The sequence below is a fragment of the Quercus robur genome, chromosome 10 (genome assembly GCF_932294415.1).
Source record: "Quercus robur chromosome 10, dhQueRobu3.1, whole genome shotgun sequence".
NCBI lineage: Eukaryota > Viridiplantae > Streptophyta > Magnoliopsida > Fagales > Fagaceae > Quercus > Quercus robur.
The window spans coordinates 54,252,783-54,324,871 of NC_065543.1; the positions used below are offsets into that span (position 1 = coordinate 54,252,783).

Sequence of the window (72,089 nt, forward strand, 5' to 3'; positions counted from 1 at the left end):
CACTAGAAAATGTAATTGGGATACATGAACAGCAATAGACCCTCCAAGCCTAATCTACCCAGTGCACCTAAGCCCTCCAAACTTCTTGCTCCAACAAGGTTGTGCCGAACCTATTTCTTTTCTAACTTCCCGGATTCCGCTACTTGAACCATAGCATCAACCAATGTAAATTGGTTCCTTCCTAACTGCTTCCCAGAACACCAAACAGCCCTCTCACAGTAATGAATAGGGTGAGAACAAGGTTTTGGTAAAATGCCTCTCAAGGGTTTGACAATAGAGAGGAAGAGAGTTGAGGAATTTGAAGAGACTCTAATGTATAGATTGTAGATGAATCAATTTTGTTTTACTCTAGGATTTCTCTCTTAAAATTCTCTCTGGAAGCTCTGTTTCATTTGTGGGTATAAGGGGCATTTATACTGGGGTAAGAAGAGAATGTGAAACGTCAGGTTTTTCAAAACAAGGGTGGCTCGCGGCTTGGCCTCGCGACTTGATTGAGTCGCGAGATCCAGTTGCGAGATAACCGTATGGCCAGTTGTCCTATTTTGTCTTGTAGTGCTCCAGTTAACATGACTGTTCACCTTTTGGCATGCTTGGCACGTGTGCTGCATCTAGCGGCTTGCAGCCGCGAGTCACCTGCGAGATCCAGCTGCGAGATCCAGCTGCGAGACTCTATTTTCTTACACACTCTTGAGCATTCAATACTCTATCTCACTCACTACCCTTACAACAAACCCACCTAAATACAGGGTTACTAAATGCTGAAATACAAGTAAATTTGGCACGGAATAAAGCCAACAAGATGGTTAATTAAATTCAACCTTACACAAAAGAACTTACATAACATAACAAAGAAGCATCATACATTCATACCAAGAGATGAGGCAAGTTGTTTAACATGAGGCAAGTCGAAGTGATCAAGCTAAGATTGAAAATTGTGGACTTTGGATGGAATGTATAATCAAAGAGCAAGAGGTGGAATGTATAGTCAAGCAATAAGCACACCAATTGTAGAAGTTTCATGTTATTATAATCGTATAATCAAAGTGTTTATTTCAATGGAATTCTTTTTATGTGATCAAAGTGTACATTTTAATAAAATTTGCTCATTTTTTTATATTAAATTCTCTTATTGTCTACTCTGTTAGATTGAATTTTGATTGTAATGCCAAGTAACTCATAGGGGTGCAACCCAAGTACATAGATTAGCTGAGCAATGTAAAAGAAAGTGATTACTTGGCTCCCTTACCAATTTGCAATGCAAGTACACAGAGTTCACATGAATGTGCATTTAACCAAAAACCAAGTGATTTGCATTTTGGCCTTAAACTGCCTTGCACATGTTAAATCCATAGAAGCAACATCGTTTTGATTTCAAATTTGATTCACAAATTCGAAATTTAAATAGTGCAAAATACATTATATTCACTGATGGCATTGGGTACTTGCCTTAGAAACATACACTAATTTTTAAACTCAAAATTTCTTAGTGAGTGGAAACAAAAGAAAAATGGACACACCAATTAACATGTATACAGCTCCAAGCTTGGCTTATTTGTATAATTTTTTTCCCCAAACAGCAACACTTATATATAAAAACAACAACTCTTGCCTAGACAAAAACTGAACACTATCTACTAATCCAACTAAAATTGCAAGAAACAAAAGACATAGCCAAGTTTGAATGTCAGCAATCAAATGGGAAATAGACCAGGCAGAATAGGGACCATTGGTGTGGATAGACTAGGCAATCAAATATGCCATATACTAATAAAGATTCAATCTTTATCTCCAAAAAAAAAAAAGATTCAATCTTTATCTCAAAAAAATAAAAAAAGATACCCCAAGAATCATCCAGCCATTATAAAAATTCAATCTTTATTTCAAAAAATTAAAAATAAAAGTTCAGATAGACTCTAACTTGCATCCAGCCATCAAAACAACAATATAAACTCACCAAGACAACAATATAAATGCAGAAAAATGAGATGGACTCCAAGAATCATCCAGCCCATTATAAAGATTCAATCTTTATCTCAAAAAATTATAAATAAAAATTCAGATAGACTCTAACTTGCATCCAGCTACCAAAACAACAATATAAACTCACAAAGACAACAATATAAATGCAGAAAAATGATCAAACATCAAATAAGATAACCATAAACAAGTTTTACGGATATATGTCTGTTTTGGCAAGATAGAAAGAGAGAGGTGCTCTGAACTTGTTCTCTAAATCTTTGAACATGTTCTTTGAAGTTTTGAACGTGCACGTTTGGTTTTCACTTTTCCCTCCTAAAAAAGCTGTAACTCTCCCTCTCTCTTTTTACTTTTTATGTTATATATATTTTTGTTTTCCAATAGAATTTGTCCGGTTGAGTTAAGGAGACCTCTAGTTTAAGTGTTTAACCATAGTTAAGATTGATATTGGGTTAAGTTATAAGCTGGCACGTTTTTTACCCTTGATATTTTTCAAAAAGATCCTGTCCGTGAACTGGACACTCTCCATTTCAAAGGGAAATGGAGAGGTTCCAAATCCCTCTTTAAGCAGCACCAATAGGTCAGCTCTCCTCTTTATTTGGGTTCTTGTATTTATGTGCTACCTAGCAAGTGTCTATCTAGCTTAAGGGCTATTGATATACCACACACCTAGGATGGAGAATTTCTATGTATATCAGTCTTTGTGCTGCATAGACATTGGGGTTAGGTGTGGACTTGGGAAATCAACGTTGTCATCATGTTAATAAAAAAAAAAAAAATAAATAAAAATAAAAACTGATTATGGCTAGAAAATTGTCCCACGTTATCAGGAAGGAGTTGTGCTTGAAATTACTTTAGTAGCTAATGGGACAATAGGCATGACTTCATAAAATCTAACCTATCAATATATTAAAGGAAAAAGGACTTCTAGGCATATGTTCTGATCTCAACAACCCCCACTAATCCTTATATTATGGAAAATGATGTCCTATGGTTAAACAATAAGTATGGAGAGAGAAACAAAATTGTTATTAATTAAGTGAATAATGTGTAAATCAATTAGCATTTAATGCTGTTTTTTTTACCGTTAAATCTTTTGGAAATCTATGGCTTAAAAAAGGTATAATTTGAATCCATCTATATATATATATATATATATATATTGTCTTTTGATTTTTTAAGGAAAGTGGCAATTGAACAGGTATTATAGCCTGAAAGACTATTTGACTTGGGCTTTATTGAGGAAAACATTAAACGTTAGTTATAATTGAAAAATATATTAAATACTATAAGGCTTGGGTTTTATAGTGGAGGCCTGGAGGGTATATGAAAAGCTTTTGTTCACTTAATTGGCAATGAAAAATTATTGCTAATAACTAGAGCAATCACTAATCTATAAAAAACAAACAACACTCCTAAACAACTTGAAAAATACAAACTAAAAACATCATACAACTACAAAATCACAAAATGAGCATACAACATGATTGCAAATAGTACAAGATCAAATTACAGGGGGAAAAAAATCCTTCTTCAAGCCAACATAAAAGGAGACAAAAATGAAAGATATGGACTAGCAATTGCGTTGTTATGTGAATCAAATGACGAGGGGATACAACTACTATTATCGATTCTAAATCAACCAAATGGAAAACAACTGCTTCAAAACTATCGATAATCCTTCGACATACAACTTTCGGAACAAACACATTTCACATCCCAAAAAATCAAGCATGCAAAAATATTGGAGTGAATTGTTGGGATTGTGAATGTCCTTACCCTAATGGAAACAATGAATTACATGTAACATGGAAAATGTGTTCAATTGACTTGAAAATGTATAAATTAGTCAACCAAGTATGGTAGAATTAATACTTCAAAAAAAAAAAAATCAACTATACTATGAATTATCCTCATTTTGTTCCAAATAGTAATCTTTAATAATAATAAAATACAGTTCCATGAACAAAAGCTCTTGTCAATATGAATCCTACTATATATTGGTGATATGCATATAACATAGCTTGAGTCATAATAACATTATAAATATTAATAATAATAAGACCAACCTAAAAAAAATTATCACATGCAACGCACGGGGCCGTGATTAGTTATCATAAAATGCAAGTTATATTAATATATATATATATATATATATATGGATTGTATGGATTGTATTTGTATTTAAGGTTTTACTAACGTATGCTCTTAGGGCATATGCTCCAAAACCATTTTAGGAAATTTTTTTTATATGGAAGAAAAAAAATGATTAACTTTTTGAGACAAAATATTTTACAGTGGCCAACTTCTTATTGTTAGTAAACCGTTTTAGGAAATTTTTTTATAGGAAATTGAAAAGGTGATTAAATTTTTTAGTAATGCTACAGAAACAAATTATTTTACAGTGGCCAACTTCTTATTGGTTTTCATCTTGGCCCACCATTAATATTGTAGGTACTCAAGAATTCTTGGCTTCGGCTTTGGCTTTTTGGCGCCTTGCCTTGCCTTGAATTCTTTTTGTCCCACATTGGAAAGATGACTTCCCTCCTTCTACCTTATAAAGCATGAACCAATGAGAAAGAGTACCACTAGTTTGGTTAACCAAACTAGTGGTTCTACCTTATAAGGCATAAACCAATGAGAAAGAGTACCAACCGCAAACTAGTGGTACTCTTTCTCATTGGTTCATGCCTTATAAGGTAGAAGGAGGGAAGTCATCTTTCCAATGTGGGACAAAAAGAATTCAAGGCTTGCAAAGCAAGGCAATCAAGCCAAAAAGCCAAAGCCAAAGCCAAAGCCAAAGCCAAGAATTCTTGAGTACCTACAATAAAAGGACCAAACTAGTGGTACTCTTTTTCATTGGTTCATGCCTTATAAGGTAGAAGGAGGGAAGTCATCTTTCCAATGTGGGACAAAAAGAATTCAAGGCAAGGCAATTAAGCCAAAAAGCCAAAGCCAAGAATTCTTGAGTACCTACAAATATCATTTTTTTTTTATTTACCAATAATCACTCTCCACATTAGCAGTTTATAAAAATTTTTGTAAAAAAATTTATATCTCTAATGTTACTCTAACTTTTTAAATAGTTTTTTCAATTTCCTATAAAAAGTTTCCGCACACATTAACTGGAAGTATGTTAAAAAGTTTAGTGGACTTTCAGTCAGTTTAGATTGATAAAGTCTTTTGTGGTTGAACAAGAGATCGCTTGTTCGAGCTCACTTATAGCAAAAATTAAATGTTGTCTTCAAGTCTTAACTCGATAATAAAGAGAAATTATTATAAAATTGCACTATATATATAGATATATATATATTTTCCCCCCCTTTTGGATCGTACTTGTATCTATTATGTTGAAAAGAAAAGAAAAAGGTTAATTGGGTTGGATGGAACATATAAGAATTTTGTTATTCATTTGAAAAATCTACATCATTTGATGGGCAGTTTCCACTATTGAATTTTGAAGATTGAAGGGTCGAGATTTGTTGGATATTGCTTGTTGGTCTCATCAATCCTAGGTACAATTTTTTTTTGGATTATTTTGAATCACCAGTAACGTGAGGGGAAAGACCTCAGAGTGCCAAGTACTCCGGCGATTGCATTTCATGTACAGTGACACCTTGGATTCTAGAGCTTTGATACCAATAGCGCTTACATAGGCATCATATTAGGAGATGGGGCAAGTTGTATAGCATAAGGCACGTTAAAGTGATCAAGCTAAGATTGAAAGTTGCATAATTTAAATGGAATCTATAGTTAATATCAAATGGATATGAACTAAATTAACACATTTGGAATGTCAAGAACCATTTTGACACATAAATAGATCTTTAATGGATTATTTTTGGAACAAAGTTTAGTTACAAAATTGGTTGTAGTCTAAGATTACAACCTTACTCAATATTTTTTTATTTAAGATGAATTTTAACAAATCCACAATTGGATTACATTTTCCTTTTATATCCTCTATGCTTGCAAGAAAAGTAAAGATCAATAAATATATCATATGGTAAATAATATCCGAATTGACATAAAATTTGACACGTGTATTAAGAATATAAAGAACATATAATTTAACGGTTAGATTTTCAAAATATGTAATAATGTTTATTTTATTGAGTAAGGTTGTAACCTTAGGTTACAACTAATTCAAGAATTAGACCATTTTGGATATACACCACTGTCAATTTCTTTAAGACATTCTCCCCTTTGTGTGTGTGTGTGTGTTAAATGCTTAGTATTCAAAAAAAAAAAAAAAAAATTATAACTAATTTTGTAGCTAAACTTTGCCTTTATTTTTAAAGGTAGAAGGGGTCTTAGGCAAGAAGCCCTTTTTCACCGTATTTGTTTGTCTTAGCTTTGGAAGTTTTCTCCAAGCTGATTAGCTGGTTAGTTGGTATGAAAGATAACTTCAAATAACATCCAAAAAGGCGGCTCTCTATCATCTTTGTTTTGTAGATAACCAAATGCTTTTTGTTGCAGCATATGAAACCACCGTCCTTGCAGTTCAGAGAGTTCTCTTGCAATTCAAACACATCTTTGGTTTGTTTGTCAATCAAGCTAAAAGTGAGGGGTTTTTTATTTTATTTTATTTTCTCAGTTGTATTTGATGTAATGAAGCAGAGAATTATGTCCATCTTGAACTTCAAGGAGACTTGAGAAAGTTTAGCTGCCAAGTATTTAAGACTAAAATTTCATTGTGCTACTGGAATGTGGGCTATAATGCTCAAGTTGGTTCTTTCAAAAATAGGAAGCACGGAACAGGAGACTTCATATCCGAGAGAATAGTTAGGTGCTCGAAGTGCTCTATATACACTCTTAATCACAAGCTTTTCTTAGCAGATTGTGCTCAACAGGATAGACCTTCTGATAGAAAGGAAGGATTTAAGAACCATTTGTAGTATTCAGCTTTGGGTGACATTCTTTTAACTGTTAGCTTGTTGGATCTTGTTAGGCCTTGAGGTCTGATGTAGTGCAATGTAGTATGTTTTTTCTTTCCCAGTATCATCTGTTAACGTTACTGAGGCTTAGAGGAACAATGTCATATAGTGCTGTGACTGCTGTCCATTGATGTCAATGGTCTTGGGAATGGCCGAGTATAACTCACCAATAAAAAAATATCCCTGAATTTCATATGTAAAAAGAGAACCACGTTTGTGCAGATTATGTGCTCAACAGGTTTAGACCTTCTGATGGAAAGGTTGGAATTAAAAAACATTTGTAAACATTCGGCATTGGTAGTATTCTTTTGACTGTTAACTTGATAGAAAAGCCTGATATCTTGCAGTAAAGATCTTGGACCTCGTTTGGCCTTGAGGTCTGATGTCGTGCAATGTAGTATTTGTTTTTTTTTCCTAGTGTCCTCTGTTAATGTTACTGAGGCTTAGAGGCCTAATATTGTATAGTGCTGTCCAATGATGCCAAAGGTCTTGGGCTTGGCTGAGTATAACCCATCGAAAAACTCCCTAAATTACGAGAAAGTATATTATGATTCCACTCCATACAGCATCACACTCACCATGTGTGCGGCTCACACATTGAGTGTGATGCTATATGGAGCAGAAACACCATATACCTTGTATTGAATTACAAATGCAAACCCACTTCCAACAAAATCCAGATGAACATATCCAACAAGCTTGTGCAGATAGTTCTAGCTACACTTGATAATAATGTTCACATGCTAAACACAAGAACATCAAAGGCCTTCGGACTTGTCATCATATTAAGAATTGAACTAGAGATTTAAGGTTCTAGAAAGACTATTTGAAGTATTTTCAAAACGCAGTCAATTGATCCAGCATGAACAAATAACGAACTTGGTAATGGCAACTGGTAAAACTAACACATTCAATGAAGTGATATGAACTTAGCAAACTTAAAAACTTATGTGCAGCAAGTAAATAAAAGAAAAGAACAAAAAAAAATTAAATATTTATGTCCAGCATATAACTTTAAAAAGAAAATGGAAATAAACCAAAACTAATGTCATGACTCATGACATAAGGCACATTTATGCTTCACTCAAAATGCAGTCAAATTAAGGCTCATTGTGACTGTTTACACAGTTTAGATCTATCTTATACATGTCTTATACAGGACTCAATATATGCTTGTGCAAAATAATCATACAATCAAATTTGATCCACAGAATATCGAGTATCACAATTTTGTCCACTTATATAATATCATTGATGTCCATGACAAGGATCGTGTTGCATTATAGTGCTCCCAAGCCACAAAATATTATTGACCTAGTCCTAATCTATATATATATATATATATATAAAACCGAAGTCTTTGAAACTCCCACAATTTTCCACATTATCATTTTAATTTTAAAAAAATTTAATTTTTAAAACTAAATAGTGAGAGAGTCCTAACAGGAGTCTCTTATATATATATATATATATATATATATATATATATAAAAGAGACAAAATCTTTGAAAACCCTAAAGCAATCTCCTCTGTCCGTCTCCACTAAGAGAGAAAACTCTAAGCTTCAATTTCTTTGGTATGCTTGCTATTGCTTTTTCTCTTTTTTGTGAATAAGTTTTTTTGCTTTAAGTTTTATTTGTTTTTGTTTTGTGTCTGGTGGAGGTGATCTTGCGGTTGTCTATTCTTCCAGGCCCCATGAGATTTTACATGACTTTCATTGGCGATGGAGTAGTACTTTACAATATATAGTATAACTACAAGTATTGTGATAAGTTTGCTAACTTTTTGTGTGGTTCAAAGATACTATATTCTATATTATTTTAGATTATATAACCTTAAACTTTACCTTATGGAGACGTATGTTAGGTTGTCTCACATCAGAAGAAGATTATTGCATTTGTTGTACAAGTTTTCAATTCCTTTTGTGTGGATATTTTTTCACAGCTGTGGAGTAAGGTATATGCACTATATGTTATCTTATGTTTTCTCTTATGGTGTCATGCTTCTTTATTTATTAATTAAAGATTATGTTGGAAGCCTATATTATTTGCACCTTCAAAGTGTTTGACAATGTTTGAGCCAAATTTTTCATCAATTAGGAAGAATTGGATAAAAAAAACTTAGAAAAGTTTTCCATCCTTACTGAAATTGTCTTGCAATAATGACTTTTTGTTTTTGTTTTGTTTTTATAATTTGTAGGTTCTGAATCTTTTAATTTTAAATTTTATTGTCTTTTGAAAGTTTGACCATCTAAATTTTTTGGTTCAATTTTTTGCAATATTTGAAACAGTTTAGCAAATTTCAACTGTTATAATTATGAATTATTCTCTTAAAGGTAATCTATCTTTCTCTTATATTTTTCTCTATTTGGTAGTCATATATATATATATATATATATTTTTTTTTTTTTTCCTTTTGGACGTTTTAACATTAGAATTTTTTAGTTATTTTTTTTCAATATCTAAATTTGTTAGCTAGATTTTTTGCAATCCATTGCATGTTCAAGCAATGGCTTATTCATCAAATTGTAACTCAAAAAAATAGGAGCAATTCACGCAATAGTATAGTTTCATAATCAATTTAAAATTTTATAAAATTATTTTAGTCTATTATAAATAGGTAAGATCCCGTGTGTTGCACGGATTTCCAACTAGTATATATATATATTATGAAACCTAGTCCTGATATTATTTGTTATGAATTGAGGAAAACAATAGTCATATCTACATTATATTCCAAACAAACTTATAAAGTTATAATTAAGAACTCCTCTTAATAACATATATAGCACAATAGACACTCATCCAATTCAAGATGTCACAACAAGTCATTTAAGTGCTTAAAAGTCAAATGAAAAAGATAATTAACTTAAAAAAAATTAAAAGTACGATTATATACTTAAAATTAGTAAAAGGTCGTATAAGTCAAAGACTGTGTTTGTTTTGGTTCAATGCACTACAATTCCAAAAAGCCCAAAACTGAGGTCCTAAAACATGATAGTTGGACCTTGGCTACCCTGCATACGGTGTAGGCACCGCCAAGAGGCCCAAGACCAATGCAACCTAGCTTTTCAAAGAAACACGACAAGTTTTCCATGTTGCCCAAATTTAACCTTCTGACACAGGCATAGAAGGTAAAAACATTTGATAACCATGGCAATTGCCAGTGTATGCACAGCAAAAAGACATACTTGTCAAAATGGCGAAATATCACTATTTTTGAATTTTTTTTACAATTTAGCACTGTTTCTAAAATATTTAGTAATCTATCACCTTTTAGAAACTCAATTTTGTGAAAACAGTTGTAGATCCATACATATTTTTCCAAACAGTGGTATATGACCATTTTAGCCTACTTACTGCTCCTAATCACATGCATTTAATGTATTAGCGAACATACCCTAAGTATTGCACCTGGTGCAATTGATCAATTCTCTCTCACAAAAATTTATAATCTTTTAACTTTCAATCTCAGCAATTTATAGTTATATTGCACCAAGCGAGATATTGCATCTGATGCACAGCAATAAGACATATATATACTTGTTCACTCCTAACTACGTGCATTTAATGCATTGTTGAACATAGTACAATCAAGAACTGCTCAACCTTTAAATAAAGGGAAAGCTAGTTGAATTCCACTACTAAATAGCTCTCCTACTGTTTCTAAAAAAAAATTGCTCTCCTACTGGCCTCATTAATAAGTCCAGAAACATCAAATAGAGGTCTAACAAGAACTCTGAAGAGTCCTATAAACTTAAAGGAACATTTAGAGAGGTGTAAGTAAATTCTTTAGTTTACAAATATTTAGCCATTAATGAAGAAGTATGTGATCGGCAATCCAATGATGTATGTGAAAAAATAAATGACATAAGCATGAAATTAATTAGGCTAAATTATAAATTACATCCTTTAAATTTAACATGTTTTCAATTCATTCATTTAGGTTTCATTTTTTCTTCCTCTCAATTTAGTCTTTTAACTCATTTTTAATGTTTAAAAAAAAATAAAAAATAAAAAACTCATTTTTAATGTAGTTCAATCCATTCCACTAATCTACCAAAATGACGTTATTTTGTTAAGTGAAAAATACTAAAACTTTTTAGAATTACAGTTAAATGATTAAATTCATCATTTTCTAATAGTTTAAACTTTTGGAACAACCCAAAATTTAACAAAATTATTGGTGAGATTGGACCAATAGACTGGACAAATGAATTGAGAACAAATTTAAGTTAAATGATTTAAACTAAAATAAAAAATAAAAAATAAAACACAAAGAGCCTCTGCATAAAACCTATAATACCTTCAGAAAAAGTCACTACTTCAATTGCATCCTCCTTACACCAGCAGCAAGATTTGGTGGATCAACATACCAAACCTCCATGGAAGTCTTTGTTGTTATCCCCTCCGAGAAAAAGAAAAATAGAGATAGATCACTATGAAAGAAATAAGAAAAACAAGAAATGGAGCATGAAATGAATCAGAAATTGCATTGCTTTGGGGATTAAAAGAAATTGATGAGAGAGAGAGAAGTCCAAAGAGTAGGAAATAATGGGATGTGGCTGAGCATATGCATTAGACATGCTGTAACGCTCTCAATAACAAATATCTCAGTTTCGGCTGAATCAAAAAAATAAAACTAAAAATTCCCACCAACTCAAATGGAAATGCAGAACCGCAAATATATTAATAGACTATCAAGAATAGAAAAAACCAACCACTCCATTCTAAAAAATATACATGGCAACGCCACACATTATCATTTAGTTCAAAATTAGAGTAAAAATAGAAATGAGAAGCACCACAACACAGGAGTAAAAAAAGAAAAGAAAAGCCCTGGACAAAACAAAATGAAGTTTAAACTTATCACTGACCAGTAAACTTAGTAGTGCAGTAACTGATTCATTTTTTACAGGAAATCAATGAAACAAACACTTAAAACATTAACAACTTATGGCGTATAATTAGTCAGAAGGGAAGGCAGAAGCAAGAAACTTTTTGTCCTTCTTGATAATTTGCAAATTCTTGGACTTCATTAAATATATGACCGCTTCCTCATTAAATTCCAGCATAAAGGCCAACTTGATCAGCTCTGAGAGTGCACCAACATGATCGCTTTTCTCCCATAACACACCCTCGGATATTGCCTCAGAAAAATATGTAGCATATTCAATGAGATTCTTATATCCACTAGACCTATCCAACTTCTGTGCGAAAAAAATTGAAGCCTTTCTATCCAAGTGTATAATTTTGCTTGCTCTTGCATTTACGATCTCCCCTGAAGAAAGCGATAAGCTGTAGTTTACAGTGATTGGTTCAACTGTCTCAAGGAAAGTTATATTCAGAAGCCCTTGAATAGTTTCATGCCGCTTTTTTGCTCCCATTTTCATCACAGGATTTGCCAGAAAACCAAGGATTAGCATAACCAGACCTTTTGCAATCAAAAACTCCTTTGGATTCACCGGATTGAGTTTAGCAACATCCACTGAGGATGATTCTTCCTTTTGTACAGATTCAGATATAGTGCAAACACCTACTTTCCTGTAAATTTCAAGCAACTTTGTTGGAGGTAAAGAAGGCATGCTTGGCTGAGGGCACCAGACAAATAAGGGTTGAGAAGAAGACTGTTCAAAAAGATCCTTCAGTTGAGGATCATCAGCAATAAAAACATCATGCTTGTTGGACAACAAAATTCTATCTGAGTCAGAAGAACCAACTGGTAATTTCACCAACCTATCAGCCAGAGTCTCTGCACTCCCGTGCTTTGAAACAAAAGACCAGAACTTACAACAGTCAGCATGTGACAATCGGTGCCCTGAACTCTCCCAAACCTTCCAAAGATTACAGTACTTGTCCACTGAAGGATATTTTCCAACACCGAAAGCATTGGAGAAAAAGTCAAGTAACTCAGTTTCAAAATATTTGTCAAGAACTTTCAGCTGCGAACTGAAGAGACCATCCTTGTCATGCAGAACACATTCTTCGGGGCTAACCCATTCTCCAATCTGATTTAAATTTGGGATCCAAATCCTTTTGGCAACTTCACTGTCTGGCTTCCAATTACATTTACTTAAGTAATTATATATCCGCACTATAGTAGGCAACTGAACATGGAAATCAAGGTGGCTGGCAATCAGTGAGTATCCTTTCCTAAAATCAAGGGTGACTCCTAATATGTTGAGCTCTTCTTTGTAGGATGTAATTTTAGAACCATAAAAATCTTCATCAATGAAAGGTCCATCTGTCCGCTGCAAGTAAAAGCCCCAACTAGAATCGAACAATAAGCACTCGTCTGGAAACCTATAACCAATAGTGGTCTTCAACCATTTTTTAGAAATTCTCATTGACAAAGCAATTGGAGAGAAATAATTCCTAGCTTGCGTTAAAATCCGGATGCATTCCAGCAATGAAAACACAGTTGCAGGAGTTATGCTGGTGGAATCCAAGGGAGAGTGAATAGCTTCAACCACAAACTTCGCACCATCTTTGAATTCAACAATAACTCCCATGCTCTTCAGCTCTTCCTTGTATTCATGAATGACCTTGCCATAACAGTTGTCACTGTCATCTATGAAAGGGAGGTCAGTAATTGGCAAAATTGACTGCCAATCTGGCCCAAACAAAATGCAATTTAACGGATTTTTAACACCATGCCTAGTCCACAACCACCAGAGATCACGGATGCATATCATTAGATCTGAAGGAAACATATAAGGAGTATTGTTTAGCTGCCTATAACATGAAAGAAAAGAGAGAACGTTTTCTTTTGTCATGTAAGATGCTTGCTGCTTGAATCTGTTAGTAAATACTTTGACTGCCGCCTCAAAATTCACCTTCACTCCTATTCGCTTCAACTCATTTCTGTAAGAGAAGATACTGCTTCCATGGAAATCATGATCAATCAATGCAAAACCTTCAAAAACCTGTAGAATGCAAACCCATTGAGGGTCAAACAAGAAACATTCTCCTGGAGTCTTGTACCCAAGATTCGTCTTGAAGCATTTCACACCTCTCAATGCCTTAGTAAGTTTCTTAAATGATCCTACACGATGCATACATTCCAGTATCAAAAGAACTGCCTCAGCTGTAAGAGAAGTCAACTGTGAAGCTGATTTTAAGTTGTCTACGACGAGCTTGTAATGATCACTGAAGCCAATTAAAACACCAAGCGACTTGAGTTCCTCCCTAAAAGAAAGGATTTCTTCTCCAAAGTAATCTTTATCAATGAAGGGGATGCTACTAATTTGTGATGCAGTTTTCCAATCATCATCAAACAAAACAGCTTCAACTGGAGACCTGTCACCACAGCATGTCCTTAGCCATCTCTTATCCTTGATACTGTTGATGAACTTATCCTGGGGAAGAAACTTTTCCCTTAAAAATCTGATGAAATATAATACAGACAGCACTTGGTCTCTACTTAAAGTGGAGTATTCTGTGAAAGACATGAGATGCTCCCCAATAAATTCACATGCTTCTCCATACTCAGGGATGACTCCAATTTCTTTTAGCTCCTCCTTGTACTCATTTATTTCATCCCCATAAAAACTTAGATCAATCAACGGAATATCAACAAGCACTGATCCGTTCTGCAAAATGTTTCCCAATGAAGCAGAAAGCAAGAATGACTGCATAGGTGGCCTGTAACCAGGACAGCCACTAGTAGTAATTTTCAGCCAGCAGCCTTCCTTTATGCATTTCAAAAACTTCAAGGGAATTATAATTTCTCTACGTTTCAAGTCTCGAATCCAACCCAACAGCAAGAATGCATTTTGCTTGGTGAGTGGTGATGATACTGTTGGAATTGCGGCATTGGGAGGAGATATATAAGGGATATCAGAAGCTTCAACAAAAGTTTTAAGGAACTCTAAGAGCTGTTCTCCAGAAGCATATTCACCTGCAGAACAGCCTGGATGCAAGTAGTCTTCGGATAACTCAACATAGCCTTCATCTGTCCATGGATTTGAACCAATTAATCCTGCCCATTTGCTTCCATTGGCAGGGACAAGAACCCCAGTCCTTTGTCTGTTTAGATTTCCGTAGTTATCTAAAAGTGGCATAGAATTACATAAAGCACCAACCTCCCATTGTGAAAGATAAGATTTTTGAAGTGAGTGGTACAAGAAGTGAACAAAGCCAATAGCACACTTCTGGAAACTATTGAGACAATTGTTAAGGTGAACTGCATATTCATATACATTCACAGCATCAACCTTTACATGATCTAGTAGCCATCCCAACACTATTTTCCACTCAGAGAATAACCTGATAGCTTCTTGTGTGCTTTTCGGCCAAAAGAAGTAATTGGCTGGACATTTGAATTCCTTGTTCCAATAAATCAGCCATGAGATATGTTCAGAATGACGGGATAAGGACACCACTCTGTCACAATTCAACTGCACTGACTCATTTATGCTACACAAAGACACGTCGCCATAGGGACCCACATATTTTATTAGTGGTATGTCCTTGATTTTGGTATAGTGAAATTTGGACCTCCAGTTATTAGCAATAAACAGTAAAAGCTCCAAATATGTCTCCTCTGACACTCCTTCAACAAGTTTAGAACTCTGGATGCACTTTGCGTACCATTCATTGTTGGCTAGTTCCACCCCCAAGAAATTCAGTATGTGTTCATATTCCGTTCTATCAAATGAAGAGCTCAAAATGTACTTTCCATGTGATGAAAGATGAACCAAGCTTACCCCTTGCTTCCTTGCCTTCTCTAGAATGGTCCAAAAAGAAGGTATGAGCCTAGCAACTTCACGAGGTTGATGAAAGACCTTTTGCTGCGTGTAAGACTCACTTGGAAGAATACTTTCTTCAAGAAGCTTTGACTTAATGGACTCCCTGACAACATTCAGCTGTTGATAAGAAGAGCCATTGATGGGAATGAACCTGAACATGGGAGCCAAACTAGATATTGGAGCATTTTCAGAAGTTTTAACTAGAGAAACAAACGCATTGATAAAAGCAGAGGCCACGCAGTCAAGAATCCCTTGGTTCCACTTGTTGTCCAAGAGAATTGTTTCCCTTGATGAGGCAAGAAGAAAATCTGCCTGAATTATGAAGGGAAAGTTGGTAACCATCTCTGTGGGAAGAAATGCATAGATCCCAATTGAGTTCATCCCCCTGTGGAGGCGCTCTTCAAAAGGAAAAGCCAATGTGATCACCCATTCTTCCACTTCCATTCTCCTTTCCACTTTGTTTTCCTGCTTGACAGGAAAACTTTGCTTCCACATATAGTATCTGCATTCACCATTGGGCCCCTTACCCTTCTCTTCAGCAGAGAGATGGAGTGTGTAGGACACAGCATCAATCTTCTTCCTCACCATGAATTCAGTCTCACTCGTAATGGCTATTGCACTTACAGTATTGAGCTTAGGATCCTTGGTACGTTCCCTTACTGAAAGCTGCCTAATCTTTGATAAGAACAATAGAACTTCAGGATGAACATTTGAGAGCTTCTGCTTCACAGATTTGAGTGTATCAAACTTCAGAGGTAAGACTATTGTTGTTGTAGGAAGAGTAGTTCCATTACCATATATTTCTTTTATGTCAGAGAGAGTTGGGTTCTCAACCCATTCGGGAACAATGTACCCAAGATTGCAATGTGGGCAGGGCTCTTCATTGAACCGTATTTGATATCCATTGCTGAATATGTATGGCTGAGAACTAACTAGAAAGACACTCTTAAATCCAATTCCTGCATATTAATTAGAGAATAAGTAACTTAGAGCAATAGGAGAACAGCTAAATTATCCTTCCCCCCCACAACCCCCCCCCCCCCCCCCCCCCCCCCCCAAAAAAAAAAAGAACAAGTCTAGGCATATCTAAAATTTAATAGATCCATACTTTCAACAGCTTACTTAAGTGTTGTTAACTGGTAATTACCAACATTATTATGGTTTTATCCTTTTCTATCATAATAATTGAGTATATAACACATAGTACTCTCGGTTGACATCTTAAGGTTGGCATTGAAATCAGTTCAAGGCATAGAAGTGAGTCCAAAATGGCCAAACTAGACTAATTATTCCTGAAATGCCCATGAAACCTACAAAATGAAAAAGCGTTCCCAAAATCTAAAAAGAACCAAAATGCCCTCAAAACCTCCAAAATACAATTGGAGCTTTTAAAATGACCAAAACACCATTATAAGCTCTAAAATAAATAAAATAAAATTATAAAAGATGCCCCGAAAACCTCTAATATGACCTAGATATCCTAGAATCAACTACAACAATAGAAATACCCATAAATCTCCAAAAATGACCAAACTAACCTCAAGATTTCTAAAATGACCATGAAACCAACAAACTAAAAAAAAAATAACCTAAAAACCTCTAAAATGATAGAAGAAACCCTAAAATCACCAAAAATACCAAAATACCAATGACCAAAATTCTCCTAAACCTACAAAATAATCAAAATATTTTTAAAACCTCTACTATGAGTAAAATACCCCCTAAAACCAACAAAATGATAAAAATATGGTGACTAAGAATATACATTATGTCTTAAATATCAAAGACTAAAAGATGCACCTTATTTCTATCAAAATTAATATGTCAAATATTAACATACCTTCATACCTTGACTTGTTTGATCATGTTTTCTGCAAGCAGTATTTTGACTTTGTAAAATTTCATCATGCAAGAGGATTTATTCGTAGATTTTATGCTCTGAACTCTCTTTCCAAGGCAATAGTCTTTCATGCTTGATTCAAGCAACTATTGTAATCCATATTGCATATAGGCAATGGATTATTACTTGTATTCCCACGGTTTATTTTTTGGTTCTCTCATAAATGGATCCCCGACAGGTTTTTTTAGTATTTCGAGGGGATTGTGGCAAGGGGATCGCTTATCCCCATTGCTTGTCCTTCTGATGATGGAAGTTTTGAGTTGGGTTTTATGCTTTGAACTCTCTTTCCAAGGCAATAATCTTTCATGCTTAATTCAATCAACTGTTGTAATCCATATTGCGTACAGCTTTGAAGTGAACATTTCTAACTTCCAAAACGTATTAACTCTTAAGTTCACATTTATCACTTAGGTAGTGGATTTGTACTTGTATATCCACGGTTTATTTTTTGGTTCTCCCATAAATGGATTCACGATAGGCTTTTTTTAGTAGTTCGAGGGGATTGAGGCAAGGGGATCCCCTATCCCCATTGCTTGTCCTTTTGATGATGGAAGTTTTGAGTTGGATGTAAGGGAGAATGGAGGGGGTTAGTTTAATCACAGGTTTTAAGGCTAGTGATGTAGGAGGTGACGGGTTGTGCATCTTGCATTTGTTATTTGTAAATGATACAATATTATTTTGTGATGCTACCTTTGAGCAAATTCTAATATATAAAATGGTTGTTGATTTGCTTTGAGGCAGCAAGAGGATTGAGGGTTTATGTTAACAAAAGTGAGATGGTTCCTGAAGGGGAGCTGGAGAATATTGAAGCATTAGTGGGATGTGCGGCTTTCTCAGAATTTTAATGATTGGGATTTGGATTTGGTAGCTGCATTTCTCCATCTTTTGGAATCTCATTTCCTTTAGTCCATGGGTGGAGATCGGCGGCTATAAAGGTTGAAGAATGATATTCATTCTTTTTATGTTGCTTTGTGGGGACCCTCCCCAGTCTCTTTCCCTTGGGAAGGGTATTGGGGGTGTGAAGGCACCATGGAGGGTATCATTTTTTGTTTGAATGGCAACATGGGGGAACATTCTTACTTGTAACAATCTTAGGAGAAGATGATATACTATAGTGGATTGGTGCTGCATGTACTGATGTAGTGGGGAGGGGGTGGATCACCTTCTGATTTATCGTATAGAGGCTTATCAACTGTGGTCCTTTGTTTTTAGATCTTTTGGTATCTCTTGGATCTTACTTGAGAGAGTGATAGATCGTTTGTTTGGATGGTGAAATTGGATGGGTAAATATTCATCAAGACTTTGGAATTCGGTTTCGTCGTGTTTAATGTGGATTATTTCATTAGAAAGGAATAGGTGGACGATTGAGGACTTGGAGAAGACAAGGAGCATCTCTTAGTTTATTTTGTTATTGGTACTTTGTTTGATGGGGCATGTGCTTGGGGACTCATGAATTAGAGTCTTTGTCTCTTTGTATATGGTCTTTTGTATTTTTTGTAATTCTTCAGACTAATTTATGCCTTTTTTTGTCTGAAGTAGTCCATTTTCTAAGTAAAATTTGTATTAACTATCAAAAAAAAAAAAAAATCATCACTTAGAGAATAATATGTGAAAGTTATTCCTTTTGTGGATCTAGGAATTTCGATGTTTGACTTCAACAAATAAGTCAACAATTTCTGAGTTCTTTCCAAATCAACCCAATTAATATTATTAATAATTTGGTTGACAAAGTAAAACATATAAGAACTTTTGGTGTTACTGGTTCTCATAACAATTCACACACTAGAGTGCCAAGTATAAGCTGTAATTCTAGAAAATAAGTACCTTTTTCTCCAATATAACCGCGTTTCCTATTGCCTTTCTTGGTGGACCGACCAACACTGCAAATAGAGTCAATGTTTTTCGATGAGAAACCTTTCTCATTGTTGAAAATCAGCAATGTTGCTAGAGCACCAGTGGCTGTAATGTCCTCAAAAGTTATGACAAACTCAAGAGATGGATCCACCCCCTCCCAATAATCATTATCTTCAGCATTCTAACAAAACAAATTTCAATATTATAAAAAGCAATGAAATTAGTAGCTAATTAAACAAAGGTCAATAGAAGTCAATCTTATTCTTTTGCTCCTTAAATATATCTAACACTAAGTCCAAATACAAAACTTTTTTTCATAATTTTTTCGTAACCACTAACACACTGTGTTTATAAGTTTGGAGGGAGAAGAGAATAGAGAGTAAAGAGGTGTTTATAAATTTGGAGGGAAAAGAGAGTAAAGGGGAAAGAGGGGAGAGGAGAGGCAAATGATTACCTTTTCTCTTTGTTAATTGTTTGAAAAATTACATGAAAGAGGAATAGATATCCTCCCCTTTGTTTGGATGTTAAATTGGAAGTAGAGAATGATAATATCATATAAATTAACAATTATAACCATCTTTTGCTATTTTAAAGAGTTTTTCTACAGCCACAATAAAATCTCACAACATTTTCACAAGTTAAGGTGTCAACCCAACATAAGTTAGAATAAAGTAATATAAAATAAAATTACATCCAAACTCACCACAACTCAAAACAAGATTAGTACGTAAATGTTGTGAGTTTTTATTGTGACTATAGACTTTCTCTAATTTTAAAATAATAGATATAAATTGACATCATATTAACAAAATTAACAATTTAATTATTTCTAATATAAATAGAATTCCCCACCCAAATTCCCCACGTTTGGGAAATTAAAATTGAAGGGTTTGAAGGGTATAAGATTGATTAAACACTCTCAATCCCCTTCCGTCTACTCCCCTCTCTTCCCCTTCCATCAAAACTAGACTTGGCAAAGTTGGACTTAAACCCATTAACCCAACACAATCCAAGAGAAATAACCCGACTCATTGAATTGTCAGGTCATGTCGTACCCAAACTAACACTTTTTTAGAGAAGTAAATTTTTTAAGGTAATATGCAAAGTTGGATGTTCTCTTTTGGAGGAAAGAGAATTAAAATTGCTTTTTTGAACTCTATTTAATGACACATGATCTCTTAACCGTTCATGTAATTATGGTTTCTTCTTAATTAGCTTTTAGTATTGGTCCATGACATTTAGTATTTATGGTCACGACATTTAAGGGTTTAAAAAAAAAAAATTATTAAAGAGCAACCTTTAAACATTATTGTAAGTTTGTCACTCAACTGGTTGACACCTCCTAATGTGTTTAGGTCTAGCTCAATATAATTTGAGGTTTAAAGGCAATAAATTTAAATGGGGTCTTTTTATATTTAAGTATTAATTAAATAAATTTATTTAATATTAACTAAACCAAGCTTGGTTTGATGAATTAATATTAACCAATCTAAGGTCAATTTCATATAGAAAATTAAATTTAACAAAAAAATATTTTTTTCTTAAAAGGAGGTTACTTTATCTAAGATATATAGCAATTAATGCATGATTAAGTAACGTTATGAGAGATTAGGTGGTTAATGTTGACAATTTACCATTGGATTTGAGAGAGAAGATAATGTAGCACATTTACAACCTTTTGTTTTTCCAAATAGTTTAGGGTTTTTAATTAGGTTAGGTTTCTATTATTTTTTATTTTTTATTTTTTTGAAATTCAGGTTAGGTTTCTATTGGTCCAAGTACTTTGGAGGCTTTGTTATAGATAGAAAAAAGAAAATGCTAGAACTACTACAAATTTCACTACAAAATGTTACAACTTGATGTGATAATTAATATGACAAGTGAACTTTAACAATTTAATTAATGAATGTTTAATATTTTTTTGATAAGTTTTATGTAATAAAATTTGTAATAAAATAACTCATTAAAAATATAATGAACAGTTGTTTTAAAAAATTAGTATCATAAAATTTGGGGCCTTTTGTAAGAAAGCTTTCGTAGTGGAGTCCTTAGGCTTTGGGGCCGCCCCCCAAGTGTATCCATGACATCAGATTCAGAATTCAAATCCTTCTCTTTGTAATTACCAAATTATTAAAAATAAAATTAATAAATAAACAATGACGTGGGCCTTTGGTTCACTAATATATACATCATCGAGAACCCATACCAATCACACGAGAAAATACTATATGTTTCGGGTGTATGCTTCCTCCAATCACACACAGAAACATATATATATATATATATATATACACACACAAAAGAGCGATTGAGAAACCTGAATAAGTTCCATGAGAAAATGTACATCCTTGGCATAAAGCTCAGCGGAGAGGTTCTTGACAGCCTGGTGAAGATCCTCTATTAGTGGGTTATGATCCCCTCCGATAGAGAACTTTGTTCTACGTATCTCTTCAATGTGTTCTCTCGCTGTAGCCTCCATATTCGTACGTATAACAACTTCCCAAAATACACACACAAATATGTAAAACCAGAGATTTCAGCTGAACATTAGCTTAGAGAGAGTAAGAGAGAGAGTGTGAGAGGGAGAGAGAGAGAGAGATGTATAAAAATAATGTGCTGACGGAGCTTACTTCTGGACGAAGTAGAACAAAGCTTCCTTTTTTTCTTTTTTTTGGGAGAATAAAGTAGAACAAAGCTGAGAGAGAGAAAAGTAAAAAGGGTCTTAGGATTGAACAGAAAGTGAAGCTTTACATACACTGATTCAACCATTGGGTCTTTGTTTTATACCTTTAGTCTCCTTTTCATTTTTTATTCCAAAGGAGACTTGCGACGACCAAGACCTTACTCTGGACAATTCTTTTTTTTTTTTTTTTTTTTGAGAAAGATACTTTGGACAATTTGATCGGTCTACCTTTCAGTCTTCCGAGAATATTGTCATTTATGATATATATATACATATATATATATATATATATTTTTTTTTAGCAACATTTTTACAATATTTTCACAATAATATAGGTGAATAATTGTTATTGGTTCACTAAGATTATTTTTTTACCCCAACAATAATATCAAGTAACAACTTGCCACTTAATTATGATTTATTGTAAAAATGTTGTGAAATATCATTTCTATTTTTTTTTTTTTAACACGGCCGTTTATGATTAAGAGTCTTGTGTTTGCCTTCTATTTCGAGAGCATTTGTGTCGGTTCTTGTAATTATTTTATTTATTTTAGTATAAGAATTTATTTTTTCATTTTTAAAAAGACCTTAATTTAAATTATCTATTTTATACTATATTTTATTAAAATTTAAAATTTTCTTAATTTTTTTTTTCTTTCTTCACACAAGATAAAGATCATCACTCCTCTTCCTTCATCATCGTGAGACGTAAATAAAAAATTAAAAACTAAATAAAAGATAAATAGTACCAGTGTAACCTACAATGTAGCTACTCCTCATAAATCATAATTAACATATAACTTGACTCTTTTCAAATATAGTAACTATCCTTCATGTTTGAAATAATATCAATTAGGTTTAAGACAATTCAAAATTGACTAATTTAATCTCTTTAACACAAATAGTGTGTAACACAATTTATCACCCTTACTCTCTGTTTTGATCGTTTGGCTAATGAATGTCAATAAAACATAGACAATTTTTTTAACTCTTAAAAAATTTTCTCAATTAAAAAGTTACTCTTAAAATTTTTGGGATGATTTCGATTTTATCCTTTCATATTCAAGTTTGGATTTGGACTCCAAGTTTTGATACAATTTTTTTTCTTATGTACAAAGGAAGTGTTGGCACAATACCGAGAGAATTTGCAGGTCCCGAATGTCCAGGTAATAACCAATGGCAATGGAGGGACGAGATGGAGATGCCCGCCAGTTGGGTTGGTGAAAATAAATTTTGATGGTGCGGTTTTTGGTGCACCTAATATGTCCGGTATTGGAGTGGTGATACGGGATAGTAATGAAGCTGTTTTGGCTTCTTGCTCACAAAAATCCCTCAAGCATACAAGGCTAAAGAGATCAAGGCGCTGGCAGCCCTCAAGGCATTGTCTTTTGCGTTTGAGTTGGGATTTCGAAGTGCCATCCTTGAAGGTGATTCTCTTGGATTGATTCAAGCTTTGAAGTCAGAGGAACATAGCTTATCACCAACGGGTTTACTAATTGAAGATGTGAAAGTGTTTGTTAATAATTTTGTAAGATTGTTGTATTCTCACATTAAGAGAAACGGCAATAGAGTTACTCATAGTCTGACTAAAAATGCATAATGCATACTAGATTTTTAAGTATGGATGGAAAATGTCCCATCACATTTTGTTTCGATTTTACAATTGGATGTAGTTAAATTACATTAATAAAATCCATCAGTTTCCTTCTCAAAAAATAAAAATTCTTAAAAAATAAAAAGTATCACATCAACTCAAAACAACTAGGTTTCTAAGTGGGTTTAACTTTTTTTTTAAAGACTTCAAAAAAAAAAAAAAATTTAAGACAAAAAAGGGTTTGATTCAATTAAGTCACATTATATTTTTGTATAAACTTATATAATTGAATTGTATATTTTTCAATTCTATATGTACATTTAATATATACAATTTTTCAAAAGATGTACAAAATTATGCACAATCAATATACACAATTTTCAAAATATGTACACAATTATGTATATTCAATATACACATTATTCTTTATATTTTTCAAAGAACTTACACAATTCTATAAATTCAATGTACTCAAGTTTTCAATTGATGTACACAATTCTTTATATTTAAAGTACACAATCTTTCAATTTTGTACATTCAATGTACGCAATTTTCAAATAGTATACACAATTTTGTATAATAAATTTACACATTTTAAAATTATGTACAATCAATGTACACAATTCTATACATTCAATGTACACAATTTTTCTATGAATTTTCACAATTTTGTATATTCAATGGACAAAATCTTTCAATTTTGTACATTCAACGTGCACAATATTTTATAGTTAATATACATAATTTTTCAAAGAATGTACACAATTCTGAACATTCAATGTGCACAATTTTTGCCAAAGGCCTTGTAGCTGAATTGGCACCTCCCATGTACGAAGTGCTTGGGGGTTTAGAGGGGAAAGAGTTCGAGCTGTGAGATTAGCAACATGTTGTAATTATTTCTCAAAAAAAAATGTGCACAATTTTTCAGAGAATGAACATAATTCTGTACATTTTACATATACAATTTTTCAAGGAATGTACACAATTTCATACGTTAAATGTACACAATTTTCAGTGTTTGTGCACTCTTTCATATATTCAATATTCACAATTTTTTAATGTTGTAAATTCAAGTTACACAAAATTTCAAAGAATTTATAATATTTTGTACATTTAAGGTACACTATTTTTCAAAGAATATACACAATTTTGTATATTCAATGTTCCCAAATTTTCAATTCTGTACATTTAACGTACACTATTTTTGAAAGAATGTACATAATTCTGCATATTTAATGTACAAAAATTTTATATTATGTAAATTCAATGTAGATGTTTCTCAAAGATTGCATACAATTTTGTATATTTAAAGTACATAATTTTTCAAAAATTACACACAATTCTATATATTCAACATAGAAACTTTTTCAAAGAATACACACAATTTTATACATTTTGTATATTCAATGTACACAAATTTTCAAAGACTCTACATAATTCTGTACACTATTTTTCAATTCTTTAGATTTCATATGTTGGGAAATTTAGACACCGGTTGATAGAATTAACATGTTTTAAACCCAAGTTGTTAATTAGATTTATTATGAATAAAATTTGTTAAAACAAATAAACATCAATATCATGTCAAAATCATGCAGCGGAAAAATAAATAAGACAAAATATGATGACCCAGGAAAACCAATGAAACAAACTAGTTTCACAGTAAAAAAACTTGAGGGAAACCTTCTTGAAAAGCAATCCACTATAGAAAAGAGAAATTTCAGATCTAGTACAAAACCTTTGTCCTTAGACTCTACAATCCCCGTAGATGAACTTACAGTAAAAACCTTCTACCGCTTCAGAACCTCTGAACTCTTAAATATATGAACGCCACCTTTTGAGGCACGGATCTCAGTACGTGACTAACCAATTACGCGAATCCCAGTACGTGACTTAATCACAAACTAGAAGAAGATTTTTGGCTGCAAAGTTCTTCACTTCATCAATAATGAAGATCAAGAAGCACTTGATTACAAAACCCTAAGGCGCAAAGGTGCAGTAGCTTTTTTCAGAGAGAATAAGGTATTGGTCACCTTTTGCATTCGTTTTCCTTGAATTCTCTTATGTGACGACTTCTAAAATAAGTCTTATATAGGTCTAGGGTTTTGAGAAAAGAAACCCTACACAAATACAAAAACATGGGCTGAAAACCAGATTTGAAAATCTGAATTCCCGTAACCTCGATCGATCAAGAGGTGTCGAGCTTTTAACTTCGACAGATACAACTATCGAGAGGTGTCAAGATTGCGATAACAATCAACTAAAGAGCTCGATAGATAGCTTAGCTATCGAGAGGTGTCGAGCAGCTGTCGAGCTATCTGTTCGCAGGTGTCGAGCTATCTGTCCAACTTTAGTGAATAGCTTTTCTTCACTTGTTTCTTGGTCCAATCTTCATGGCTTTAATACTAGACTTGAACAACATGTTTCTTGAAGTATTAAACACATTCTAGATCTATTCAAATACAAGTAAAGTGCGTTTTGTCAAAGAATAAACCAATTACATAAAATAGTGACGTATGTTCCTAACAAGTAAATCACATATGTCCTAACATCATACACATTTTTTCAATGACTTATATGAAAAAATAATAATTAAAGAATAGAATTGAAAATATGTTGAAGCTACATGATGATTTAGCCGATAAATATGAAGAAAGAAAAATAAAAGAAACTTCCCTTTTAAAAGTAGAGGATGTGACCAATGACTTAAATTTGTTTTAAATTCTTGGTGATGCTTTAAATGCTAAATATTCTTTCACACTCGTTTACATCTACTATTTCACACACATATACACAATTTCTAAGGGGAATGTTCACATTTTAAAAATGCCTAAATTTTAACATATAAAAGTGGATGTAAAATAGTGGATGTAAGAGAATCAAAACTCATTCTTAAAATCAATATAAAAAAATTTCCTCCCACTCCCCCCCTCCAAAACAAACCTGTGCTTGAAACCTATAATACCTTAAGAAAAGTCCCTCCTTCAATAGCATCCTCTATTTCACACACATATGCATGATTGATGAGGAGAATGTCCACATTTTAAAAATGCCCAAATTTTAAAATATAAAAGTGGATGTGAGAGAATCAAAACCCTTTCTTAAATTCAATATAAACCCCCACCCCCCCCCCCCCCAAAAAAAAAAATCCCTTTCTTAAATTCAATATAAAAATATCCTGGCGGCGCCCACCCCCCCCCCCCCCCCCCCCGCGCCCCCCAAAAAAAAAAAAAATCTGCATAAAACCTGTAATACCTCCAGAAAAGTCCCTCCTTCAATTGCATCCTCCTTACACTGACAGCAAGATTTGGTGTTTCAACATACCAAACCTCCATGGAAGTCATTGTTGTTATGTGCTGCTAGAAAAGAAAAATAAAGATAGATCAATAACCAAAAAATAAGAAAAACAAGAAATAGAGCATGAAATGGATCAGAAAATGCATTGCTTTGGGGATTAAAAGAAATTGATGAGAGAGAGAGAGAGGTCCAAAGAGTAGGAAAATAATGGGATGTGGCTGAGGCTATGCACTACTAACTAGTCATGCTGTTGTACTCTCAATAACAACTATCTTTGAGCTTCAGCTGATACTGTGTGTGTGTGCACGCATACAATTATTAAATTTGACATGATTAGATTTGATATCAACAAACACCGCATGTAGGATTCTGATTGACCAACACTAAAGCAGAATCTTCAAACATATGAATCAAAAAGATAAAAATTCCACACAACTCACAAGTAGAGATGCAGAACTGCAACATATTGATAGACTATCAAGAATAGAAATAAAGCAACTAATCCATTCTAAAAAATGTACATTCCAATAGCACACATTATCATTTAGTTCAAAATTAGAGTAAAAAAAAGAAAAGAGAAGCACTCCAACTTAGGAGTAAAAAAAATAAAAGAATCGCCTAGGACAAGACAAAATAAATTTTAAACTTATGACTGATCATTAAACACAGCAGTGAAACTAATTCATTTTTTATATTTATGCCAGAAAAATATTTAGAAATACACAGGATATCAATGAAAAAAAAAAAAACTTACAAGCATTAACAGCTTATGGCATATAATTAGTCTGAAGGGAAGGCAGACGAGAGGAACTCCTTGTCCTTGATAATTTGCAAATTCTTGGACTTCATTAAAAGCATGACTGCTTCCTCACCAAATTCCAGAATAAAGGCCAACTTGGTCAGTTCAGAGAGTGCACCAATATGATCGCTGTTCTCCCATAACAAACCCTCAGATATTGCTTCAATGAGATTTTTATATCCACTAGACCTGTCCAACTTCTTTGCAAAAAACTTTGAAGCCTTTCATCCCAGCATATAATTTGGCTTAATCTTGCATTCACGATCTCCCCTGAAGAAATTGATAAACTGTAGTTTACAGTGATCAGTTCAACTGTCTCAAGGAAAGTAACATTCAGAAGCCTTTGGATAGTTTCATGCCTGCTTTTTGCTTCCATTTTCATCACAGGATTTGCTAGAAACCCAAGGATGAGCATAACCAGACCTTTCGTAATAAAGAACTCCTTTGGATTCACCTGATTGAGTTTAGCAACATCCACTGAGGATGATTCTTCCTTCTGTACAGATTCAGATATAGGGCGAACACCTATTTTCCTGTAAATTTCAGGCAACTTTGTTGGAGGTAAAGAAGGCATGCTTGGCTGAGGGCACCAGACAAATAAGGGTTGAGAAGAAAACCGTTGAAAAATATCCTTCAGTTGAAGATCATCAGCAATAAAAACATTATGCTTGTTGGACAACAAAATTCCATTGGAGTCAGAAGAACCAACGGGTTATTTCACCAACCTTTCAGCCAGAGTCTCTACAATTCCCTGATCTGAAACAAAAGACCAGAACTTACCACAGTCAGCATGTGACAATGGTTGGCCTGAACTTTCCCAAACCTTCCAAAGATTAAAGTAATTGTCCACTGAAGGATAGCTTCCAACATCAATTGCATTGGAGAAAAAGTCAAGTAACTTGGGTTCAAAATATTTGTCAAGAACTTTCAGCTGCGAACTGAAGAGACCATCCTCATCATGCAGAACACATTTTTTGGAGCTAAACCACTCTCCATTCTGATTCACATTTGGGATAAAAATCCTTTTGGCAACTTCACTGTCTGGTTTCCAATGACATTTACTCAAGTAATTATATATTCGAACTATAGTTGAAAATTGAACATGAACATCAAGGTGGCTGGCAATCAATGAGCATCCTTCCTTAACATCAAGGATGACTCCTATTTTCTTGAGCTCTACTTTGTAGGATGTAATGTTAGAGCCATACAAATCTTCATCAATGAAAGGTCCATCAATCCGCTGCAAATAAGAGCCCCAACTAGAATCAAACAATAAGCCCTTGTCTGGGGGTCTATAACCATCAGTGGTCTTCAACCATTTCTTAGAAATTTCTTTTGAGAAAGAATTTGGAAAAGAATAATTAATAGCTTGCCATAAAATCTGAATGCATTCCAGCATTGGCAACACATTCACAGGAGTTATGCTGGTGGGATCCGAGGGAATGAGAAGACCATCAGCCACAAGCTTCGCACCATCTTCAAATTCAACAACTCCCATGTTCTTCAACTCTTCCTTGTATTCATGAATGTCCTTGCCATAATAGTTGTCACTATCATCTATGAAAGGGAGGTCAGTAATTGGAAAAATTGGCTACCAATCTGGCCCAAACAGAATGCAATCTCTTGGAGATCTTTTATCACCATGCCTAGTCTGCAACCACTTGAGATCACGGATGGATTTTGTAAGATCTGAAGGGAACAAATAAGGGGTATTTTTTAGCTTTCTAGCTTTCTACAACATGAAAGAAAAGAAAGAACAATTTCTTTAGTCATTGAAGATGCCTCCTGCTTGAATCTGTTAGCAAATTCTTTGACCGCCTCCTCAAAATCCACCTGAACCCCTGTTTTCTTTAACTCATTTCTGTAAGAGAAAATACTGCTTCCATGGAAATCATGATCAATAAATGCAAAACCTTCAAAAACATGTAAAATGCAAACCCTTTGAGGGTCAAAAAAGAAACATTCTCCTGGAGGCTTGTAACCAAGATTCATCTTGAAGAATTTCACACCTCTCAATGCCTGAGTAAGTTTGGTGGATGATCCAAGATGACGTATACATTCCAGTATAAAAAGAACAGTCTCAGCTGTGAGAGAAGTCAAGCAAGAAGGTGATTTTAAGTTGTCAACAATGAATTGGTAACGATCATTGAAGCCAATTACCACACCAATAGACTTAAGTTCCTCTCTAAAAGAATGGATTTCCTCTCCAAAGTAACCTTGATCGATGAAGGGGATGATACTGATTTGTGATGCAGTTTTCCATTCCTTGTCAAATAAAAAAGATTCAACTGGAGACCTGTCACCACAGCATGTCCTTAGCCTTCTCTTATCCTTGATACTGTTGATGAAGTTGTCCTGAGGAAGATAATTTTCCCTCAAAAATTTGATGAAGTACAGACAGCACTCAGCCGCTAGTTAGTGGAGTATTCTGTCAAAGACACTCCCCAATAAATTCACATGCTTCTCCATACTCACACATAACTCCAATTTTCATTAGCTCCTCATAATTTTTTATTGCACGACCATAAAACTTTAAATTAACCAATGGAATATCAACAAGCACTGATCCGTTCTGCAAAATTTTTCCCAATGAAGAGGAAAGCATGAATTACTGTGAAGGTGGCCTATAATCAGAAAAGCCACTAGTAGTAATTTTCAGCCAGCTTCCTTCCTACATGCATTTTAAGAACATATTGGGAATGTTAATTTTTTCAAGTTTCAGGTTTTGAATCCAATCCAACAGCAAGAATGCATTTTGCTTGGTGAGTGATGATGAGACTGTAGGAATTGCAGCATTAGGGGGAGATATATCAGGGATTATCGGAAGCTCAAACATGAATTTTAAGGAACTCTTAAGAGTTTTTTTCTTGAAGCATATTCACCTGCAAAATAACCAGGTTGCAAGTAGCTTTCTGCTAACTCAACATAGCCTTCATCTGTCCATGGATTTGAACCAGTCAATCTCACCCATTTGCTTCCTTTGGCAGGGACAAGAACCCCTTTCCTTTGTCTGTTTAGATTTCCATAGTTATTTACAAGTGGCATAGAATCACATAAAATACCAACCTCCTGTTGTGAAAGATAAGACTTTTGAAGCGAACAAAGGCAATAGCATGCTTCTGGCAACTATTGAGACAATTGTTAAGGTGAACTGCATATTCGTATATATTCATAGCAGCAACCTTCACATGATCTTGTAGCCACTCCATCACTGTATCCCTCCTTGAGAAGCACCAGATGGTTTCTTGTCTGCTTTTCGGCCAAGAAAAGAAATTAGATGGACACCAAAATTGTAAGTTGAACCTCTTTTTTTCCTTTTAGATTACAACTTAGCAAAACAATCAACATTCCATAAGAGCTCTCTCCCTCTCTTAATGCTTGTGAAATCACTTCTATGCCAACCTTAGTATGGTTATATGCACAATTCTAATGATGATACCAGTTAATAATACTCAAGTATGAACCTGTTAAAATTTAGATAAAGCTGATCTTTTTGTTTTTCCTTTGTGCTATTGGTTGGGTTGGAAAACCCATGGTGTTTTTCAGCATTCTGTCAACCAAAATTTAACATTATAAAAGCGTATTATGACATTAGGAACAAAAATCATGTCATTAATTACAAAATGCTATGATACAAACACAAAGGTTACTAATATTGAGTGTTAATTTCCTCCTTTTACTCAAACGTTAAACAAAGGTTACTAAAGTCAACCATTTAAACATTGAGGTCTTCTATGAGCACAAAAAAATTCACTACATTTTCACAACAAGCTTATGTCTCGAATCCAATATAGGTCAAAAAATGTTACAACATTTTGTTATGTACTATACTTTCTTTGAAACATTAACAAACAATGACATGGTACTATTCAGGTTTGCTAACATAAACATCATCATAACTTCTTTTTTCCTTTTTTTTTGGGATGAGTACTATTCAGGTTTCTCATTATGAATATATTATGCAAGAGAATAAATGAGAAACCTGAACGAGTTCCATGAAATAGTGGACATCCTTGGCATAAAGCTCAGCAGAGAGATTCTTGACAGCCTGGTGAAAATCCTCCATCAATGGATTCTTTCTCCCTCCAATTGAAAACTTTGTTCTACGTATATTTTCAGTGTGTTTCCGCGCCTTCTCCACATCCGTACCTTCTCAAAACACACACACAAATGAACAAACATAGGAAATATAGAAAAACACACACATCTACATATATACATATATATATATATATATATATATGAAAAGGGTCCTAGGATTGTACTTGAACAGGAAGTGGCACTTTGCATGAGCTTTTGACGCTGATTCGGCTTCTGGGTTTCTGTATTTGGTCTTGACCTTTTCATCTTCCTGAAGGAGAGTACACAACTCACTGTGGACCACCGTTGACTTGTTTCCCTTTGGTTACTTGTGAAGTGGTCTGGGGTTTTTCTAGATTTTGTTATCAGTGTGCTTTAAGGAGCGGGTCGCTGTCGCTGCATGCTACTTGAGTTTTAGACGGGTTTGTGACTCGGTTTGTGTTTCGAATGAATTATTTTTTCGGACATATTTTATTATTTAATTTATTTTTACTATTATTTATATACTTTATTATATATTTTTATATTATTTATAGGTGTCAATTTTAAGTATCGCTCGTTTCAAACTCAAGGTATCAATTGCACACACAAAATAAATGGAAAACCAATGTTATATTTTCGCCTAGAAAAATATATTTTTTTTTGGATTGTATTTGTATCTATTATGTAAAAAAAAAAAAAAAAAAAAAAAAAAAAAAGCTAATTGGGTTCGATTGGAACATATCAGAACCCGTTTGTGGTCCCCACCCAATTGATTTGCCAGGACACCTCACCACTTACTACTAGTTCCTAGAATCCTAGTAAGATCGAGAATATATGTGGTTTATTTCCGTTCAGTCTGTAATAATAAGAAAATTGTGGCTTTGATTGTATAGCGAAGTGGAAGAGATGTGGGGGATTGTGAGACAAAGACTAGGAGGCTACTCTGCTTATTATGTATGTATGTTACTGTTAGTATCAACATTTTTGTTATCAGCATATATTTAATTACTATTTTTTAAGTATTTGTTCATTTCGTTTTTTTGTTTTTAATTAATTAATTATTTATTTGGGTTGGTCTGCATGTGTGTGTGGATCAGTCATTACAAAGGATTGGACTTGGACGTCTACTAAATTCATCGAAATGTTACTCTTCTGAAGCAGCAGCAGCAGCTAAAAAGGTGGGTATTGTTACACTCTGCTAACTGAACATTTGATTTTAGTGGTGGGATTTTGGAATATCTTTGTTTGCTTGAGTGTCTGTTCTATCATCAACTTATAATTTAATCAAAATTTATCAAATTTCATAGCCTATGTGGACAAATTGTTGTGTTATATATATATAGAGGTGTGTATGAACCAAAGAACTCAATTTATAATCAATAAGTCTAAAAGACACAAATTGTTTCACAATAGTTGAGGTGTAACAGAGCTGTAAATGGTTAATAGTATAGTGCTAGTGGTGGACCCAAATGGGAATTAATAAGAACTTGAAACCTTAGTGAAATTTGTTTGTCAAAAATATTGTCTTTGTACCATTACTCATTTATAATTCAGTTGATTTTGCTTGTACAACTTACATGGACAATGGGCAAATGCAAAAATCCTATGCATAGGTCATTGAATCTCTTTTCTATTTATTTATTATTATTATTATTTTTTTGGCTATGTGAATGTTCAAAAGCTCTTCAAGTACCCAACTATTCGCTAATAATTACAGGTAAGAATCCCTTGGGGATGACCTTAAGATGTTAGCTAGGAGTTTGAACACAAGACTCTGTGAATCTCATAACGTCTTGGGAACCACTAAATTAATCCCTTGGGGCTAGTAAATCTCGTTTCTAGCTAGGTGTTTCAACACGTACATGAAGTTTTCACTTCAAGAATTCCCCCAGTTAATGCCTCTAACTATGTATTAGTTTTTTAGTGGAACTCAATAAACAAGAACCTAAATTATTTAACTTGAAATTTGCCTATGATGAGATATCTTTGTTATTGACTTATGGGAATACTCTTATCTGCTATGCTTTGTTTCTATACTGGAGACAGTCAAATCCAACATATGCTTTTCTTTCTGATTGTCTCAGTTTGATATTTTTTTTGAATTACAAATTTCATGCAGATGACAGTGCGAGAAGCTCTGAATTCTGCACTTGATGAAGAAATGTCAGCAGATCCTAAAGTTTTTCTGATGGGCGAAGAGGTATCGAGGGAAACAGTCACAGACACTTTATTTTTCCTGTGGTTGTTGATCTGATTGTTTATTTAGTATTTTTAATCTCTTTGACTATTTGCCTCATTTGTGTGTGTTCTTCTTTGTATTGCAGGTCGGGGAATATCAAGGTGCATACAAGGTTAAAAAATGCATAGTGCAATGAAAAGAATAACATCTTCCATCTTGAAAGAGTGCTTATGTTGGTATATTTGTTTCTTGTTTTAAAATTTACTCACTAATTCCAACCTCCATTTTTGGATTAGATTTCAAAAGGGCTGTTGGAGAAGTACGGTCCTGAGAGAGTTTGTGATACTCCAATCACAGAGGTTGATCCTTACCCTTGAAAAAGTGTAACATGTTCTTCACTTGTTTAAGTTTCAATGTTCTCTGGACTTTTTCCATTTATGTGCTTGAAGGTGTTGGTAAACAGCTTTTAATGATGGATTTATTTTTTGTGCACATGAATTTTGCATATTTTGTAGGCTGGTTTCACTGGAATTGGAGTTGGTGCAGCTTACTACGGGCTTAAACCTGTAGTAGAGTTTATGACATTTAACTTTGCAATGCAGGTGACAAATTCTTTACTTATCTATCTTTTATCATTTCATTATGTTAAATTATTTCTAGGTGATGGTGGATTTGACTTGTGTGCAGGATCCAATATCAATAGAATTCCTAAGGATTCTTTTGGAATTGAACATGTTCATTTTCATTTTATTGTTAATTGAAGTTCAACCTGTTCAATGTCATTTTATTATTAGAGGATTCTGCTGCCATTCTATGTTATATCAGAAGACAATATCTTCAGTATCTAAAATGACCAATGCATATGTCATCCAATATCTAGTATGGGGCTGGACTCTTGAATTGAAATTTAATGTAGCAACCAATATCTTGTAAGGATACATCCCACCAAGGAATCTATGATCTAAGAAATAAAATAATGGAAGTATAATCATACACGTTCATCTCTTGGATTACAATGGTGGTTGGGCTTAATCTGAATGTCATAATCATTGTCTCAATGCAATTAAATGAGTGCTAGACATACCCCTCCTAAAATACACTTGAAGCATGATCTAGCTAGAAGTGTGGTTAATGATTTAATATTGCCCTTGTTCTAATATTTCTATATTAATTCATTTTGTTATTTCTGCAGGCAATGGACCATATCATTAATTCTGCTGCCAAAACGAATTATATGTCTGCTGGTCAGATATCAGTACCTATTGTATTCAGAGGACCAAATGGTGCTGCTGCTGGAGTTGGTGCGCAGCATTCTCAGGTAATGTCATCTATCTAATTTGGATGTTTACCTTCCAGGAGTTTTGCTGTCAACTCATGGTTAGTTCCTTTGTGGTCTTCTATCTGAAGACTATTAAGATTGCTTTTAAGTGAATCCTAAAAGACAGCAGTTCTTGTTTCTACAAGCATATTTATTACCCTAGGCCAAGGTAGCCTGATTCAGTACATGAAGCAAGATCACTGAAAAAAATTGGAAATGATACACAGCCAAAGTATTGTATTCTTGTCTATATGGTCAGCAAGGAAAAAATAAAATTTCTTGAATGAATGAAAATAAGTTATGTTATTAACAACTTGCTTATCTTAACCTCAGCATTTAAAGAAGTTTCATGCCTCCAGGACATTTTAATTAAAGTTGATGTGAGTTTCATTTTAAAATTTCAGAAACCATATTTATGAATTAGGACTTAGTCACCTTTTTTTTGGCATTTCTCTTTTATACTTCAGTGTACTAGGTTGTACTCCTTTTTGGGATTGATTGACAAAGTTTAACTGAACCCATCTTCCTTTTGAGGGGACATTCAGTGGAAGGAAATGGGAGTTAAGAGAGCTACCACCTTTCCATTTTGGCTTTATATAGCCATTATTGTTTGGAATTATTTGTTCTTCAGCCACCCGCTAAGTAACAGGCTAGTGCTAATGTGATGGAAGACTTATGTGCTTACCTTCATACTATTGCTCTCGGTTGAAGGCTCAGTTTGGGATTTTGTACAGTGCTATGCAGCATGGTATGGTTCATGTCCTGGTTTGAAGGTTCTGGCACCATACTCATCAGAAGACACTCGAGGCCTGCTAAAAGCTGCTATTAGGGACCCTGACCCTGTTATTTTCCTTGAAAATGAGTTGCTGTGAGTAGTTTATTGAAGAACTATTATTTTGTGATTTGGGTTTTGTCAGCAACTCAGATGCTTTCATCCTTGGTCTCATTTTTGAGCTGCAGTTATGGAGAGTCTTTTCCTGTTTCAGCAGAAGCTGTTGATTCCAGTTTTTGCCTTCCAATAGGGAAAGCTAAGGTATTTATTTATTTATTTTACTTAAGAGTAATGCTACAAAAAAAACTTTTTTCACAACTTGCTGATGTGGCAAGTTGCTATTGGTTTTGACATGGACCCACCAACGAAACCAGTTTATTGTCTACCATTGACAATTCGCTATCTCAACCATTGTGAAAAAAGTTGTGCCTATAGACTTATTGTTTTTCTTAAGCTGCTTATTGTTGTTTATTTTTATTATTAGTAATAATTGAGTTTTCTCTCTTTTGTTGATGTTGACAGATAGAGATAGAAGGAAAGGATGTAACAATTACTGCTTTTTCAAAGATGGTTGGTTATGCTCTCAAGGTTTGTCATCGTTCTTGAAGCTGAGGTGGATTCATTGTTATGGATGACTGAATGTGTCACTTTATAGTATTTTTATGTGGTATGGATGAAATGTATCTTTGGATATTATAAAAAGAGATTGCATCCATTTTTGCTGGCATAAATTGGTCATAAAGAAATCATTTTGTGGGCAACAATTGAAATGGGTTTTCTGCAAAAGCCAATGTTTGTGCTAGGTTTTCTTTATTCATTTCCATTTAATTCAACATTAGTTTGTCAATACATAATGTTAGGCTATGGTTTTGATGGTTAGAAATGGTAACTTGACATGGAATGGTAGATCATATAAGATTTATTGGTGGGTACTACTCAGAAGCCTTAACTTGTATATGAAATGGTGGATCATATAAGCGATTAGGTTCATCTTTTCCTATCATCTGCCTTCTCCTTGTAAGTTACTTACTGCCTTAGCTACTTACTTTTTGATCTGGAACTAACTCTGGTGGAGAAAACTTAGGCGGCAGAGATTCTTGCAAAGGAAGGAATCAGTGCTGAGGTAACTCAAAAACCTTTAATGTTCAGAAGTGGATTGGCACTACTACTGTCATAATTTCCAATTTTTGGTTTAGAAGAGATATAATAGTTGTAATATGTAATACAGGTTATAAATCTGCGCTCAATCCGTCCCCTTGATAGAGCCACAATCAATGCTTCTGTCAGGAAAACTAACAGACTGGTAACTGTTGAAGAAGGCTTTCCTCAACATGGTGTCGGTGCTGAGATCTGGTCATCTTCTTCTCATCAACTAATATTTGCCATTTGTGTTTACTGTTTCTCTCCTCCCCCAAGTATTTTCCCATTTAACGTTTTTCTTTCTGCAGTACATCAGTGATTGAGGAGAGCTTTGAGTATCTGGATGCACCTGTTGAAAGGATTGCAGGAGCTGATGTTCCTATGCCATATGCTGCAAATCTTGAGAGGATGGCCCTTCCACAGGTTTGTGTTAATGGATTTAATTCTTCTTGATGATTTTCACATGTATTTTTTATATAGGAATTTCTGTCTTGAGTCGTCTGGGTGTTTTTGGTGTGCCTTATGATCTGTGTATAGATTTCGATACAAGTGTTCTTCTCTCTTTTCCCTTTTATTTTCTGGCAAATGTTAACAAGTTTGTCATCTTCTGTCTACCATAATAGTATATTGATGTATTTCATAACTCAACATCTCAGTCTAGGAAAGACCACGAAAGCTTCTTTTTGCTTTACCATGGCTCTTTTTTTTTTTTTGGGATAAGTACCAAAACTTTACTAGTGAATGAAGAGGGTCAAGTACACAGGGAGTATACTATGGGCACAACACAATCAAGCACTCAAGTTACAATGTTCAATCAGATCTAAAAGAGAATTAAAAGAAAATGAGCCCAAAGCTAGAGTCCAATAAAACAGAGATTTGAATAAAAGTAGCTTAAGATCGAGAGTAGTCCTTTCACATCACTCAAAACTTCTAGCGTTTCACTCCCACCATTTACACCAGATTAAACAATGAGGCACTACTTTCCAAATGGCTATGTTATGACGGTGATCAAACCAACCCTGCCAATAAGCTAGCATATCTAGAACTCTCCACGGCATAACCCAATAAACACCAAACCAAAGTCTCCACAACTCATTAGCTAGAGGGCAATAAAGAAGTAAATGAACCATAGTCTCCCCCACTTCATTTACACATATAACACCAATCTAACACCCCTATTCTTCTCTTCCTCTCTTCTGTAAATTGTCAACAGTCAAAATTCTCCCAAAAGTACTGTCCATGAGAAAGAAGCAACTCTAGGAGAAACCTTCAATCTCCGAATAATTTTCCATTATAAAGAACTATAGTACCCTCCAACATCAATACCCCGACCCTTTGCTAGCTTCTAATAAAGTTAATCTTCTTCCAATAAAGTATCTTTCTCGTTCTCCCTCACAGAAGTAGAAGAAATAAGATCCATAAAACCAACAAGGCTCCAACTCCCAATCCTGCACCAATAGTGAGAAATGAGGATCCCAGTGAACAGCACCATTACAGAATTGCATAAGATCTGCAGTGGAGGAGTCCCCGTCTCGACAAATTCCTAATTTAGGAAAGGCCTCCTTTAGTGGACAATCACCACACTACAAAATCATTCCAAAATTTCACTCTAGTTCTAGTTCCCACCTCATACTAAGGATACCGGGAAAAAGTTGCCACTCCAGTTTTATAGACTTCCAAATACTCAAACCAACTATCTAGAACCACTTCAAACCCATTTACCCTTTCAAGTAATCATTCCCAAACCTGAATTTGAACATGATGTATAAATTAGCTTTGATATTTCTTAAAAATTGAGAGATTGGGATGTAAATCATAAGATAAAACATGGAGGATGAAGTAAATAAGCGCATCAAGAGAGATGTGTGATTGCAAAATACCTATTAAGTTAAAAGGTTAAATTTTATAAGATTGCTATAAGACAACTAGGTCTTATGGAATTGGATCTTAAGTTGTTAAGAAGCAAACATGTTCATAAAATGACTGTAGCAGAAATGAAAATGTCAAGTAGATGAGTGGAAATACATGGAATAATATTATTCAAAACGAGAAAATTCACTTAAATATAGGAGTTGCCCTAGTTGATGAAAAGATGAGAGAAAGTTGTTTTGGATGGTTTATTCATGTTCAGAAGAGAGTGATCAATGGACTTGTGGGAAAACTTGACTTGATTTAAGTTGGGGGAAAGGATTCTGCCGTTTATCCTCAAAAAAAAGGGGGGGGGGGGTGGGGAAGGAAAAAGGTCGAGTAAGACCAAAAATAATATTAATATAAGTATTGAGAAATGATATGTTAATTAAGGAAGTATCATAGAGTATGATTTTAGATAAAATAAGATAATAGGGAAAAATATATATATATATATATATATGTGGCTGACTTTGACTAGTCTATTGAGAATCCATAGTCAATTCTGAATTTTTGGGACTAAGGCTTGGTTGTTGTTGTTGTATGTATAAATCAACTTTGAGCCTTTGACGCAGTGCTTTGATGGATTTTATCTTTGAAGGCAATACTAGTGATTCCTTGAAATTGTTTAATGGCTTTTAACCTAGTAGTTTAGAGAAGTTTAACGTTCTTGTTGTCTATTGTATAGGTTGAGGATGTAGTTCGAGCCGCAAAGAGAACATGCTATAGATCAGTTTGAATGGCTACTTCAACTGCTAAGAATGAAGTTAGAGATAATTTTTGTAGAGGTGTGATAGTTACACACTATGTTTTCAAAACACGATTTTACAATTTCATAGGCTATGTACGGCAATGTGTAACAAGCTGTGTGCAATAATAATTAGCAATTTTTATATTTTTTTGGGTTTTTTTTTTTTTTTTGGTACATACAACTGGGAAGATGACTATAAATTGAGAGAGAACGTATATTAAGAAGGTAGAACTTTCAAGACATTGCCTTGTGTTGATGATAATTTGTGGGTTTCTTAATGATTTGAGTCCCACTTACTAAAAATTATGTAGTACTCCTGGAATATAATAGTATGGTAATCTCTTCTCTCACGTGAATGGTGGTGGGTCTTACCATGAATTTAATTAGTAGAATCTATCATTCATATGAGAGGAGAGCATACCATTAAGTATTATTTTGTTATACTTTTCAAGCATGCAAAATTTCAATACTATCAAATATCAATAATTATCTCATGTGTAACATTTTTAAATTTCAAGTTTTTCGTATTTTAAAGGGGAAGTTGCAAAGTAGACTCCTAAAGTTTGGGGTTGGATTTAACATTCTGAAGTTTGAAAATTTCGATTTTACACCTTGAAGTTTACTTCTGTTAGCAAAAGCAGCCCTATCTATGTGGCAAAAAAATTATACATCAGAATCCAGCGTGTCACTTAACGGCCATATAGGCGAGTCCACTAACGGAGTGACTGCTTTTGAAAAATTATACATTAGACTCCAGCGTGTCACTTAACAGCTATATAGGCGAGTCCACTAACAGAGTGATTGCTTTTGCTAACGGAGTTAAACTTTAGGGTGTAAAATCCAAGTAATCCCAAACTTTAGGGGTGTACTGTCAATTTAGCCTTAATTTTCATTTTTTTAAGTTGTTCAATGCCATTTTTGGCATTTGCAAATCAAATAAAGAGGTGGTTAAGCGTGCAAATGATAGAAAGAATCCAGATAATTTCATACATGGTTAATTTACATTGATATATTTAGAAATTCCTTTCTTACTTATTGCACATTATAGCTTTCTCATCTCTGAAGTTTTCATGATGCAATACTTTGAATTATTTAAATTTATGAAAATTTTTAATTAAAATTTATCAATTAATCCATCATAACTTAACGCTAATCTTGAAGTGTGTTTGCTCCATTGGCGTTAGGAAATGGACAGTTTTTAGGTTAATATTTTGGTGGATTATATATATATATATATATTTCTTTCTTTTGTCTCTACTTTATGTTGGTGAATATTTGTATTATTTCATTTCTACTTTAGGTTGATGAATTTTTATATTATTTGGAACTCTACTTTTGGTTAATATGATTAAGTTGTTATCTTTTTTATTCTCTTTAATTTTATAGATGTTATCCTATTAAATTGTAAAAATAATTTATTAAAATATAATGTTATTGTATTACATAACATGGCTTAAATAATTTGGTGTTTATTACTATTTTTTTAAACTTATTTTCATATTGTTTTCTATAAATTTCTTATTATTCTCTTTCCCTGTCTTGAAAAGTGGTTATTCTCTCTCTCTCTCTCTCTCTTGCAACTCTACTTTATATTGATGAATCATTGTGATTTTTAAAACTCTTTTGAGTTCATACGTTTTGATGTTGTATTTTTTAGCTCTCCATTACAAGTAGTATCTCTCTCCTATAGTTTTGGTTTGATTTTTGTTTGAGTTAATACTTGATTATTTTAGAAGTAAGAATATGAATTTATATCATAACACAATCTTGTCTATGCTAATTACATATCGGCATTTGGTTCATATTGGTCTATTTTAGTCCACTTCATCTATTCGGTCTACTTCAGTCCACTTTGCTCTAACTTGATCTACTTTAGTCAATTCAGTCCAATTCGGTCTTTCGGTTCAGTTCGGTCCATTTGGTTTAATTTGGTCTATTTTAGTCCATTCAGTCTAGTTCAGTCAATTAGGTCATGTTCGGTCCACTTTGGTCCATTCCCTCCATTCAATCCATTTCGGTCTAATTTTGTCCACTCAGTCCACTTCGGTCTATATTCGTTCCACTTCAGTCTATTCGATCATTTGGTCTATTTCAAATCATTTCGGTCTAATTTGGTGTACCTACTTAAGAATGAGAAAATACAAGTTTGGATTAAGAGTAGTATTATTTATTTGAGTAATAACAATTGTAATTATATGATAAGTTTTGGTTATCATAATAATTTCCTTAAGAGAATGAGAATTTGAATAATAAATTTGAAACTTAAAAATTTTAATTGTACCAAAAGACACCAGGAAAATATTATGCATAATAACAATAGTTAGAAGAATATGGAAATTTAAAAAAGAAGAAGAATAATATCATTCAAAAACATAAAAAAAAAAAAAATTATAAATTATATATTTGTAAAAATAGAGTGATGGAAATTACTTTTTGAAATTGTTTAATTTTTAGGGAGAACAAATTGTGTACAATAAAATTTAGAGAATAAAATATACATATTCGATATAAGTTTGTTATTAGTTTGATTATCATAATAATCTCTTTTAAGAGAATGAAGAATTTGAAAATTTTATTTTAAAAAAAATTATACATATATGTATATTTATTTATTTATTTTAATTACTTAAAGGTATAATCAACTTCATGTAATTCATTTAAAAGTAATGACTTTAAAATAATTGAATAACTAACCTAAAGATTAGATTTGTATATTTATAGCTTTCATGTTTAGAAAGACTTTTACTTAAATCTAGCTAGACTGAAGTGGATTGAAATGCTAAGTTAATGTGGCTCAACAAAAGTGTAGTAATAGCAAATCCTATGCTTAAGATTTTAGATGTTACAAGTTTGAGATATATATATATATATATATATAAATTTAGATTTAGAATGGATGCTCTCAACCTAAACATGTCTTTTTTCTGTATGTTAGTACACAAAAATAGACTGAAGTGGACCAAAATGGACTAAAGTGAACACAAATAATAGACCGAATGGGACCAAATGGAACGAAGTGAACCGAATGGACAAAATACTACCAAATGGTAAAAAGGTATACCAAATTGGACTGAGTAGGACCGAGGTGGACTAAAGGAGACCGAATAAGAATGAATAGACTGATTAGGACCAAAGCGGGTGTAATGAATAGGAACAAATAGGACCGAATAGGACCAAATTGGACTGAATAGGACCAAATAGGACCAATGTGGACCGAATATAACCAAAGTGTACAAATGGACTGAATAGGACTGATGTGGACAAATATCGACCGAATAGGACTAAAGTGCACCGAATAGAACCAAAGTGGACCAAAGTGGAAAGAATGGACCGAATAGGATTGAAGTGGACTGAATAAGATTTTTGAATATTTATCTTTCTTAGGGCTCATATTTCTAATTTTTAATGTCTATTTTGTATGGTATTTTTTAACTCAAAACTAAAGAGTTTAGCCCAAATATAGTAAAATTTCATACTTTTCAACCTAAAAATTAAGAAGAATTTTGTTTTATTTTTTTGTTTTTTGTTTTATTTTATTTTTTTTGAGCTGAACTTGAAAAGGCAACCGACAAAAAAAAAAAAAAAAAAAATCAATTTAAGATCCAATTAGTCCAAAATGGACCGATGGGGACCAAAATTGACCGAGTGGACCATATTGGACCGAATAGAAATTGTTTAACTTTTAGGAAGAACAAATAATTATCAAAAAACTTTAGAGAAAAAATTATACGTTATATTACAATTAAAAATAATAATTATTTACTCCCACCACACATTGCGTGGATTTGTGACTAGTTTTATTAATTTCAAAACTGAATTGCCTCTGCAATACGTTTAAATAGTAAAGTAGTCCTAGGGTTGCTAGGAGACGCTTAGAAAACCTTAAAGCACTCCTAGTGCGGCTAGGAAAACAACCTGAAACTCTAGTTCACATTAAGCACAAAATTAAGTGACAAAATAGAAAAAAATTATCAAAAACAACAAAATTGAGATAATTACAAAATCAAATCCTATTGTTTATAAGAGACGTCCCAAAACAAATGGGACACTATTTTGATTTTTATATTTAAAGTTATAATGAAAATAAAATTACTAAAAATGGCAAAAAAAAAAAAATATTACAAGGCCTAAACAATGGAATTTACTTGAAAATCGGTTTCAATTGTGGCTAGAGGCGACGAGTTTTGCTCCCAACGTTGTTCCCTTCACCAATTTTCACGCAATTTAGACCAATTTAGACCATCTATATGCATTGAGCATGCGTTCACTTACATCAAAGCATGCGTTTACATTTCTTCATAAACAATTGTTCTTGCTTGTTTAGATTGAGTTCTTTCGAGTCAAAGTAATAGTTTTGGGCTCACGAAAGAGTAATCTTTGCCCTCCAAAAGTAGGATACCATTTTGTAATTGGGACCATGGACCTATGACATTGATGGTACAGAATGGATTATCTTTCAATGGTGCCTAACTAATTATTTCACCTATGCAGTAACCAGGATTTATTATTTGGCGGGTGGGGGTGGTGGGTGGATTATGTATTTATACGTTAGTCATAATCCCACGTTACACATACCTCCATCCCTGCACCAATGAATAAGTGAATGAGAACTCACCTACTGAAATTTGAAAGTGTCTCCTTCTTATGAGTAGTCTATTGTACTAACTCCTAACTCAGGGAGAAATTGGACTTTTGCCCTTTCTTTTTAAAATATCTAACAAAATGTCCCATGTCTAAAACTAATTAGGAAAAAGTTCATGTTTTGAAACTCGATTTTCTAACAATCGAGTTTCAAATGTATAACTCGATTTTTGGAACATCGAGTTATAGCGAACGTGGACTTAGGAAGTTTTTTTTTTTTTTTTTTTTGGGAACTCAAGTTCCACGAACTCGAGTTCCATGTAAAGTACTCCAGTTCATGGAACTCGAGTACTTCACATGGAACTCGAGTTCCTTGAATGAAACTCGAGTTCCGTGAACTCAAGTTCTAGAATATATATATATATATATATATATATATTTTAATTTTTTCAGTTCGCTATAACTCGATTGTCCAAAAATCGAGTTTTAAATGGAAACTCGATTTTTAGAAAATCGAGTTTCAAAACAGGAACATTTTCCTAAATAGTTTCAGATATGGATAATAATAATAATAATAATAAAAGGGCAAAAGCCCATTTTCACCCCTAACTCAGCTAGTAAGTTACGCAAACTTACTCAATAGTCAACAGCACTCAGGCAAAATGCTTCAAAACAAGGACAATTATTGGTTTATAATGGCACTCCGTGCAAAATGCAACGACAATCAATGATTTAAATTTGCTGTTCACGTAAATAGTACACATTCGTATGAATAGTGTACAATGTTGTACACTTTTATGCTAACATATATAATGTTGTATACATTTCTTTAGTTTTACAATATAAATATTACATGAATAGTACACATTTGTATGAATAGTGTATAATATTGTTCATTTTTATGCTAATGTATACGTACAATATTGTATACATTTCTTTAGCCTACAATATAAGTATTACATGAATAGTGCAATGTAAACAAATAATATTCCTTAAAAAGTTTACTAACCTGTTGCTAAATTGAGTAAATTCTATGATGACTTTTACACTATTGAGTTCTAGAATGTGGACCCAAATCAGTACCAAGATGATTAGAACACGTTGAGAAATAGCTTGCCGAACTTATCTCACTACCGATCTCTAGCATATATATATCAGCCACACTTGGATGACCAGGGCGGTGTTTTTGTCAAAGGCAAGAACTTTTACGTAGGGCCATAAATGAGCGATCCAAGCTTATAATTATTAAAAATTTAGGATTGTTTATTTAAATTTATTACGAACATCAATTGAGCACGCTTATCAACAAACAAGATAATATATTTGCACTTGGTTCGTTTTATTATTCAACAAAGAAGGAGAGATTTGGGGGATTGTGAGGCTAAGAGTAGGCTCCTATGTATGTTCAACATTTTGTTATTAGCTTCTAAATACAATTCTTGTTGGGTGCAAGTTTAGAACAATATGGCTAGGAGTCGAATTTAGTATTTAAGTTGCTGTTATGCTAGATATGAAAAAAAACAGGGTATTGCAGAAACTCTATTTCATTGCAACTTTTATTTCTTTTTTCGGATGTTACCACTTCATTTACAACTCACACACACACACATATATATATATATATATATATATGTGTGTGTGTGTGTGTTAGGAGTTTAGGATGACTACAAGCTTCAAGAATACTACAGAAGTTTGCTTCATTTTTCTTTAATTGACACTTGTCCATGAGGTGTCTACTTGCATGCTTGCTTTGTGCTGGATTCTTCATTTAGATTTAAGTTGCTTCTTTCTTTGACACATAGGGAGCCACTTGTTAATTACAAATTACATTTTAACAATTCTAACGATATATTTATTTCATTTTTGTTTTAATTCCTAGTTATTTTTTGGTTTGTGTGCGTCTAAGTATCTGATGCAGTCATTACAAAGGATACGACCTCTAGTAGTAAATTCATCAAAATGTTACTCTCATGCAGTTAAACAGGTAGGCACTATTCAACTGGGCTAGCTGAACATGTTAATTGTGGGTTTTGAAAGATGCATGTTTGCATGAGTTTTGTTCTATCACCATTTTTTTTTTTATTCTTAATATTATTAATTTCTCTTTTTACAAGAATTATAGTGGAAAACTCAACTATAATTTATACTGTCATAACATCTATTTTGCTGTATGTTAGAGTTACTATAGATGTGTGATGGTCATAACATGTATGTATGTATGTATGTATGTTAGAGTTAGTATACACATGCAATCGTCTGATGGTTAAGTAGCACATCAGGTGGTACTCACAAGAGTGAGTGATTGTATCAACATTGTTGGACCAACACGTTAACATTGATTTATAGGATAATCATATGAGCTGCAATTTGTTTCTACTTTTTCTATCTGATACAAGTGACTTTCTTCTTTAACTGCAATTTTAGATTAATACAAGAATGTTTTTCAGCTGGAAAGTATTGGTAGTTAGTGATGGATTTATCATTTTAGCTCTTTGCATGAGAATTTTTCTCTTTAGCAGTATGTAATTGATATTTCTATTGTCCTCAGTAATTTTAGAGCTCATCATATCCATCTGTTCCCAATATAATGACATAAATAATTGTTCTATTCTCTAGACATTAACTACCAACATGTGCTTTTCTTTTTCATTGTCTCAGTTACTAAATTTTTTAAAATAAATTTTTGCAGATGACAGTGCAAGAAGCCCTTAATTCTGCACTCCATGAAGAAATGTCAGCAGATCCTAATGTTTTTCTGATGGGCGAAGAGGTATTGATGGAAAGACAGACATATTTTTCTATGCTTGTTGATTTGTTATTTATTTAGTTTTCTTAATCACTTTTGATTTTTTGCCATATTTGTTTGGTTTCTCGTTTGTATTGCAGGTTGGGCAAAATCAAGGTTTATACAAGGTTAGAGACGCGTAGTAAAATGAAAAGAATATATAACATCTTCCATCTTGAAAGAGTACTTATGTTCCAACCTCCATTTTTTATATCAGATTTCAATAGGGCTTTTGAAGAAGTATGGTCCTGGGAGAGTTCTTGATACTCCAATTACAGAGGTTGTTCCTTACACTTGAAAATTTTTTAGGATATATCTTTTTCCAGTACTAGTTTAATTTTCCATCTTCTCTGGACTTTGTTCATTTATGTGCTTGAAGGTATTTCTCATTCCATGCTGTATTCTTTTTTCACGCACGACTTTTTGCATAATTTGTAGGCTGGCTTCACTGGAATTGGAGTTGGTGCAGCTTACCATGGTCTTAAACCTATTGTAGAGTTTATGACATTTAACTTCTCCATGCAGGTAGAAGCTGCTTTCCTTAGAAAATCTTTTATTATTTCATTATGTTAAAGATATTTAGGTGATGCAGGATTCGAATTGTGTGCATGCTCAATGTTGATATAATTCTTCAGGATTCTGTTGGATTTGAACATGTTCGTTTTCATTTTATTGTTAATTAGAGTTCAAAATGTTCATTGTCATTTTACTGTTAGATAATTCTGTTACCATTCTATGTTATATTTGAAGACAACATCTGCAATATCTAAAATGACCAATGCATATGTCATTGAATATCTAACAGTGTTGCCCTTGTTCTAATTTTGCATATGTTATTGGGCTAACGCAAAGGTCATAATCAATGTTGCAATGCAATTATATGAGTTTTAAAACATACCCCTCCAAGAATATACATGAAGCATAGCTAGAAGTGTGGTTAAAGATTTTAGTATTGCACTAGTTCAAATATTTCTATTTTAATTCAATTTTCTTACTTCTGCAGGCAATTGACCATATTATTAATTCTGCTGCCAAAATGAATTATATGTCTGCCGGTCAAATATCAGTACCTATTGTTTTCCGAGGACCAAATGGTGCTGCTGCTGGAGGTGGTGCGCAGCATTCTCATGTAATGCCCATATTCTCTAATTTTGATGTTTATCTTCCTGTAGTTTTGCTGTCAATCCATGATTAGTTCCTTTGAAGCCTTTATCTGAAGGCTATTAAAATTGCTCTTCATTGAATCCTAAAAGACATGGTCAGTTCTTGTGTCTACAAGTGTATTTTGTTGTAAAAAAGGTGAAGTTCAAATTACCAAGATTGATTGTGGAAATATTTTAGGAATGAGAAAGATTTCCAAAAAAATTTAGGAATGAATAAAACAAACTCAAGCAAAAGGAGTTTGCTATACACACAACTTCCTTGGGAAGCAAGTCACCATGCACACTACTCCAAGCAAAGACAAATTTTATTCCTAAAGTGCCATCCATGGAACCAAAGGCAAAGCATGACTTGAATAAATACAAGCCATATGTCAACATATTCATTACCCTAATCCAAGGTAGCCTGATTCAGTATGTGGAGCAAGATCAATGTAAAACATTGAAAGTGATACAATTGAAGTATTGTCTTCTTGTCTATATGGTCATAAAGGAAAAAACATTTATTTCTTGAAGGGAAAATAATTTATGTTATCAACACGTTTCTACACCTCTAACAACTTGTTTATCTTAACCTAAGCTTTTAAAGAACTGTCATTCCTACGGGACACTATTAAGTGCCCGTTTGTTTCGGCTTTTTGAGCCCAAAAAGCGCGTTTTGAAAAACGCTTAACCAATTTTTGCGTTTGGTAAACTCAAAACGCAACTTTTTTATAAAAGCTGCGTTTTGAGCATTGAGAAAAAACTGAGGAGAAACGCGGAAGGATTATGGACCCTCAGGGGTCCATAAATGAAAACGCGCTGTGCGCGTTTTGTATATTACCGTTGCAAATCCGAAAATTACCGAAATACCCATCAGTCTCTCACGCCCTCATCTCTCATCTGTGTCTTTTTTCTTCGTCTTCTTCCTCTGCTTCTTCACCGGTCTACCCCCACAATCAACAAAACCCATTTCAACCTTTGATATTCCGAACACAGAATCAACAAAACCAAACCAAAAATAACTCAAAATCAACACAAAAACAACTTAAAATCAACTCAAATCCGGAAAACCCATCCCAAACCCAACTCAAAATCAACCCAAAATCCATAGAAAAAAAAAACCCAAAATCCCAAAATCCTTATCTTCAGCTTCAATCATCTTCATCTTCATCTTCATCATCATCATCATCATCATCTTCATCATCATCATCATCATCATCATCATCTTCTTCTCTGGAGTGTGAAAAAAAAAGAATAAAGGATGAGTTCTGGCGTTGGTGACGATGGTTCCGATGTGTTCCGATTTGAAGTGCTAAGAGGAAAAAAAAAAAAAAAGAAGAAGAAGAAGCAGAGCTGTGTTCTGGACCGAAGTGCTAAGAGGGAAAAAAAAAAAAAAAAAAAAAAGAAGAAGAAGAAGAAGCAGATGGTGTTCTGGACTGAAGTGCTAAGAGGCAAAAAAAAAAAAAAAGAAAAAAAAAAAAAGAAGAAGAAGCAGATGGTGTTCTGGACCGAAGTGCTAAGGGGCAAAAAAAAAAAAAAAAAGAAAAGAAAGAGAGCTGGGAATGTTCTGGAGTCTGGACTGAGAAGATGGTAGAGGAAAGAAGGAAAAAGTAAAAGAAAAGAGAGTGTGGTTGGTTACGTGGGTGGATGAGAAAAAAAGAGGAGAAAAAAAAAAGAAAAAAAAAGGAAGTACAGCCACGTGTGTGGAGAGAAAAAAAAGGGAGAAAAAAGAAATTATATCATAATATTTTCACAATATTTTTACAATAAATTTTAAGGTAGACTATTATTAGCTAATATTGGTGAGAAAAAAATAATTTTTTTAAAAAGAGAAAAAAATAATTTTAATAGTATGTTAAAATTAAAATTACTATCAATTTTTATCACAATATTTTTACAATACTTTCACAATAAATCTTAAGTGGTAGATTATTATTAGCTAATATTGGTAAGAAAAAAAATAATTTTTTTAGAAAAAGAAAAATTGATTTAAGTATGATGAAGTAATTGATTTAAGTATGAAACAAACTCACATAAAAAAAAAAATTGAAATAAATTCCCTTATATATACATTGTCCTTTTTGGTCATTTAGCCCTCAAAAAGCCACTTTTATCAGCTTTTACCAAACACTCAGCTTTTTCATTATGCACTTTTTAACAGCTTTTACCAAACACTCAGCTTTTTGAAACTCTACTTTTTATATTATGCACTTTTACAAAACTCTACTTTTTCATTATGCACTTTTTCTAAAAGCTGAACCAAACTCACCCTAATTAAAGTTTAAGTCAGTTTCATTACAAGGCCGGCTCAATAGGAGATGCAATTGATGCAATCGCCTAAGGCCTCCAAATAAAGGAAGGCCCCAACTTGTAAAAAAGAAATTATATATATATATATATATATATAATATACTTATCTATATATTTTAATTAAAAAAAATTTAAGTACTTTTATTAATCAATAAAATGCATTAAAAAGACTCCATTGTATCCTAAAATGCAGAAGATTAAAAAGGGAAAAAACAAAAATAGTCAAACTTCAGCTAACAAAATTAAATTTTAGTAGACAAATTTATTAACTCATTCTTGAAATATGCTAAAATCAAAATTAATAACAAAAAAATTCATTAATAATACAATGTAATTGTCTTGAAATATGCTAAAATAGAGATTATAAATTTCAAAAACAAAAGAAAAATCTCCCATCTCTCTATCTCTCTGCCTCTCCATCTATATTCTTACCTTTCTTTTCTTCATCTTGATTCTTGATCTTTTTCTATAAACTCAGTCTAACTTGAAATCTTTCTTTGTTGATTCCTTTCAATACACAGTAAATTCAAAATTGAAAAGGGGAAGCGTACTAGAGGTAATCTTCTCCTCCTCTATATCTTTCCGAAAATGAAGATGAAGAGTCTGCTATTTATTTAACTTAAATTATATATATTTTTAGTCTATTTTACTGCATGATTGATTGATAGGAGTCATAGGACACGTTTTTTGCACATAGCCATAGGACAGGTTGGACATCTGCACTGTACAACAGCATAGGCTGCATTGCATAGCAGCACAGGCTGCACAATTGCGCACTGCATAGCAGCACACTGCACTTTGCACACGTTTTCTTACTTTATCAAAATTAAAATTAATAAAATCTTATTTAAGGTCTACTATGTCACAAGAAAGATTAAATGAATTAGCTATATTATCAATTGAAAAAGAAATGTTAGAGGAACTTAAATACAAAAACTTAATTAGTAATTTTGCATCTCAAAAATCAAGAAAAATATATATTAAATAAAAAAAATTCAATATATATTATTTGATTAATATTTAAATATAACAATGTCTTACTTAAAATTTTCGCTTAAGGCCCCAAATTTCTGGAAATGGCCTTTTTCATTATAAAATTTCAGGAACTATACTGGATTTTTTTTCTTTTATACTTTAATGTACTAGGATTGTGCTCCTTTTGGGTTGGTCAACAAAGTTGAACCAGAAAAGAAAAAAAGAGTAGACGTTCAGGGTTTGATTGACCAAGTCCTACCCATCCTCTTTATGAGGGGGCATCCAGTGGAAGGATAGGGGAGTCAGAGCCACCACCTTTCTATATTGCCATTTCATATCCGTTATTGTTTGAAATTATATGTTGTACAACCACCATAGCAATATAGCACTAATGTGATAGAAGACTAATGTGCTCACCTTCATAGTATTGCTTTAAGTAGAAGGCTCAGTTTGTGATTTTGTGCAGTGCTTTGCTGCATGGTATGCTTCATGTCCTGGTTTGAAGGTGTTGGCACCATACTCATCAGAAGATGCTCGGGGTCTGCTAAAAGCTGCCATTAGGGATCCTGATCCTGTTGTTTTCCTTGAAAATGGGTTGCTGTGAGTAGTTCACTAAAGAACTATAATTTTGTGAGTTGGGTTTTGTCAGTGACTCAAATGTTTTAGTCTTTGTTCTCAATTTTGAGTTGCAGTTACGAGGAGTCTTTTCCTGTTTCAGAAGAAGTTCTTGATTCCAATTTTTTCCTGCCAATAGGAAAAGCTAAGGTTATTTTTTCCTTAATCTGTTGATTGATATTCATTTTCATTATAAGTAATAACTGATTTTCTAATTTTTTTTTTTTGGGCTTAAAAGATGCTTTTTTTTTTTTTTTTTTTTTCATTATTAGTAAAATTGATTGTCCTCTCTTTTGTTTCTGTTGACAGATAGAGAGAGAAGGAAAGGATGTAACCATTACTGCTTTCTCAAGGATGGTTGGTTATGTTCTCAAGGTTTGTCATCATTCTAGAAGCTTTGGTAGATTAATTGTACTAGATGACTGGAATATGCACTTTATAGAATTTTTACATTCATGGATGAAATTTATCTTTGGATATTTAAAAATAAAATGCATCCAATTTTTTTTTTGGCACTGAATAATAGGATTTGGCTTGTCAATGTAATATTGTGTGAGAGTGTCTTTTTCGGGATATTCAGGCCCAAGGATCCCGAGCCTGAATGGAAAAGAAAAGATTGGTGGACTGGGCCTTGACTCACCGCAGCTAAATGGCTGTTTAAGAATCAAGTGAATGCAGAGAATACTCCTGACAACATACAGAAAAAATGACAAACAAGGATATCGAGGGGTGCCAAAAATTAACAACGTAAGTTCAGAAAGAAAGAAAAGCAGGATTAGCAAGACAAAAAAAAAGTACTGTGGGGATCCCGGGAATTATGAAACAGTATTTCATTAAGGCATTATCTGTTTGATTACAGAAAGCTCACTAGGACGTGATACAAGGTCCAATCAAGCTCAAAAATTGCAGCCTTGAATGGCTATTTCAGCCTTCAAAACTTGCGAAGTTTGATTCTCGTTGGATCCGAGTATGTGCCATAGTTGCTTTTACAGGATATCGGGAAGCAGTATTTGTTTTCCCTTAGTATTTTCTTTCTGCACAGATTTTCTGATTGTTTTTCCTAGAGAATCTCTTCTTTCTTGTGTTTCTTTCTTTTTTTCTCCCTGCCTTCTTCACAACCCATCCCCTCCTTTTATAATGGAGTTTTCTGGGCGTCCCGGGGAACCATTGGTTCCCCTGTTTTGCTTTCCTGCGAACAGAGCACGTCTTGTCCCTGTTGTCTTGGTAAGTCCTTTTTCCGTTTCTTCTCATTCTTTCCTTCTCTCAGTTCTGATCCTTTTGAAAGCTTCTGGTTGGCTATCTTCTTTGGGAGTGCTGAGGTATGCCCTTCTCGGCATCCCCACTTCTGGCGTCTTCTGCTTTTCCTTTTCTTTCCTATTTGGGCGGAATCCCGTCCTGCTTTTTTAAAGATCGTTTGTTGTCATCCTTCTTCCCTGTCTTGGTTCCCCGAGGATTCTTCTGTCTGTGCCGTGAGAAGTCGCTCGCGCTTTTTGTTTTTCTTGTTTTCTTCTTTTCTTTTTTCTGTCTTCTTTCTATCGAGCTGTCCCGATCTTCCTTCTTCTTTATGCCTGAAAGGATCCTTGCCTATTGATGGTGCCTGAGGATCCTTGCTTCTTATATTTTGCCGTGATCTTTTTTTGGATGCTTTTCTTTTCTGGGCTTCGGGATCCTCTGGGCCTTTCGTATAATCCCTTTGGACTTGGCTTGGTTTTTCCTTCTGGGCTTAACTCATTCTTTTTGGGCTTAGCTTATTCTTTCTTGGGCTTATTTTACTATGATCTCTTTTTTTAGACCTCAACATATTGTAATTGTGGGATACATAAATTTAATAAAGTAATAATGCCACGTGTCATATCCAAGGCCAAGGAGGCCAATATAGTTCCGAGGAGTCTATACACTCGGATGGTAAAGTCGGAGAGGTGAGCCATGGCCACGTCAATGGCACATTACTAGAGGGGGCTACACTATAGAGGAAGAGCTTTAGAGAGGAGGCTAGCCCTGACGTGATTGGAGGAATGGTAGCTGCCACCACATTTAATGCACCCCACCAAATCCCCTGACCGTATTTATGTGGAAAAGATCCCTGAACAGTGCTGTCTTGGTTGCCGCAACTCACAGAAGACTTGGGAGGGCGTCTGATGGGACAAGCACTTGAGTAGTGGCCTGCATAATCAACAAATAGAAGGCCAAAATCATCAAAAATGGGCTATATAATGTGAGGGATCCTCTAGGGAGGAGAGGGGAGGTTCATTTGAGAATCTCAAAAACATTGTAACACAAAGAACTGAAATTGTAATCAAGTCTAAGAAGAATATACTCAAGAACTACTCTCCTCGGACTTTGCCGAGGAAGGATTTCTTCACATAAAACCTGTTTTTCTGTGTTTTATTTCAATCTTTAATCCATTATAGATGTTGTCCAACTCATTGAAACCTAGTTTTCAGCCTACTCTCTAAAAATTTTTTGTATTGGGCTCTTTAGGCCTTAATCCTGTTACCTTGTGGGCTTAGGATCCAAAACCTGCCCTTACAGTAATTATAAAAATTATTTTGTGTGCAAAAATTGGAATGGGTTTTTGCAATATAGCCAAGGTTTTTCCTAATTTTTGTTAATTAATTTACAAGAAAATCTAAATTTTTTTGTCAATACATTATGTTAGGCTGTGGTTATGACAGTAGTTAGAAGTAGTCACTTGACATGAATACCTAAGATTGGTAGGCACAACTCAAAAGCCTTAACTTGTATTTGGAACAGTAGGTCATATAATTGATTAGGTCATTTTTCTTCTTCTTATTTGCCTTCTCCTTGAAAATTCCTTATTATTAGATTTCCTTCCTTAAGATATTATATTTTGACCTGGAACTAACTCTGGTGGATAGGCAGCTGAGATTCTTGAAAAGGAAGGAATCAGTGCTGAGGTAACTCAAAAGCCCTTAATGTTCAGTAATGGAATTGCACTACGGCCAATTGTTGTTTGAGATTTAATTTATGCAAATGTAATACAGGTCATAAATCTGCGCTCTATACGTCCCCTTGACAGAGCCACAATCAATGCTTCTGTCAGGAAAACTAGGAGACTGGTAACTGTTGAAGACGGGTTTCCTCAACATGGTGTTGGTTCTGAGATCTGGTTACCTCCTCATCATAAAATATTTGCCCTTTTTTTTTAAGATTTCTCTCCCCTTCCCGAAGTATTTACCCATATTTACGTCTCTTTATTTCTGCAGTACATCTGTGATTGAGGAGAGCTTTCATTATCTGGATGCACCAGTTGGGAGGATTACGGGAGCTGATGTTCCAGTGCCTTATAATGCAGGTCTTGAGAGGATGTCTTTTCCACAGGTTTGTGTTACTGGATTCTCATTGTTTTGCATGATGATTTTCATCTATACTTGCAATATAGGAATTTATGTCTTGAGTCCTATGAATTTGAATTTGATGTCATCTTTACATGCATGTGGAGCTTTTTCGAGGATTTAGAACCACTTCTTTGGTTGTCAAATTATTTGAAATGTCTTATTTAGACTACAATCATTTATGCAACAGATTATTTTGATTAATTAAAAAAGTTACGTGTATTTCGATCAGAATCCAAAAAATAATTCTAGCACAACAACAATCACCAAATCAAAAATAATAATAGTGAAAAGGTAGAAGAAACACAGATTTTGGAAACGAATTGGAAAACAAATACACTTTATTGGAAAAACCACTCTGAGGATCCAATCCTGTTAGAAAATCCACTTTTAAAATAACTGTTACAAATCTTTGAGGAATTCCTTGAAGTGCCAGAGTTCTGGATGGTCTGGACTTAGCAGCAACAGCCTTAGCCATCTCATCAATCTCACGATCCAGGCCCTCATCAGAATTAGGATCTTCGTGCCATGCATGTTTCACCTGTGAAGAGCTAACCTGTAGTGTCCTCCATCCAATGGCAAAGGTAGTCTTGGCCCTAGCATCGGTAGCATACAAATGGAAACCTATTGGACCTAAAGGATCCCAGTGATGACAGATGGGGATGAGAGGACATGATGAGATGAGGTGGACTCAAAAATATCTAGAGGGTATTCACACGTATTTCCAAAAAATACAAACAACAGAACAACATTACCAAACGACCCCTATTATTATCACCTAATAATTATGGGTACATCGGTTTAAAGGGCATAAAGCATCTGAGTCCTAGCTACCTTAAGTGTTGACACGAGTAAGATAGGAAACAAGTTCAAGCAAATGATACTGTTGAGGCACCTAAACTTAGAAGTAAACAGGTCAGAGTTGACTTTGGAGACACCATGATGAGTGGCAGGTTCTCCACAGAATAAAGTCAGTATGGCAAGCTGGGACAGTCCAATTTGAGATGTGTATGGCTAGGGAGACTCTAATTAACGAGGGAGTTGTAACACATTAGAGACCAAGTCATGTTTGACCACAAAACAGACATTTACCATGACTGAGAAAGAACTATGCTCTTGGATTGAGTGTATGTTCGATCATGACTCATGGATAAGGTTAGCGAAGGTGCAGGAAAACCAATGGTCAAGTGTAAACACTCAATGACTCAAAGACACGGGGTATGCAGGTATGCCTGAGCTCTAATAGGGTACATTCCAAAATTAGGGAATGTTTGGAAAAGACTCTTTAACATGCAAATTGGATGCATCAAGATCATTAAATCAAGTCTCATCATACTTAGGTGTTGCACTGCTTGTGCGTAGGTGTCTTGGAGCCATAATGCACTTGAGACAAGTCAATATGGAAATCACAATGCATCAATCCTGTGTGTGATAGTCAAGATATCTAGGCCACTAATCCACCAACCATTCCTAAACTTAGCGTGCCTATATGGAAACATGATAAATGAAGGCTAGGCCCTAAGCCTGCCTATATGCACAGGATGAATTGATGCGGGATGCAGAGAAAATGTTTGTCAACAGGCTTCAAAGTTGTTTTTGATACAAGGTACATTCCTAAATCAACTAGAAATATAAGAAAGGACCATGAAAAATGCACATTCCTAAATCAACTAGAAATATAAGAAAGGACCATGAAAAATGCACGTAAAAACTTTTGACATCATCATTTTGGCATTTTAGCAAACGCTTGGTGTGCTTAAACAAAAAAAGGTATGAGTAAGTGTTAATGTGCATGAATTTCAGTCCACATACAACCCCTAAAACCTACTTATGCACAAATAGGGACAAAATATATGATTTAAAAATGAAAAACTAAGCCTAATCATGAAGGATTGAAGCAACTCCTCAATTTTTAAACCTTACCCTAGTAAAACTGAAAGAAAATTGAACAAGGATTAAGGGAATTGAGAGATTACCAATTGAAAATTTTATTTAGATCCCACTTATGCAGTTGATTATTTTTATTAATTCAACAAGTTATGTGTATTCCAAAATAAATAATGCAACAAGTAATTCAGCCACAAAATAGTGGCTGAGATAAGATTTAAGTTCAAGGGGGACAATATTGATAATTGACATATATGCATTCCCGCAAGATGAAGCAAGAAATCTATTGTGTAAGAAAATAGTGTACATATATATAATACCTAAGATCCATCTAGGCAATAAAATTAAACTAAGATTAATATTTTTTATTTCTAAATGACCCATAGAAAGATAGTTTATCCATTTATTGAGTTTATTTGTTGAGATTTTTATACATATGAATAAGATGTGTTATATATTTTTTTTCATAATTAAAATCCCACTTATAATTCTCTTGTAATGATTTTTACTAATTAGATAAATGTTAATTACAACTTGTGTTAGCTTTTGTTAAATTCATAAAATGATTAAATTAAATCAAGTTATTACCATATAGTAACCATTTTGGCATCTAAGAATCAATAGTTTAATTCTACAAAAATAATACCAAGTTATGGATACTCAATTGTTTCCAAATTTTATTACAATACACCTTTTTTTGTGAAAAATAATAAATTATTATGTAAAGAATTTGACCTCTTAACACTTTTGATAGGTAATAATAATAATAATATATATATATATATATATATATACACATTTGTATTTGGTTAATAATTTTTTTATCCTTATTTTTCTTTTATAACTTTTGAATCTTAAGAAACATGAAAAAAATACAAAATTTTTTCTTTTGATTTTTTTTTTTTTAAAATTCAATAAGGTTTGACACATACAAGAGATTTAATAAAGAAAAAAAAAGCATAAAAATGCACCAAAAGAACAAAAACATATATTTTGTATACATAAGGGGAGGGGCAGAGGGTGTTATGGGTTGGGTCAGGGGGGCAATTGCCCCCCTCGACCCCCCTGGCTCCACCTAACAATAATAATCACCCAATCAAAAGCAATAATAATGAAAATTGACAAAGACAGATTTTAGTGACAAGGTGAAAAATCAATGAAAAACCTCATCAATGGAAAAACCACTCTTGGGATCCAATTCTGTTAGAAAATATACTATGAAATAAATATTTACAAGTAGTCTACTTACAAAACCTTGTGAAAACGCTTTGTTTGCCATCCTACCGCAGTAATGCCGAAACCTCTTGTTTGTATCAACTGGGGCTCCAACGAAACCACACATCAAGGTACTCCTCGAAGACTTGCAGCAGTGAAGTCATGAGAGTCTACTTGTCACCAATTAGGACTTAGAGCTTGGAAATAAGATAGATTGATTTGACAATAGTAGGGTCAGAGCCTCAGAGGTACACAACACTTCTGCTCAGCCGTAGTAGGCCTTAATGTCTCTTCTCAGCTCAACACCCTTTCTAGGCCTCAATGACTTCTTATGTGGGTAAGGTAATAGAGAACCAAGTCGTAACTGAGCCTCACATCACCAAGCTAGAGAGAGTTACTACGCTTTATTTGTGGGCTTTGGACCTTAATTATTGGTATGACATATTTGAAAACCAAGAGGTTGGTGTAATCAAAGTGGACAATATTATACCAATAATGAGTTGGGGCATTTGTCTTCCCCTTACTAGATTAGCTTCTTAATCAAAACCATTTAACTCTTCCCAAGTAATAACTTCAGAACTGGAATATGAATGTGATATATAAATAATAAACACAAGCCTTCAATGCCATGCTTTGATGGTTTTCGTCATCCTCCTAGGTAATACTGGTGATTCCTTGAAAATGCTTTAATGGCTTTCATCCTAGAAGTTAAGACAGTTCAATATTTTTGTTGTCTTGTTTTACAGGTTGAGGATATAGTTCGTGCTGCAAAGAGGACATGCAATGGATCAGTTCAAATGGCTTCGACTGCTTAGCTTAAAGAAGCACACCAGCCTGGTCCACTGATGCTGTCACAAATTTGAAGTTGGGTTAGGATAATAAATTGTGGCTGCTGTATTTAATAAATATAACCGTGCATGAAGCTCATGCCAATTTTCTTTATTGTACTCTGGTCTAAGGTTTCTTTTCTTTGTTGTGCATGTGTGGATAGATTCGTTACCAACAAACACCACATTTTAGGATCCTGATTGACCAACACTTAAACAGAATCTTCAAGCATATGAATAAAAAAAAAAAAAAAAAAGTCCACACAACTCACAAATAGAGATAAGTAATAGACTACCAAGAATAGAAATAAAGCAACTAATCCATTCTAAAAATATAAATGCCAATAAGACACAGTATCATTCAGTTCAAAATTAAGAGTATAAAAAGAAAAGAGTAGCAGTGCAGAAACTGATTTATTTTTCATATTTACACCAGAAACAAATTCAGAATTACACAGGAAATCAATGAAAAAAGAAATAAAATACACTTCCAAACATTGACATTCTGGCATATAATTAGTCTGAAGGGAAGGCAGAAGAGAGGAACTCCTTGTCCTGATTGATAATTGTGAATTCTTGGACTTCATTAAAAACATTACCACTTCCTCATTAAATTTTAGTATAAAGGCCAACTTGATCAGCTCAGAGAGTGCACCAATATGATTGCTGTTCTCCCAACACACACCCCTGGATATTGCGTCAGAAAAACATGTAGCATATTCATTGAAATTCTTATATCCACTAGACCAGTCCAATTTCTGTGAAAAAAACTTTGAAGCCTTTCTATCCCAGCGAATAATTTGGCTTGATCTTGCATTCACGATCTCCTCTGAAGAAACTAATAAACTGTAGTTTACTGTGATTGGTTCAACTGTCTCAAGGAAAGTGATATTCAGGAGCCCTTGGATAGTTTCATGCCTCCTTTTTGCTTCCATTTTCATCACAGGATTTGCTAGAAAACCAAGGATGTATAAATTGACTTTGATATTTCTTAAAAATTGAGAAATTGGGGATGTGAATCATAAAATAAGAACAATTTGGATGAAGTAGAGAAGTGCATCAAGAGAAATGTGTGATCGTAAAATGCCCATTAAGTTAATGGGTAAATTTTATAAGATTGCTATAAGACATCTAGGCTTTATGATTTTGAATCTTAAGTTGTTAAGAAGCAACATATTATAAAATGAGTGTAACTGAAATGAAAATGTCAAGATGGATGAGTGGAAATACAATTAAAAATATGATTTGAAATGAGGAAATTTACTTAAAGATACAAGTTTCCCCGATTGATGAAAATGTGAGAGAGTTGTTTGAGATGATTTAGTCATGTTTAGAGAGAGCAATTAATGTACTCATGGGAAAACATGAGTTGATTCAAATTGGGGGATAAAGAGGTCGAGTAAGACAAAAAATAACATTAATAGAAGTAATAAGAAATGGCATATTAATTAAGTACAAGAGAGTATTATTTCAGATAGAAAATAGAATGACATAAAAAAATTTATGTGGCTGACTTTGATTAGTCTATTGAGGATCAATAATCAATTCCAAAATTTTGGGATTAAGACCTTTTTTTTTTTAATACAAGATAGGATTTCTACTCTTGCCCAATCTAAATATATATGTGTGTGAAGCTCTTTCCTGAAGACTTAAACCCCAAAGACTTGGTTGTTGTTGTTGTATGTATAAATTAATTTTGATGAGGCTTTTATCTATAAAGATAATTCTAGTGATTCCTTGAAATTCTTTAATGGCTTTCAATCTAGAAGGTTAGAGAAGTTTAATGTTCTTGTGGGTTGAGGATATAGTTCGTGCCAAAGAGGACATGTTACAGATCAATTTCAATGGCTTCAATTGATAAGCTTGATCAAACACAATTTAGGGGCATTGTTCCTTTATCTACCTTTGCTGAGTGGAACTACCTCTGCCTTTTTTTATTTCTTTTTTGGGTACATAGCAACTGGGAAGATGACTGTAAATTGAGAGAGAACATATATTATGAAGATAGAACTTTCATGACGTTGCCCTGTGTGTCGATAGTAATTTGTTGGTTTCTTAATGAGTTTGTGTCACATTTGCTGAAAATTATTTAGTACTCTTGGAATATAACGGCATGGTACTCTCTCCTCTGATGTGAATGTTGTAGATCTTATCATAAATTTAATTAGTAAGATCTACCATTCATATGAGAGGAAGAAGTACCATGTAATATTCTGGGAGTACTAAATAATTTTTATGCACATGATCCATTGCCACTGCATTGTTGAAGTTAAGTGTGGGAATATAGGATAATAAATTGGGATCAAGATCTTCTAAAATTCTTAGGGTACTTAGTACTCTACTGCTCTACTATGTAGGGTTCTTTAAATTTCCACCATTCCACTAACTTAACAATGAAATAATGCTTTTAACCAAATTAAAAAAATAAAAATAAAAATCCTCGCTGTATACCAAAATAATAGACTGAAGAAAAAAAAATGTTCATCTTTTTCCCTCCCACGGTAGCAATCTCTGCAAAAGAATCTTTTGAAATTAAAAAAAAAAAGAAAGAAAGAAAAAACAAACATTTTTTAGTTATCTTTTATGCATAAAGAATTTAAAGGCCATGTTTGTTGATCTTTTGGTTTCAAATGCATGAAACTCATGCCATTTTTTTTTATTGTAACACTTCCAAAACTACTGAAATTTGAAACTTTTAGGAAAAAGTTTTACAATTTATTGTTTATATTTTATAGATCCAGAATCTTAAACATTAGTCACAATAATTTTTCAAATACTCAAAATGCTGAAGAGTCTTATGATTAGGGTAAAGAGAAGAGTCTGACACTTGGTTTAGGTCCAAAAATTATTCTGATCCTTGTGTGCACAAGTACAATATAATCACACAAGGTCCAAAGTTAGAGCACGAGAGTAGGAAGGTGTTAGGCGCACCCAATCCTGTCTTATCTAGTATATCAACTTTTACGAGTGTAATTAGGCCATGTTTAATCAAGAAATTTATTAAATTGAGCCTCTATCATAATCACACAATCATTACATCCAATTAGCTATTTCCAGGCTAAACGGCCTTTGACGCGCATGTTGATAAGTTTTTATTTAGGGTTCAAACGTTTTTATTAAACTATCATGACTTTTTCTTCCTTAAAAATGATGACTATTATTCAAATTCCCTTTTTAACCCATGACGTTTTGATTCTTAAAATGATGACTTTTCAAATTTCCTTTTTAATCTATGACCTTTCAAAAGTTTCCTTCCATCATGCATCTCCAAAAGTTATGATCCAATTAGACATGACAAAACGGGTCAGAATTTTCTAACCCAACCCGATTGACCCGTTTAAAAATGACCATTTTTGACCTGCAACCCGACTGACCCATAAACCCAATTGACTCGACCTTCCCGTTTTGCCACATCTACCAACATTGAGTAGATTGAGATTGAGGTGTAATTCTTATAAAATATTTACTTATTCTTCTTTACTTAATATGTTATGTACTCCATTATAGTTTGTCATTCTTTACTTGCCACCTTCATTTTCTCTTCCTACTTTAAACAGATCGAAGATTATACTAAGATTAGCTTCTAGAAAACTGGAACAAGAGTTGCACCAAATTTGGGTATCAAGTGTTTAGTGGTAATTGGTAAGTGGTAACAATATCACCAATGAGAATCTAATCATAGTTAAGGAACTTATAAACAATTGACAGATTGCATCTATTTAAAAAATAAAAAATAAAAAAAAATACTTGTTTGAAAAATACGGGTCAACTCAACCTGACTCGCGACCCAACTCGACTTGCGACCTGATTGACCTAACCTAACCCAACCCACCCGTTTTGCCATGTCTAGATCCAATACATCTCATCTTCAAAAAAAAAAAAAAAAAGAGTGCTCTTTATTACACACTGTATTACACATAAATAGTTCAAGAATGAAATGTCTATAAGTTTGTGAGTAACAAGGTATGTATAAAAGGATCTACTCTAAAATAAATGGTTTAAAGTTGTTGCACACAAATTTTTTTTCCATGATTTTACACAACCCTAGAAAGCAACTGAAATCATGACTTTATTGTTTGGATTTGATCATGTTGGTAGGCATGTCCAAGTGCCAAGTGCATCACACAATGCAAGCTTGTTTTAATGCTACATGTCTATAAATTCCCTTAATTATATATATATATATATATATATATATATAAGCTGAAGTATAGCATTTATTATTGTTACGCTCCCCTTGAATCACATTAGCGGCCACATTATTTACCTATTTCCCATTTCTCTCTACTTCTTCCAACCATAACTTCCTTTTTACCTTTTCATCTCTCCATTACTCTCAACCATGATGTCACTCTTTATCTATCTCTTCCTCTTCCTTTTATTTTGACTATATTTATCTCTATTCTATTACTATACATATGACATTTTCTCTCCTATTCTATACAATGTTGACTATGTATTTAAATGTGCTTATCAACTATTAAAACTAAACCGTCCACGATGAATATGTATAGACAATATTTTAATTTTAACTTTTCATTGATTTATTATTAAGTTATAACATCAAAATTAAAGTAAATAAATATGTAAGATTAAAATTGCCTAAGATGAATTTGTAAAGCTAATATATTTATATATTTAATATTGTCAGAAAATTAAAAGTAAAAAATAAATAATAAGAGGAATAATGATGTAGCCAATGATATGATGGATGAGAAAGCTCAACAAGAGCGTAGTAACAAAAATGCGATATAAAGATCTAGTTAAAGACAATTAAATCTTAATAAGACAAAGGCCTTGTAACTGAATTGGCACCTCTCAATGCACAAAGTGCTTGGGGATCTAGAGGGGAAAGGGTTCGAATTGCGGGGTTAGCAGCATGTTATAATTATTTCTCAGAAAAAAAACTTAATAAATAAAAGTGCATGCAGTAAAATAATAATAATAATAATAATCATGTTCTCTTTATATTTTTATATAGATTATTTTCTTTCATTTCGATAGGTGAAGTGTTCAATTTTAGATATAAAGTCTACTTTTTTTCTACACATTATTTTAAATATTAAATTTATAATATGGCATAATCTCTTAGGAATGTTTAAGAAATTTGTAGTTCCAATCTCATGTATTTATATTACTAAACAAAACTCAATCAATAGTTCGAAGCTACTCCACAATAAGAAAAATTATAAATATAATAATCTCTATTAAGAGAATGAAAATTTTGAATAATATATTTGAAATTAACTCAAATAGTTTAGTTGTACAAGAAAAAAATATTAGGAAAATATAACGCACGATAACATAATTTATCAAAATATGGACTGCCTAAAATATAAATAATATCAATCAAATAAATCCAAATAATAAAATGATGATATATTTTTTGAGATAGATAAATGAAAAATAATTTTAGAAATTCTTTAAGTTTTTGGGAGAACAAATTATTTTCCACAAAATATATAGAATAAATTATATATTATACCATAACTAAAATAAAATTATTTATTCTCACGTATCGTGTGAGTCTGCAACTAATTTACTTAATTATAGGCGAAAGAGTTTGATTCAAAACACAAATTGACATCTTTTCATATTAGGACAATACCTTATTAGAACATATATATGGCCAATCACTTTACTTGTTTGGAGGACCAAGGACAAAGGTGGTCTGAACACTTTTCGTCTACATCTACCTCCATCATGCACATGACGATTTGTTGTTTTAGAAGTTGGTTGGCTTACACTAACAAAAGCCTTCAAATTTCTAGCTTAGTAGCCTTCTGCTTCATAATTTTCAACGTATTGTTTTTCATGCTACTTGTAATTAAGGATTTTCCACCTAATTTTCAAATCCTGTGGAGTTCTAAAACATGAATCCAGACTTGTAACAATATGATTAGTACAGTTCGCTGGACCTGTCCTAAAGCATGAATCCAGACTACTGACAGGGACAATGTTTTTAGGGCATGACAGGTGAAAATTCAAATAGTGTATAAAACACCCTTGAACGTTTAGGCCCTCAAATATCAAATTACCAATTCTAACTTATTATCAAACAAATAATGTGCGGAACATGAACATAAGCTATAAATAGAATTTATAAACAATCTAAGTCAATTAAAATCACATCCATAACAGAAAATAAAAGGCAAAGATTAAGGGAAGAGAGATGCAAATACAAAGACAACACACGATGTGTTATCAAAGAGGAAACTGAAGCCCTCGGCATAAGACCTCTCCGCCACCCTCCAAGCGGTAAGTAATCCACCAGAAAATGTAGTTGGGATACATGAATAACAATAGACCCTCCAAGCCTAATCTACCCAGTGTACCTAAGCCCTCTAAGTTTCTTGCTCCAACGAGATTGCACCGAACTTATTTTTTTTCTAGCTTCCCAGATTCCGCTACTTGACCATAGCATCAACCAATTATGTGAAATTGGTTCCTTCCTAACTGCTTCCCAAAACACCAAACAGTCCTCTCACAGAAATGGATATGGTGAGAAAAAGGTTTTGGTAATAAAAAGGTTTTGGTAATAAGCCTCTCAAGAATTTAACAATGGAGAGGAAGGGAGTAGAGGAATTTGAAGGGTCTCTTATGTGAAGATTGTGGATGAATCAATCTTGTTTTTCTTTAAGGTTTCTCTCTCAAAATTCTCTTTAGAAGCTCTCTTTCTTTCGTGGATATAAGGGCTATTTATACTAGGGTGAGAATGGAATGTGAAGAGTCAGGTTTTTCAAAACAGGGCTGGCTCGCAGCTTGACTGAATCGCGAGCTCCAGCCACAAGGTAACTGAACGGCCAGTTGTCTTATTTTGTCCAATAGTATTCCAGCTAGCATAATGCTTCAACCTCTGGCATGCCTGGAACATGTGCAGCTTCTAGCGGCTTGCAGTCGCGAGTCACCTGTGAGATCCAGTCGCGAGTCCCTGTTTTCTTGCACACTCTTGATCATTTCTTCACACTATCTGACTCACTACCCTTACAAGAATCTCACCTAAATACAGGGTTACTAATTGCTGAAATACAAGCAAATTTGGAACGGAATAAAACCAACAAGATTGTTGATTAAATTCAACCTTACAATCTCCCTCTTTGGCTATTCTATGACAAAACCCTAAAACAGACTCTAGACTTAATATGTGAGTTGGGAACAGTTGAACATAACTCACTCACACCTAACTTTGAAAACTGTGAAACTCTTGAATCGTATGAATATGAATCTCCTGAAACACAACAATACACAATGATTATTGTACGCAGAAAAGCATGAAATGTATATGAAACAGGCATGATGTGATCAAGTAAAGATGGAGTTAAGAAACAAACCATGGCTTGATCAAACAAGCAATCACTACAAGGTAGTGACCACAATGCTTATTCACACTTGGAATTAACACTTGGACATACAAGCTAATAAGATCAATGCAAATCACTTACATGCCCAACACTCAACCAATGCATAATACACTAAGTATATGCATCTAGGAACAATCCTACAAGGGCACAAGAGTGACAGTACTTAAAAGGAAAATGCATGACATTTAGTTAGAAGTACTTATTTAACAAAGCATAAAGGTTGCATAAAGTATGGTACAAACCATAAAGCCTACAAAATATGAAAACAAACCCTAAAAGCTTACAAAAGCAACATAGGTACAAACACATTATATACTAAAAATATCATCAATATATAAAAAATACCAAAGTTTCAAAACCATCCATGAGTTATGAGTTTAAACCAAATATTAACCATAACCATAGTGTATCAAACCCATAATAACAACAAGATAAACAATGTTTTTGACTGCTCCCCCTCAAATTAGTACTCTCGCTCAAGAGCTGTTTCTCAAAAACTTCTCCCCCTTTTTGATCGGAATGGCCAAAGCGTCACTGCTCATGATGTGTGGTGATGCTGTCAAATTTTGCTAAGAGAACATGAAGCTGGTTCTGCATGGCTGCCATCCTCTCAAACTGCTCAGTCTGTACCTCTCTGAGTCCATCAAGTCTTTCCAGGATGACCTGAAATGCATCTGGAGGTATATCTGAAGAAGTTGATGCTCTAGTCCTCTTGCCTCTCCTTCTGGGTGTTGAAGTTGATGTCTGACCTGCTGCCTCTGTCTCAGTCTCCATTGGGTCACCCTCTCCTTCATCTTCTTCACCTGGAATACGAACACTTATCCTCTTGAAGGTTTGCTTGTTAATGGCTGAAGGTGTAGACATAGGACTAATGTCTCGAGGGACTGCAACACCCTTCTTTTTGAAAATCCTCATGAGTAGGCTAGGGAAGATCAGCTTAGGCTTAGAAGTGGTTCTAATCTCATCCACAATAGTATCAAATATGTGGGAGCTGATATCAATGAATGTCTTTTCCTTGAGCTCCATTAGAAAAATTGCTCTGGCATTGTTAATTGTAGTCAACTTCTTTATAGGATACAGGTTAAACATCATGATAATAGTGAGACACCTCATGTCCACTGGAAAGGCTGTGGTATTTAGGCATCTCCCCTCTCTCTGTCCACTAATCCTCTGCTGTACAGTTTTTATAAAAGCATCCTATCCTTATAGTTGATGAAATCATGATCTTCTAACCCCTCAAGACCTAGCACATCATCAATGTCATGTGCATCTAAGGTGAATTTTGTTCCTCTAACCCAGCAGCTCAACTCATCTTCCCTTATCACAGCATTGGAGTAAAACTCCCTAATCAGAGGTTCACACACAACTGTTAAATCACTTAGCAGCTTTTTCCATCCTCTCCCCTCAAAACAATTTGTGATAAAGTTGTATCTCAAATTCTCCAAATCCACATACCTTTCTTGTATAATGCCTGCCCTTAAGAAAAAATTCTTGTATCTCTCAAAATGGGGAACGGACCTAAACAGATTATGGTCCATTTTCATTCTCTTATCTACTTTCTTGGCAGGTGTTTTCGTCTTTGGGGATGAAGGAGCCATCTGTAAACAAGCAAAAAAAGGCCACAACAACAAAGCACAGTACATGTATATAAAAAAATTAGTACTCTGTTAGTGTCATAAAGAAATAAGCGTAGAGCAACAAGACCAAAGATGGCTTAAAGTCAGGTATAGAGGAAATGTCTCAAAATCATAAACCAACAACTCAAATGAGTGTACCCATTGGTAGAAACTCAAGAACAGACAACATTTTGCAAAAAAGTTCTAATGTTGCATAGTATAACATCACCCAAAGGGCAAACATATGTCAATGAGACATATCTTGATGAGTATGAAATGACTTAAAATACTCAAGACAGAAGCACACATAAGATATACTAACACAGAATCAAATTAATATATCCCAACAAACAAAACTCAAACATTTTGAATCAACTAAACAAAGTGAGTTCAAACAAAATGGGTATAAGTCAGTCAACAAAGCCTAAGCATAGAGTAAGACAAATGATAAAGAACAAATCTTGCAACCTAAACAAGTTCACATAAACCAAGAGCCCTAACAAGCCATACATGGACAAAACTCAACACCGGACCACCAACCCATCGCAAATCAGAATAACAACTCATAGAATCAAGAGGGAAAAGCTCAAAAACAAAAAATATTGAGTGAGAAAGTGAGAACCCATACCTTTTTCTTGAGAATTTTGAGAAGAAATGAAGCAAAAATGGAGTTTGTAGAGAGTGACACAGAGGGTTTGGGTTAGTTTCAGTTGAGAGAGAAAGTGAATAGTCATAAAAAGTTCAAGGGAAAACTGAAAAAGGTTTTAAAAACTGCCCTTGCTGTGCAAAACATGCGTTTTTCGCGATTGAGGTAAGTCACTAGAAAGTTGCCAGTTTCACTTGCCAAAACACTTCAAGCCAAAAGTTTTGAAAAAATTTGCTAAGTGTTTTTCGCGACTAGAAGTCTTACTTGCGAGGGAGTCGCGAGCTAAGCCGTGAAAATCTCTATGTACCCCTCGCGACTGGACCTTCCACTCGCGAACAAGTTGCCAAAACCGACCCGCGAGCTCGCGATTAAGGCATGCGACTTGTCTGACCCGCGACTGAGTCGCCAAAACAGGGCAACACTGTTTTTGAAATTTTTAGTTTTTGTAAGAACAAAATACTTTCCAAAAACAACTAAAACACTAAAAAATCTTTTTGTATTTGAATCAAGAAAGATTGAGCATGTGAAAACACATTTTATCAAGTACAATCACACAAATGAATATGACATTCATTGAACATAAACTTGTGTGTTGTGTGTGGATATCAACAATGAGATAGTCCTTAGTCTAATGTGAAACTTCAATGATCAATTCAACCAAGGCATACACAATTAGCACTAGATCATGTGACCCATCTCAATTATAGAAGTATGCATATATGATCTCCCACAAGACTTGATTACATAACTTGGAGCTTTACATTTGGCTCCAATTTCAATCATAATATTTGATATTTTTGATCCTTTTGAAACAATCACATCTCATTGTGAGAATGATGTTTGATATTTCACCTTGATGAGATAGTCTTTGGCTTTTTGAAAAATCATACACTTTATTTTTTATTGTTTTTCCTTTTTTCTAGTCGAATACTAGTATGTGAGACAAGTTTTTGCAGCTCAATATCTCTTTATATTTGGAGATTTACATTTGGTAAGCTTTTTTTAGCAAAAAAAAAAAAAAAAGAATGGGAAGATATATAGGCACAAGTCTATGCATGTCTCAAGATCAACATAACCATTCACTAATCATTCATGATAAGTTTGAAGATCTATTTACAACAGTCACATAGATTTCAAGATTTCTTCCACAGTGATAAGAGTGCAAAGGAACAAGCTACACTCGTAAGTGCACAAAGCCATTAGCACAAAGGTACAAGGCAAAACAAGTTTTGAGACAAAACTCAACAATGTCATTCAAACTTTTTGATTTTCTACATTTTATGTGATTTTTGGATTTTTGACACATAAGAAGGATAAGATTGATAAAAAACAACATTAAAAATGAACGAAAGTATGCAAAAAGAGACTAACAAATTTCAACCCACACAATCAATAATCAAACAACCAAACAAAGTCACAAAGCATAGGAAGTATTGATGCATGGACATGTTGTAATGCTTATGCATGAGTACCCTTTTTCATCCACACGTCACTTACGTTTGGGGTGATTTCCATATAGGATTGGGTACGGGAGTTAGGGCTTTCAAATCTTCGTGTGATGCTTTCCAAATAATTGGTGAAAGCACCAATCATCTTCATCACGTCCATCATTCTGAGATCACCATTTCAATCTCTTGATGGTTCACCAGCCCAATTTCTCCTGTCATTTTTAGGTCCTCATGACCTTGGAGCAGTTGCACTATTCATTGCTCTTAGCTTTTGACAATTTGGTCAAGTATGCCCTTGGAGTCCGCAGTGATAACACATATAGTTCGATCTAGGATCTCTTTGTGGCTCGAAATTCAGACTTGCCCACAGATTGATTACAGGGTTGTTCAATATTTGTTGGTCCTCCACATTCCTCTTCTCCTCCATCTTGGGCTTCTCAGTAGTAGGGCCAACTTTAAATGGCTCTTTGGCCTTTATAAACTTCACTTCTTTGGTGATATTGCCCGATGAGCTACTGCCTCTGGTATATCTCAACCCGGATTTGTCTGAAAATTGCTTTTGAGATGAAATAACATCATCTAGCTTCTTGGTGGAGACCCTCTCTATCTTGATATTTGCTTGCACAACCTCTTGCTCAAGAAATCTCACTTTTATGTAGGCTTCTGACAGCTCACCATTCAGTGTCTCTATCTCACATTTGGCCTCCTTATAACGAATTAGGGGACTTTTTTAATCCTCCTCTGACTTCTTCATCTTTTTCACAGCTGCCTTGGCCACCCTTGTGTACTCACTCGACTTCTTCAGGAGTGAGTTATAATTCTCTTGAAGATTGGCTGTGCTTTCATCTTCTTTTGCATCTGATTCTTCAACAACTCCCAATGATTCTTCATCACTATGCTCTCCAAGCTCTTATACAAGCAAATTCAACTCATCTGAAGACTTAACATGGGCAATAGTCATAAAAGTAGAGTAATTCTCTTCTTCATCACAACTTTCCTCAGAATCAGAGTTGGATGAATCCAAGTCACTCAGTGTCATGGCATACACCTTGCCTTTCGATTTCAAATAATTCGGACATTCTTTCTTAAAGTGTCCATGCTTGTTGCATTCAAAACAAGTGACATCTTGTGTAGATTGAGATTCTTTTCCATATTTCTTTTTGAATTCCCTTTTCTCCCTTCCTGAACTTTGGAATTTCCCTTTATCACCAAATTTACCTTTATTCTTGAATTTCAAGAATTTCCGAAAATTTTTCACAAGATATGCAACATCTTTGTCAACCACATCCTCATCCGATGAGTCATGGACTTTCAACCTTTCATTAATGGTCTTAAGAGTAAGAGATTTGCTCTTCCGTTAAGTGGGCAACGACAATTCATAAGTCTGAAGAGAAACAATCAGCTC

At 33.8% G+C, this 72,089-nt stretch overlaps 4 protein-coding genes across 5 annotated transcripts; 2 read left to right on the forward strand and 2 right to left on the reverse strand.

Annotated features, from left to right (window-relative positions):
- Window positions 1-11,618: 11,618 nt before the first annotated feature.
- LOC126703566 (uncharacterized) lies at window positions 11,619-22,133 on the reverse strand. Its single transcript, XM_050402526.1, has 3 exons — window positions 21,735-22,133; window positions 19,388-19,598; window positions 11,619-16,622 (listed from the first exon to the last, which is right to left on the reverse strand). Exons 1-3 carry the CDS (start codon window positions 21,894-21,896, stop codon window positions 11,881-11,883), a joined length of 5,115 nt encoding a protein of 1,704 aa, XP_050258483.1. The 5' UTR covers window positions 21,897-22,133; the 3' UTR covers window positions 11,619-11,880.
- Window positions 22,134-27,771: 5,638 nt separating this feature from the next.
- Window positions 27,772-32,137, reverse strand: LOC126704361 (uncharacterized). The gene is made up of 8 exons (XM_050403345.1): window positions 32,056-32,137; window positions 31,773-31,939; window positions 30,673-30,859; window positions 29,573-30,201; window positions 29,432-29,522; window positions 28,516-29,347; window positions 28,089-28,323; window positions 27,772-28,011 (listed from the first exon to the last, which is right to left on the reverse strand). The coding sequence occupies exons 1-8, from the start codon at window positions 32,135-32,137 to the stop codon at window positions 27,772-27,774; spliced, it is 2,463 nt and encodes an 820-aa protein (XP_050259302.1).
- Window positions 32,138-32,672: 535 nt separating this feature from the next.
- LOC126703325 (pyruvate dehydrogenase E1 component subunit beta-1, mitochondrial-like) lies at window positions 32,673-40,064 on the forward strand. Of its 2 annotated transcripts, none has more exons than XM_050402291.1 (14): window positions 32,673-32,806; window positions 32,950-33,030; window positions 33,972-34,052; window positions 34,177-34,203; window positions 34,328-34,390; window positions 34,547-34,633; window positions 35,224-35,349; window positions 36,084-36,217; window positions 36,310-36,382; window positions 36,644-36,709; window positions 37,206-37,244; window positions 37,350-37,474; window positions 37,570-37,684; window positions 39,858-40,064. In XM_050402291.1, exons 1-14 carry the CDS (start codon window positions 32,759-32,761, stop codon window positions 39,906-39,908), a joined length of 1,116 nt encoding a protein of 371 aa, XP_050258248.1. In that variant the 5' UTR covers window positions 32,673-32,758; the 3' UTR covers window positions 39,909-40,064. The 2 variants fall into 2 exon arrangements, with proteins under 2 accessions (XP_050258248.1, XP_050258249.1); XM_050402292.1 differs by having other exon boundaries at window positions 32,727-32,810.
- Window positions 40,065-46,413: 6,349 nt separating this feature from the next.
- Window positions 46,414-59,733, forward strand: LOC126704362 (pyruvate dehydrogenase E1 component subunit beta-1, mitochondrial-like). The gene is made up of 13 exons (XM_050403346.1): window positions 46,414-46,485; window positions 47,191-47,271; window positions 47,388-47,414; window positions 47,504-47,566; window positions 47,725-47,811; window positions 48,290-48,415; window positions 52,180-52,313; window positions 52,406-52,478; window positions 52,638-52,703; window positions 55,208-55,246; window positions 55,334-55,458; window positions 55,556-55,670; window positions 59,533-59,733. The coding sequence occupies exons 1-13, from the start codon at window positions 46,414-46,416 to the stop codon at window positions 59,599-59,601; spliced, it is 1,077 nt and encodes a 358-aa protein (XP_050259303.1). The 3' UTR covers window positions 59,602-59,733.
- Window positions 59,734-72,089: the final 12,356 nt, after the last annotated feature.

Coding starts and splice junctions, on each gene's coding strand:
- LOC126703566 (XM_050402526.1), bottom strand. CDS start 21,896: ATGGAGGCTACAGCGAGAGAACACATTGAAGAGATACGTAGAACAAAG. Junction 19,599..21,734: donor TTCTCATGGAACTTATTCAG/GTTTCTCAATCG, acceptor TTGTTTTGTTAG/AATGCTGAAGATAATGATTA. Junction 16,623..19,387: donor CGGTTATATTGGAGAAAAAG/GTACTTATTTTC, acceptor ATTAATATGCAG/GAATTGGATTTAAGAGTGTC.
- LOC126704361 (XM_050403345.1), bottom strand. CDS start 32,137: ATGAAAAGGTCAAGACCAAATACAGAAACCCAGAAGCCGAATCAGCGT. Junction 31,940..32,055: donor AAGTGCCACTTCCTGTTCAA/GTACAATCCTAG, acceptor TGTTTTGAGAAG/GTACGGATGTGGAGAAGGCG. Junction 30,202..30,672: donor GCAACCTGGTTATTTTGCAG/GTGAATATGCTT, acceptor TCCACTAACTAG/CGGCTGAGTGCTGTCTGTAC.
- LOC126703325 (XM_050402291.1), top strand. CDS start 32,759: ATGTGGGGGATTGTGAGACAAAGACTAGGAGGCTACTCTGCTTATTAT. Junction 33,031..33,971: donor CAGCAGCAGCAGCTAAAAAG/GTGGGTATTGTT, acceptor AATTTCATGCAG/ATGACAGTGCGAGAAGCTCT. Junction 37,245..37,349: donor AGGAAGGAATCAGTGCTGAG/GTAACTCAAAAA, acceptor TATGTAATACAG/GTTATAAATCTGCGCTCAAT.
- LOC126704362 (XM_050403346.1), top strand. CDS start 46,414: ATGCAGTCATTACAAAGGATACGACCTCTAGTAGTAAATTCATCAAAA. Junction 47,415..47,503: donor AAAATCAAGGTTTATACAAG/GTTAGAGACGCG, acceptor TTTTTATATCAG/ATTTCAATAGGGCTTTTGAA. Junction 47,567..47,724: donor TTGATACTCCAATTACAGAG/GTTGTTCCTTAC, acceptor CATAATTTGTAG/GCTGGCTTCACTGGAATTGG.